The sequence below is a fragment of the Pseudophryne corroboree genome, chromosome 1 (genome assembly GCF_028390025.1).
Source record: "Pseudophryne corroboree isolate aPseCor3 chromosome 1, aPseCor3.hap2, whole genome shotgun sequence".
Lineage (NCBI taxonomy): Eukaryota > Metazoa > Chordata > Amphibia > Anura > Myobatrachidae > Pseudophryne > Pseudophryne corroboree.
The window spans coordinates 614,034,720-614,106,808 of NC_086444.1; the positions used below are offsets into that span (position 1 = coordinate 614,034,720).

Below are 72,089 nucleotides of genomic sequence, written 5' to 3' on the forward strand. Positions count from 1 at the left end.
TGCTGCCCCACAGACTGTGTTTTATATATATATATATATATATATATATATATATAAAAATGAACTAGATCATCCGGCACTAGTATTTAAAAAGCTGTACTTGCTCCGGTGCCATCCATGGGAATTTACTCCCAATACGTATATGGACAGGATGGCGGCACTCAGAGTGCCGCCATCCTGTCCATATATATATATATATATATATATATATAAAAACATACACCTGTGTGGCCAGGAATCCCTTTTTTAAATACTATATCAACATCTATACATAATATATATATATATATATATATATATATATATATATAATACAGGAGCATGCAAGAATACCTAATTTGGAGTTGGGGGTGAGATTTGGATGGGATGAGAGTGGGGGGCCCAAATGCATTTTGTTGCACCTGGCCCACCGTTCGCTAGTTCCACCACTGGATAGGAGAGCAGAGTACCAAAGAGAGATGCATGTTTATGACCTGGGGTAGCGAGTTTAGGTGATATATAAGGAGGGTGGGGGTAGGGAGAGAGTGTGAGTCAAGTGAGTTTGCTAAAATCCAGTGTCTGACACGTAGGTATTTATTAAAATCCTTAGTCGGGATAGAGTATTGTGTTTGTAACTGTTGAAAAGATTTCAGAATCGAATTATCATATAAATCTTTAATCGAGAGAATACCTGAATCGTACCAATTCTGTAGATAGAGATCAGGAATTAATTTTGCTACAACTGGGAGGGAGAGACTGGAGGAGGGGAGGTAAAATTCAACTAAGGAAGAGATCAATTTATCCCAAATTGTTAGTGTGTTTGAAACACTTTTTAAGGAAGTACCAGAGGATGGTCTGTAACTAGGCTTGGTCCAAATCAGGTCATTTAAGGGGAAACCCCAGCACATACTTTTTTCTATGTATACCCAAGGTTTCAAGGTCCCAGGGGACAGCCAGTCCTTCATTTCATCAAGTAAACATGCTTGTTGGTATAACTCAAAATTAGGAAAGGCTTGGCCTCCTCTCTGTTTAGATCTTTGTAAACGAGTTCTAGCTATTCTAGGTTTTTTACCTTTCCAGAGAAATGTGGATATAGCAGAATAAAATTTGTTCAGTAGTTTAATTGGAACTAAATACAGAATAGCTCTAAATAGGTAAAGAATTTTGGGTAATAGCATAATTTTAATAGAGGAAAGATGTCCCATCCAGGAAATATCATCATTTATCCACTGCTTTGTAAGATCAGTAAATTGGGCAAGGAGGGGTAAGTAATTACATGGTATTACTTCTTGTAGTCATAGGGGGATTTTAATTCCTAGGTATTGTAAGGTAGAGGTTTGCCATGAAAAACTGCAGTGGGATTTTAGTTTTTGAGAGAGTGTTGCTCTATACTGAAGGGTAACGCTTCAGTTTTAGATGTGTTTAGGTTATAATACGAGACATTAGCATAATCCTGGAGGATGGTATGAATAGCTGGGAGAGAGATATCTGGTTTTGTTATAAACAAGAGCACATCATCCGCGAATAAGCAGATTTTGTGGTGGAGTGTATCTATGTGAAGCACACTTATCTGTGTAGAAGTTCTAATTTTTTCCGCCAAGGGTTCAATCGCCAAAGCAAAATTAGCGGTGAAACGGGGCACCCTTGGCAAGTTCCATTTGTTATGGCAAAAAATTTTGAGAGAAATCCATTGCTAAAAACACGTTCAGTGGAGTAAGAGTACAGATGCAGAATAGCTTGCAGAAATTGACACAAAAATCCAAACCTGGCAAGAACCTTACTTATATACAGCCAGTGAATCCTATCAAAAGCTTTCTCCACATCAAGCGATAGTAATAATAGGGGGATCTGGTTAGTGGAGTAGAATTCCAACAATGAGAAAACTCTTCTGGTATTACCTGGGGCTTGTCTGTCCATTGTAAAGCCAACTTGATCCTGGGCCACCAAGGAGGGAATTAATGGGTTTAGCCTATTCGCGATTAACTTAGCATAGATCTTTATGGCGGAGTTCAGAAGCGCTATAGGTCTGTAATTCTGACATAGAATTGAGTTCTTGCCAGGCGTAGGTAATGTGACTATCTGAGCCTCCAGCATTTCCACTGGGAAGGGATTTTTAAAGGCATTATTATAAAGATTCAATAGGGTAGTGAAAAGGGAGTCCTGAAAAGTAGAATAAAAGTTATTAATAAATCCATCTGTGCCTAGGGTTTTGTCTTGGTTGAGGGACTTCAAAGCAGAACGTAGTTCTTCAGTAGTCCATGGGGAGCATAATGCCGAGGCATCTACAGGTGAGATCGATGGAAGGTTAACCAAGTCTAGGAAGGATTCTATAGTGGATGTTGAGTGTTGGGGAATGGAATCATTCCTATTTAAGTTATAAAGCTGTTCATAGTAGGAAGTGAATTGATTAGCAATATCTTTCAGATTTGAGGATGAAGAACCATCTGGTTTGGCTAATGCTTTCATTCTATTAACTATATTTTTGCCTCTCAATTTTATTGTTAGCAGTTTGCTACCTCTGTTTCCTGAAGTGTAAAATTTCTGGCTTAATTTAGAGATCGCGCATTGAATATGGGAAAGATGTAGGGCATTAAGTTTCCTCTTAGCTGCATTGAGGGCCGCGAGGAGAATAGGGTCTTTGGGGGATTTTTTATGTTGAGTCTCTAGGCCTATAATTTATTTCTCACAGGACTGTTGCACTTCTTGATTGCGATGTTTTATTCATGCCATTGCATGAATTGAAGCACCTTTCATGACTGCCTTGAGAGAGCACCAATGTTTAGTAATGGAGGTGTCTGTAGGGTCATTAACTTCCAGATATGAAGTTTATAAAGTATTAAGAATGTTAATCCCATCCTCATCTTTTAAAATAGTCCTGAAGTCTTCATGGCCTTAGAGGAGGGTTGGTTAAATTATGGGACAAAGACCAAACCAGAGAGGCATGATCCGACCAAGTTATAGGTGGAAATTTAACATTGGGGATGAGCTATAAGGACCATTTACCAGTGAGGAGCAGGTCTATTCTAGAGTATGATTTGTGTGCTGCAGAATACTGCAGAATAGTAAGTATAGTCCTTTACTCCAGCATTCCGAATCCTCCATGTATCATATACATCAAATTCTGCCATTAAAATTGAAAAAGATAAGGCTAGGGAGCGTGCTGCATTACTAGACGTTACTTATCGAGTGAGGAAGATTTATCCATCTTGGGGTCCGGGGAGAGGTCAAAGTCTCCCATAATAAAGAGTGCTCCTTTTTTTAACTTCATGTACTTTTTGAAGCAAAGTCTTCAGAAAGCGGGGTTGTCTGGTATTGGGGGAATATACAGCTGTAAGAGTAACATATCTAGAGCATATTTTTAATACCAGCATCAGATATCGGCCATTGTAATCCTCCCACTTACTCTCCAATCGAAAAGGGCAGGATTTGTGGAAGAGTATAGCTACTCCATTTCTCTTGAAAGGGTCACAAGAAATATATGATGATGGGTAGTTATTATTAGAGAATTGTGGGGGAGATGCAATGGGAAATGCAATCCTGGACAGCAACAATCTCTGCCTTTTGTTCCACAAAATATTTCAGAGCTAGATGCCTCTTGCGAGGTGAATTAAGACCTTTCACATTAAGACTCAAGAATTTCACCATGGAAGATGAAAAAGATGATGTGGTATGGACAGATCATAAAATACTTCGGTTTGGACATGCGCATACAATATAGATATCAAAACATCAGAATATAAAACATGTAATGGCAAAAACATAGAATAGGAAAAGAAAAAAAAGAAAAAGAGTAAAGAAGTGACAAAAACAGAAATAGTGTCCATAAAGGAGCTAGAGGGTCTGTCACAAGGACTGCGTGGCGGACTAACGACTATGGTGGAAGGTGGGTCAGCCTAAAATACCCACTGTCACCTCCTGTCTTGGTACAGGAGCAACTACTTGTAATCCTACTAATAAACAATTGAAAAACATGAACATAGATATATAACGTAACAAAATATTACCAGAAGCTAGAACCCGATATGTTTTACAGGACTGAGGCCTCATATATAAGAAAACCATAATACGGGCCATATTACATCCCTAATAAAAACAGGTGATAATAAAGAAAAGGAAAAGGTGGGAAAATCCTGAACTAAGATGGTAAGTCAGTGTAGATATTTCCAGTATCTACAGTATCCAAATCTACATTGGCAAGAGAAAGAGCAATAGAGAGATTAAATTAACATATCCCATTATCACCCCAAAAAAGAAAAAAGCAAGGTGAAAGCGAAAGAAAACATTATAACTTAATCACCATACTTTCACATAGTTGTAGATTTTAACTCGGGACACGAGACCACTCATTGAACATTTTCTTAGGCAAGGAAGCGGTTTGGTTATCCATAGTCAAGTACCATTTTTTCGGGAGAATGGATCACCATAGAGATACTATTCTGGAAAACGATGAGTTTAGTTGGAAAACCCCATTTGTATTGTACACTAGCTTTCCGCAGTGCAGACGTGACAGGATAGAATAATCATCTCTTAGCTAACATTGCAGGAGAAACGTCTGGAAATAACTGAAGAGAATCTAAGTATTCCGCAGTAGATAAGGTAGGTAGTGCTGAACGTAGGATCTTCTCCTTTATGTGAAAAAAAAATGAACTTTGAGAAGAGTGTCCCTGGATGCGTGAGCAGGTGCCTGTTTAGATTTTGGGAATCTATGAATTCTGTCAATCAATAGATCTGATTGGGATGATTCTGGTAGTAATCTCTGTAAGAGATCTGTGGCAAAATCATACAGTTCAGCATTTGTCACAGAATCAGGTATGCTCCTTATTTTAATATTATTTAGTCTAGAACGATCCTCTAAATCCGTGGCTTTCTCGCGAATGGAGTTAACTTCCTCCTGGAGGGAGTCATGGGAAGAGATTAAGGGGGTCATTCCGAGTTGATTGCTCGCTGCCAATTTTCGCGGGGCAGCGGTCAGGTAAACAAACTGCGCATGCGTATGCACCGCAATGCGCAGGTGCGTCGTACGGGTACAAAGAGGATCGGTGATGGGTGATGGATTTAATGAAGATTCCATTCGCACAGCCAAACGCAAGGTGATTGACAGAAAGAGGGCGTTTATGGGTGGCAACTGACCGTTTTCTGGGAGTGTTTGGGAAAATGCAGGCGTGTCCAGGCGTTTGCAGGGCGGGTGTCTGACGTCAATTCCGGCACCAAAAAGACTAAAGTGATCGCAAGGGCTGAGTAAGTCAAGAGCTACTCTGAAACTGCACAAAATGTTTTTGCTGCGCACGTCTGCAAAGGCATTCACACACTTGCAAAGCGAAAATACACTCCCCCGTGGGCGGCGACCATGCGTTTGCATGGCTGCTAAAAGAAGCTAGCGAGCGAACTCGGAATGAACCCCTAAGTCGTTGTGTGATGCGACCAATTCAGCCATTTTGTGTTCCATATGATCCGTTCTAGTGCCGATCTCAGATATATCAGAACAAAGTGATTGGATAGTAGGTTTAAACTCCTTTGTAATGTCTGCTTTAAATGTAGAGTGCATGGAATGAATTGAGCGAAGCATAACGGACAATGAGTCCATAGTCTCTTGTGTGTGTAGTACTGGGTTATGAGAAATTGGAGAGGAGGTTTGAGAGGTTGAAGCAGGTTTCGGAAGTAGAAGGAGTTGTACGCAATTTCCCTCCAGAGGCCGAGGAGCCAAAAAAGTGCACTGGCGGGGCGGACTTGGACCATTTAACTTTTTCTGAGGCATTCACATGCAAATTTAGTACAGATTCAGAGTTGTAAAGGCAACTATAGGATAGCTAGAGCAATGGTTCAATAAGACAGGAGGTGACAGATCAACCATGTTTTAATGCTTTCTAACATAAACAATCCAAAGTTACAGGTATCAGGCTTTGATATGACTTATTTTACATAATTCAATAAATAGTTTTTTACTGCTTATTATTCCTATTACATCTGAATATATGTAGATAGACTAAACATTAAACATGCAAAGTACACTAAGAGATATCTCAATAGGATTGAAAGTTTTGATTTGAAATAAATATGAAGTAGTTTAAAGTGGTGTTTCTCTGTGTATTGCCTCTTTAATGTGTTGGAGTTGTTTACCCTTTAAGATTAACAATGTTAGTTGTGGTTTTCTCCTGTTCTATAGGATTGTTATGAGAAGATAATGAGGAGTCTTCGCTGATACTAGGCAGAGTCCACGCTTTCTATTTTTGTTTTGTGTGTGATCAGCTCTCTCAAGTCACGATGCTGCGTCTGTACAGCTGTTTATGAGGTTACAGCATAATTAAATAAAAAAGAGTGTTTAAAAAATATTGGTTTAAACCAAAGTGATTTAAACCAACCAACCTTGGTTTCAATACAATTATTTTTCAGGTGCAAAGGATAGAAAGTGGCGTGTTTTTTTTATTTGAGTGTTTTTTTGTTTTTCAAACTGAGGAATCCATCTGTGAGGATATTTTTTAAAGTGTATTTTCTACTTATTTTAACAAGAAAAATGTTTTTAATGCTGATACCAAAAAATGAGGTAATCAACCATGATGCCACAAATGTAAACATAGATAAAGAAAAATTGCTTATCTGTTATTCAACAGAGAGCATGAAAATAAGATAATAACAAAGTAATATAGTGTAATACATAAAAATAATGTACACTAATAAATAAATTTTTTTTTTAATTTGATTCCTGGAGTGGCTATTGCATTGCTTTACAGGATCCAGGCTGAAATGGCAGTGCTCACAAAGGTGCCTGATGTACCTGAAGGCTAAAGGTTTGTGGGCTCTGACTGCCAGTTACAGTTCCCCAACTTATAATGGAAAGGGCATCATGATATCAGCAAACGGAATAAATTCCACTGGAATTTCGGGTGGCTGATTTAAGGATTGATGTTGTCTCATCCGATCCTGTACTACCTGGGATTGAAAATTATTGCACATGTATGATTACCTGCTTTCACATACTGTGTAATAATTGCTAAGCATGTTGTTCATAAAGGTGAGGAAGTGCCAGTTACCAGGACAAACAAATAAATTCACATCTAAGAGCAAGTAGATAAAAATAGATACCTCTATAAGAAGTGAAAAAGATACAATGAAAGGAAGGAGGCTGGGAGAAGGAAAAAGAGAAGAGTACATTTGAAACCAATCAAGACATTTTTAGTCTTTATAGTTTACAATTAAATCTGACACATTGTACACATCATGAGAAGGCTCTCTCATCTGCCTCTCCACAAAGATTGATAATTTTAATGGGTATTACAAATTTTGATAAATATGTTAATAGTTTCGCCATTAAAAACAATAAATGAGCTATCCCAATGGTGCGCTAATAAGGCTGCCTGGAGAGAAAAAGCCTAGAAGTGTCACCACACTCCAAAAATTAGCTAACATATTAAAAATAAGTAATCAAGCCTGGCACCACAAGTAGTGAATAAACAGAAAAACCCACTGGCATTTGTAGTCAATCATCCATCTTTGTCCCTTCTCACAAGAAATAAACATTAACTACTATCTAAGCAGCATATCATGATTTGTCTTTCTATTTTTCTATATTATAATTAACAGTCCTTTTTTTTTTACTAAGCCAGACATTTAGTCTGTCGTTCCCTGTACTGCGCTGCCATATTCAGGTGAGGTGAGCTATTCTTGGCCTGTCACAGCGTTCCTAATTGTTGCTAAGCTGGCTGCATGGGCACAGACATGTTAGTGGGTCACTACCTATCATGGCATTTGTTGGGAGTGGTTGGAGGCCATTTTCGTGGTGTGTATCTGATGCCAGGTGCAATGGATCGTGACATAAAAAATTGGCACCGGTGTGACTGCGTTCTCATTATTCTGTGTAGCCCTGGGTCAACCGCAATTGCCAATGGTACTATATTTCTGTGTATGCATTACAATTTTGCGATTGCATCGGTAGGCGTCATTTTACCTTGCTGGGTGGCTCTTCACATGCGATTATTGGCAGAAGCAGGATTGAGAAAATTGCAATTTCTGTCTCAATAGCGATCCAACCTGAATGAGGACCTTATGCCCTCATTCAGCATGCAGTGCAAAAGCATATAATGCATATTGCTGTTTTCAGGCCCAGTGCACATGCACAGGTCCCGGTCTGCACATGTGCGGGCCGGCCAATGCGATCACGCGGCATTGCTGGGGTGTAGGGTTGAAAACGGGGACAGGCCCAGGCCGTTATTGGGGTGGCTGTGAGACATCACATGCGGGCGCTGCGATTTAGCAATACAGTATATTTCCTTTGCTACTAGATGTTAACTAAAATTGTTACACTGTTGTGACAAAAATGTGTTCTTTAGAATTATATGAACCTTTATATAAGTGAAGTAAAGAAAACTTACAATTGCCATAAACAACAAGTTTCCACTCGATTTGGTTGTCAATTACTGTGTCTTGGGAAGGTTGTCAATTACTGTGTCTTGGGAAATTATGGGAGTCTTTGCCTCACTGTCCAAGAAAGAAGGGAGAAAGAACCAGCAAATAGTCTGTGACTTCCATAGCTAATCAGGAGTAAAGATCTGAAAGAGATAGACTTATAGGCCCTACACACTGGCTCATTCATATCTTTCAGTGTGGAGGCTCCAGCGATGAACGATGCGCGGCCCCGCGCTCGTTCATCGCTGGTCCCCCGTCGGCTGTGCATGCAGGCCAATATGGACGATCTCGTCCATATTTGCCTGCACTTCAATGGAGCCGCGTGACGGGGGGAGTGAAGAAACTTCACTCCCCCCGTCACTGCCCCCCCGCCGCCGGGTCGCCCGTCGGCGGTATCCGCCGTCGGGCAGCTCGGCGGCGGATCGGCCAGTGTGTAGGGCCCCTTAAAGTTGTGGAGTATTACACAAGTCTGAGGCTGGAGTATGGTTTGGGAGTCTATTCTCTGGCACTGAAAAGTGCTCAGAGATAGCCCTTTATAGGAGGGGAATTCAAACCAGGTGCCAGTATGACATCCCACTTTAGTGCACCTGTCCCTTTAAATGCTGTGCTGAGTGACATGTACATCCCTATGGGAGCTGCATAGCAGAGACTGCAGCCAAAGGAAGCCACATGGGAGAGCTGGAAACTACAGCAGCAGGCGCCAGGGACTCCCTGCCCCGTACGCCCTGCTGCCAACCAGACCAGCGCTTTAAACAAAAAGTGACTGCCAGGTTCTGGAGTGCTGTGTCAGAAGTCAGTCTAATATTTTGTTTGGTGAAGTACTTTACACTAGAAATGTAGTGTATTAATGTAGGGCAGCCCATTAAAAACCAAATTTCTGCTGTGCTTTCCACATCTGCATTCAATCCAAATTAGTGTTTGTTGGGACTTTTTGTTCTAGTTCAATTTCTTATGTGTTTATCTTATAGCGGATTTAGAGAATTGTACTAAGTAAATCTCTAATAAATATATTGTTATAGATTATATTTATCTGTCTCCTGTCTGCATAAACTGACCCAGAAGTCCCAGGGTACACTGTGTGAGTTTAGGCTCTAATACTCCGGGTTTTCACACTCTGGGGGTGATTCCGAGTTGTTCGCTCGCTAGCTGCTTTTAGCAGCGTTGCACATGCTAAGCCGCCGCCTACTGGGAGTGTATCTTAGCATAGCAGAATTGCGAACGAAAGCTTTGTTAATTTTCTCGTAACGATTACCGCGCAGTTTCTGAGTAGCTCCAGACTTGCTTAGCCATTGCGACCAGTTCAGTCCTTTTCGTTCCTGGTTTGACGTCACAAACACACCAAGCGTTTGCCCAGCCACTCCCCCGTTTCTCCAGCCACTCCTGCGTTTTGCAACTCGAATGCCTGCGTTTTTCCGCACACTCCCATAAAACGGCCAGTTTCCGCCCAGAAACACCCACTTCCTGTCAATCACACTACGATCAGCACAGTGATGAAAAAGCTTTGTTATGCCGTGAGTAAAATACCTAACTTTTGTGTAAAATAAATAAGCGCATGCGCTCTGCGAACCTTGCGCATGCGCAGTAAGCGACTAATCGCATTATAGCGAAAATCGGCAATGAGCGAACAACTCGGAATGACCCCCTCTATCCATTATTATGTACATAGTTTGTGTTGCAGTACAGCCCCTTATTTAAATGTTGTACATGTGACTAGTAAAATGTAAATCCAAATTCAGTTTGCCACCGTCATTTGTTTTGCTTACAGTACATACAATTTTGCCACTTTATTGACTCTCTTCAGTTTTGCTAGACAGTTGACCCTGGTCCGGTCGAGTCCCTTTGTCTTCGTCATCCTCTCCTTAAAGTAATCATCTCTGCCCCTTATAATTACCTGCTTCATGCTAAACTCCTATACACCCTGAGGCATGAACTTCAATGAGAACAGGACCTGGGGAGCCCACCAAATAAGGGGGCAGATGTATTAACCTGGAGAAGGCATAAGGAAGTGATAAACCAGTGATATGTGCAAGGTGATAAATGCACCAGCCAATCAGCTCCAATATGTAAATTAACAGTTAGGAGCTGATCTTCACCTCGCACTTATCACTTGTTTATAACTTCCTTATGCCTTTTCCAGGTTAATACATCTGCCCCAAGGAGTGATACAGTATGTGATATGTGATAGAGTCTCTAAAGCCTTTATCTCTTCCTCCATCTAGGAAAATGCATACAAGATCTATTATAGATGGTATGTGGGCCCTGTCTGATTACACAAAATGTACATCTCTGCCTCAGACTGGAACTAGGGGGTTTGTGGTGAGTAGGGCACCTACTAACATGTCTGATGGTCCTGACCTAAGATAGTCCAATTTTGGGACTAGGTTACCCACTTACCCTTCGAAGTTCTCAAATTACCACTAACTAAGTCGCCCTGATCTTTTATTCTTGGCCACCCAATAGATGGCCTTAATAAATATGCTAACACGCTTTCTCTACATATTGTAATTGTGACTCACTGTTTAATTGCTAGGCAGTGGAAGTGCATTGATCCTCTTTCTTGCCAGCAATATATGAATAAAATTTGGCATGTGTCGTCTATGGAGAAAATATCTGCCTACCTCTATACTACCTTTTCATTTAGTATGACTGGTTTAGGTACAATAGTTCCACCCCTCACAGTGTTCTTCCTTCTGGCTTTTCAGACCTCTTGCTGTGATATGTCCATTTCTCCCTTATTATTTTATGTTTTGTGACTTTTTCTCTGCTTTTCTCATACTGTATGGCAAACCTGGATTAGGCCTCTTCCTTTTTACTTCTTTTTTCCTCTCTTTTTTTCTCACCCTCTTGCTCCCCCCTTCTCTTCTTCCTGTCCCCATTATATACTCTCCTGTTCTTCTTCCCCTTTGTACTCTTTCTTGTGTTTTGGTCTTTTTTTTTATAACGCCCTTGATTTCTCTAGATATGTGTAATAGTTTTTGGTGGTATTTCTTTCTATCCTCATTCCCACTTCAGCCTAGCTCTTCATTGCACATGTTTCTTTGTGCTACCATTTAACCTTTTGTATGGAACTCTGTATATTACTACTGAATTGTTTGTTCTTGCACATATCCTAGTATTTTTGTTATAAGCAAAACCGAAAATAAACATGTTAAAAATGTATGTGCATAGGAGGGCGTAACATGAAATCATAATCATTTATAACTTTAACCACTTGCCTGTTATTGTCGCATGTGTGCGACTGGAGCTAGGTGTGCATCACATGCAATGCACTGCCCGCCGTGTGGAAGAGGAGATCTGTTCTGCACAAGGGCAGAATGGATCTCCTCTGGTTACTCGAATCACCAGAGTGATGCTGCAGTCACTGACCACCGACATAATTCTGGATTCACGCCCCAGAATCCCGTGCGGCCGGGATATGCTCCAGGAAGCACAGGGAGGGGAGGGAAACATTGGGGGTCATTACGAGTTGTTCGCTCGTTGCCGATTTTCTCTATACTGCGATTAGTCGCTTACTGCGCATGCGCGGAAACTGGCCGTTTTATGGGAGTGTGCGGAAAAACGCAGGCGTTCTACCTGAAAACGCAGGAGTGGCTGGGCGAACGCTTGGTGTGTTTGTGACGTCAAACCAGGAACAAAAAGGACTGGGCTGGTCGCAATGGCAGAGTAAGTCTGGAGCTACTCAGAAACTGTGGGGTAAGCTTTCGTTCGCAATTCTGCTATGCTAAGATACACTCCCAGTAGGCGGCGGCTTAGCGTGTGCAATGCTGCTAAAAGCAGCTAGCGTGCGAACAACTCGGAATCACCCCCATAGTTCCTCTCCCAGCACATTTGCTGATCACTGCATATGCAGAGTACAGCTGCAGTGAGGAGGACTGATCATCAGTGCTCCCTGACACATGCTCCACAGCGCTCTGCCTTTCGCGGAGGGGGAGTGTGTAAATAAATAAGATAAATGATGATGGAGGGGTAGAAAAGAATAATAATTAAAAAAAAAATATTGGTGGGGGCCTATGGATACGGGGTGGGATGGAAGCATGCAGAACACCCCCTAGATATATATATATTTTTAAATAAAATATTTCATATATTACTAAAAATACTTTGCAAAAATGTTTTGCAAGAAAAAAAATAGGTCAGTGGTTAAAGAATTGTTTCAGTCAGGGCCAGCACTACCCTAGGTGGTGACAGGCTGTAAAGGATGCCTAAAACAATTGAATAGCAACAAAGGGAATTCATTAATGATCACACTTGAACAAACAACTTAATTGCCCCCAGTGTGTTTATTTCCCCAGAGGTAATACAGAGTGTCAGCCCGCTGACTCGGCAAAGCTGCAGCATGCAGATTCTTAACCTGTGAACTTTCTAGCTGCCTCTCCTCCATGTGATAATAGACTGGTAGTGTACTTCTGGGCTATGGTGCCCCCCAAGATAAGATGAGATATGGGATGGGGCAAGATTTAAAGAGGGGCATGGCACTTGTTTTCGGGAGGTGGAGCACCTGGTGGAATCCAATTTTATTAAATATAAGAAAAAAAAATGTAGGTCTATTGGGGATCCTGGAGGATGTGGTGAATAGATTGTGTAAGGGAAATAAATACTCAATTTTTATTTTAGCTCACAGACTACTTAAAACTAAAAATGTATCTTTCTAGTGTATGTGTGCATCGGGTGCGCATTATTATATCTACACTATAAAGGTCTACAGTCTGTAGGTCTACCACTAATGGTAGACATGCATTAGGTCAACAGTGTCAAAAGGTCGACATAGAATAGGTAGACAGTAGGAAAGGTTGACAGAGTCAGAAGGTTGACAGGGTCAAAAGGTCGACATGTAAATGGTCGACACAAAAAAGGTAGGCACTTTTTTGGGGGGGTGTTTTGTCACTTTTCTGACACAAACAAGCCCCATTAGTGTACCACGATTCGCTCGCCATGCTTTGTGCAAGGTTACTATTCCCAATCGTAGTCCACGTGGATGGTAAAGTATGAAAAAGTTGAAAAATATGAAAAGAAAACAACAAAACTTGTGTCTGTCATATGTTTATCGACCAGTGTCATGTTGAACTTTTGACCCTGTCGACCTTTTCAATGGTCTACCTTTTACATGTTGACCTTTTGACTCTGTCGCCCTAATACATGTCTACCATTAGTGCTAGACCTATTGATTGTAGACCTGTTTAGTGTAGCTCTATAGTCCGCATACCGTGTGCATCCAGATGTCTGATATTCATTGTGGGAATGCATGACAAGCAGTATTGTATTAATAATGAGTGCAGGGCTTCGTGCCACCCACCCTGCACCCACCAAAAGTAGAAAAAGTACATTAGAAGTGGAGTCCATCAACGTGGATTTTGGTTCCACTTCCCTTGCAAACAGGCTGACCTACTAGCTTCTTAAAACACACCTCATGACAAGCATATGCAGAATGCGTGTGTATACAAATTAAGGACATAGAAAGTGAATACAAATGAAATATATTGTTTGATAAGTTGCTATTACTTTGCCAACTGTTCAACTGCAAGATCTGCGAACAAACATAGTCTAGACCAAGACTGGTGCTAGGGTGTTCAGCGTCCCCCTGCAAACTATACATTTGCGCCCTTCCTGTAATGTTTAATAAAGGTACAGCGCACGCAAGTAAGGGATGTGGTCTCACAAGGAAGGGGCATGGCCACACAATAGAACCCCCAATTCAATTACACCATACAGTAGCACATTTGTATTCACATTACACTGCACTTAGTGCCCCTGATTCACATTACACCACATAGTAGTGTCCGTTGTACACATTATGTCACACAGCAGTGCCCCTTATTCACATTACAACACACAGTAGTGCCCCTTATTCACATTGCGCTACACAGTAGTACCCCTTATACACATTACACCACACAGTAGTGCCCTTTATATACAAAGCCCAAAGTAGTGCCCCTTATACACAATGCCCACAGTAGTGCCCCTTATACATTTTAATATCCACAGTAGAAGTGCCCTTTACACATAATGCCCACAGTAGTAGTGCTCCTTATGCATACCGCCCACAGTTAGTGCCCCTTATACATAATGCCCACAGTTTAAGTGGCACAGTAATGCCACTTAAACACATAGTGCCCACCGTAGTTTCTCTTATACACATAATGTCCACAGTAGTATTGCCCATACACATAATGCCCACAGAATTCATGTGTGTAACGTGTGTGTAAGGTGTGAAAAGAGCAGACGAGGAATAAGAAAGGGGAGGCAAGAAAAGTGAAATGTAAGAAGAACAGTGAGTTGTGAGGGGCATACTCTGATGAGCAGATTGTGCCAGCCCTGGTTCAGACTTGCTTTTGGTTTTGGGGAGAGTACAGATGTGTCCTCATATATTGTTGCAAACGCATCGCAGGCTAAAAGTTGCAGCATAGTGTTTGCTAGCAGGAGTACAATGGCTGTACAGTACAATAGGTGGGGGCAGCCGGAGGAGGTAGCGGGGAGCGATGCTCCTGCTAGCTGTATGTATGGGTAGCCAGCATAGGTGGTTCAACAGGGGCAGCATTACTTTTTCAGGGAGCAATGTCGGCAGCAGCAAAATCATTTGTAAGCAGACTCCCGCTGTACAAAACACTTCTATGGGGAGCCGGCAACCACGGTATGCAGCGGTAAGGGTATGCTGTTTGCATTGCGGCATCGCTGAGACGCGCTGCTATATGTAGCAATAACAAAAATTATAAATCTGTACTTACATGCAAACTCTTTACAAACCCATTTTCAGGATTCCAGGCCCTAATTTTTAAATTCTCTTCTAAAAGTACTGTTTCATTCATGTCCCAAATAAATCATTACAATCAGATGAAATCAGAACTGTCTTGTGTCAGGTTTTTTTTTTTTTATGTATTTTAGTAGAAATAAGTTTTAAATGTGCCTTTCAGTATAAAGTAAGACAGGTTAGTGTAAAATAATAGTAAAGGCCGAAGCCTGATTATCGGCACCTCTGAGGACATATAAAAACAGGTCCTTTTGTATGGCATCATTGTCTACCTCTCTGCCACACACTACAAAATCTAGTTTTGCGTATGAAATATGGGGCAGGTGTAGTAAGCCTGCAATTAGCAAGGAATCCCATGATTTTCTAAGCAGCAAATATTCACATAAATATACAGTAGTTATGCTATCTTAATGTGTGAGTCTATTGTGCACCTGTATACATGACACACTTTCCCAAAAATAGGTACATACAGTAATACCACAAAATAGAAATTGCATTATGGGTTTGTTTTTACAACTTCATAAATGTGTCTTTAAAGATCAGTAACCAAAGAGGACTTCAATTGATTACCAGTAAAAATTAGAATTGGGAGAGTGATAGAATAGTATGGCGGTAACACAATTCTCACTGGAAGAAAGTTACTTTGGCAGTAATACGAATTGTTAAGAGTCAAAAAGATAAACTATACCACAGACAACAAGTACAAGATAAACTGTCTGACACAAACAGAGGAGCAGGAACTCAAGTGCAGTGTGTTCTTCAGTTATAAACCCCTATTACTTCAAGTGGATTTTACCAAACAAGGGGGTCTATTTACTAAGTATTGGAGAGAGATAAAGTGGAGGAAGATTAAGTACCAACCAATCAGCTCCTAACTGCCATGTTACAGGTTATGTTTGAAACATTTTATAGGTTATGCTTGAAAAATGACAGTTGGGAGCTGTTTGGTTGGTACTATCTCCATTCACTTTATATCTCTCCAAGGCTTAGTACAAAGGCCTAATTCATATATGTACACTAATGCATTAGCAAGTGCGATTGTATAGGCTACGGAATTCAGACGCCCACCGGAGATATCTCAGAATCATTCGCAACAGTGTACACATTCGCAGCCTATATACAAAACTGAGGAACATTGGGGATAACGGGTGTTGTATGGCTACACAGTCTGGACACAGCAGAAGTGACTCAGATGCCATGTTTTTGCACATACGAGCTTGCAGCTGTCACCAGATACATGCCCCGAAACGGATGTCTTCTCAACCACTCCCCATAACCTCCCCGTTAACACCTCCAAACAGTCACTTCCTGTCAATCACTTTTCCGTGAAATCCTCATTGCGAGTTGGATCGCAGCGGCACCTTAACGCATGTGCATTGCTATCGTGGCACATGCGCAGTCTCGGCTGATGCTCGCTCCATTGCGTGCTAATTGGCCATTGCATACAAATATGAATTAGGAGCATAAACCACTAATGTCCCTGGAACTCAACAGGCTGCCAGACAAGAGGTAGGTTCAACAGAAGCGCTGTGATAAACTCACTAGAGCAGCATAACAAAAAAGATAAACTGAAATAAACTACTTAAAGTGATGTAGGTGGGGACAACAGGCTGAAAACACAACAAGTATATACATCAAGAGATATGAATAAAATAGAAGCTGACCTAAACAAAGGGCTGAGCGTAAACAAAGGCAATAAAAACTCAGTGTAGAAAGGAAACAAAACTAAAAATCATGGCTAGACACAATTAGGTGTTGTTATAATTGCAACTTGAAAATAAAAAAATTACCAATTATATATATCCTATAGTCCAGAGGACTTTGAACAATTTATGTAAAACAAGGTGGATGTTTCCTGTTTATGTTCTTTAACTTGGTCAAAACACTGTTAAAAGATTTGTAGAAACAAAATCCTAAACTTTAGAGTCCACACCCTTAGCCAGAACCTCCAGTTGCCAGTGTTACTGTTGGTTCTGAAATACAGAACCAGCAAATCAGTTTAGTTTGCTAACTTAAGATGATGGTGGGGTCAAGTGTGTAAGAGACAACTAATGACATGCTGCAATATCATGATTGCGGCTTGTGATTAATCCTTCAGCTCACTTTCCCTGGCTTTTGGTCCTGGAGAAGTGGCGGATAGGGGGTGGAGAAACTATAAACTTACAGTACATAGACTCAGTAGCAATTTAGAAAAAGCAGCGAACCTTTTCATGATATGCTCCTTTAGTATAGGCTTTGTAATATCTCTTGTGCACTTTGTATGTTTAGCAGGCTCTGTGTCACTGTCGAAGTAATGAATGGATCCCGCTCTCACTGTGAGGATGATCTATATGTAAGAATCTCTGTTAGACTTGTTGCTAGACCAAAAAGTAGTCCCTGTGTTTTCCGGAACACTCTTCAGATCCTTCCCTGGGAAAGCGCTTTGGTCTGGTTTCAACATTAAGTCATTTTTCTCCGATTTTAAGAAGTCTTGGTTAAGTTCAAGTGACGAGTTTTGAATGGCAATCTTGTCTACGGCTTGAGAATCCTAGAGGTACAGTATACCAGTCAGTTTTGCATTTTAATCTCAACAGTTTATTACATAAACATACCCAACGTGTAAACATTTGAAGCTACAATGAAGTCGTACAGTGTATGCTTTTGTAATGCTATTGTGTCTTTTCATCCTTGTCTACCTACCGTACCTTTTATGTCTCTGTTTGCTACCGCTCACAAATTTGCTGCTTGTGAGAGTACTATGAGCAAACCTTTTATGTCTGCTACATGTTTTGTACGCATATTATATGTCCCTGATACAACCAAAAACGTAAATGCCATTATTCTAGTTTAGTTCAGAGACACAACTGCTTTTTTTACTAAAGTTATTATTCCTGTTTTTATTATTCATAACGGACCATAACCTAAAGCTAAATAACAGTATATTGCATCCCGAGGGCAGAGGTAAAGGAAAAGATGGATGATTGGCAGTAAGAGGGAGTGTGTAGGCCTAATTGTTTTTCTTATATATGTTATTTTATTTGTCTGTTCTTGGTATTGGCTGAAAAAATCAGTCCTTAAAAAATATCCTTTTGTTTGTTAAGACAGGATGTATATTGGTTGTTCCAAGTTTAAGCTAGTAACTTTGTCGTGTCCTTGTTTTTCCTAGTGGAAAACCTGCTTCCTTGTTCAGATAAGACCTGTGAGCATCTCAGTACCCAAGGTTAGCTCCAGTAAGAGTAGTCTCAACCCTCAATTGCCTATCTGCTTCAGCTTCTTGGCCTTGGCCTGTTTGAGCATCTTTACCTACCTTAGTCCTCTTCCTTTTGGTAAAATCTGTCCACCTCAGGCCCAGCCTCATATTGTAGATTCTTTCTAGCTGTTATTTATTTTATGCTAGTCCCTGAGTTTTTAACCTACCATTCCAATCTCTAACCAACATACTGTAGCTTAGCAGTATCCTGCTATGAGTGTAACTAGGTAATGGTTATGAGGTCAGTCATGTCTTCCCCACATAGGATCTAGCAATTACCATGTTACTCCTACACTGACTGTAAGAGGAGGCACATGGTTATTGTGCAAAGTGTGATGCAATCAGCGTCTCTTCAATGTGCATTTAATGTGTAAGAGAAGCCTGATGATGTGGGAGGTACTGTAATAATCTCTGAGAGTAGGTATAGTTGGATATGGAACAGAGGTTTGGCATTGGCCTGTCACTTCCTGTATATACACCTCATCTAAAAATATTACCAGTACTAGTGTTAAGCACCCCAAAAATACATATACGCAAGAACGAGGGCTTTATAATCAGCTGTTTTAGGGTAGTTTGGTTATCTACATGTATGGGTGTATGGGCCTGATTTAGAGTTGGACACCAGCAGATGTATTTGAAATGGTATAACTCTGCATTGTACTTGCAGATGCTTGGTTCTGAAGTATTACAGTGCAAAAACCAGCAAGATACAGTACGCTCTGCAAACAGAGCATAAAAGGCCCTATGCAGGGCTGCATTAAGAGCCCCATTGGCCTGGAGCAGAATACTATCAAAGATCTATTGTGCGAAGTGGAGAAGCTGTGCTGTGTGGGAAGGGCCAGTGCCATGTGGACACTATAAGCCCCAATATCTCTATAAATATGTCAAAGTTGAAATTTGCATAATTTTGGGAGGAAAATAGAAATTCAATTTTAATACTTATGATTTATGGGCAACCATGTGGTCAGCTGGGCGGCTGGTCACATTATGCTGTCATGGTGATGGGCCTATTTTTGTGTTGAGTTTTGGGACTATAGTTTCATCCACCCCATTGAAATCTGGCCCTACTGTATGTGAGTGCCGAACTGTCTTCTATTCTCCTGTCAAAAACTGCATTGGAGGGCAAATAGACATTAAACTGGTCTTGTAGACATTGCCTAATCTTTGTAGAACAGTATACAGTAGTCCCAGATTAAATTGCTTATTTATATTTTCTACATTAATATCCATTTATTCCACTGAAACACACACAAAAAATAATAAATATGAACCTGCCTTTCCTCTGTAGTTACCCCCTGCCTACACAGTTATCAGTTTTGTAAGTTGTACATTTATCACAAACACAAACCTTCTCAGTTTCTGGTTTCTCCTCTGATTTTAAACGGGATGCTGTTGTGTTGTCCCACCACACCAAACCTGGAGCTAATGTTTCTCTTTTGGTAGGACCTGCATCACAGGGAGAAAGTTATACTTTTTTTTCTTAAACCTGAGTATAGCGGGTAAATTTACTAAAGGTTAATTTTAATCAATTTAAAATAAATCTAAATCGATGTTGCGTTTCAGGGGCTAAAACGTATATGTTTACTAACAGACATTTTTTTCATATTGGTTTTGAAATGTTAGTAAATGTGCAATTTAGCCCCTAAAACACAACATCGATTTAGATTTTAACATTTCAAATCAATTAAAATCGATCTTTAGTTAATTTACCCATAGGACTACATATATAAAATGCTGTGTTTAATCCATATATTAAATGTCGTGTTACCTGTAAACTGGCTGACGAGAATTCCACATAGAAATGTACTAAAGGTTCCTATTGCACCGTAATACAGGTAGGACAAAGAGTAGAATTCATCAGCAATTTTTGGCCTGTGCAAGATAAAAAAAACATATTTAACCAATATAACCAGCAGTTAATGCCATGTCTAATTTTCATACTGTCTCGTACAGATGTGTCCGCTTACATCTAACCTCCCTGCACGTAAATAGCCCATCTAGCTATGCTGTGGCGTGGCTCGGTAGTGCCGAGCGTTTTTAAGTGTGACGTCTTCCATTGAAATGTGTCTTATTCACAAAATAATGCAAACAGGATGCACAAGCAGCTTATGCAGATTCAAATGATATGTGGCATGCCTACATTCTGTGCGCGACTGCAGCTGTATCTGCATATTAAATGCTACACTACAGTGCTAACCTAGAAAACACTGTAATGTACCATTTAATAAGCAGGTACAGTCACAGACGCACACAGAATATAGGCATGGCGCATATCATCCGGCTATATGGTGTATTGAGGCAAGATGCATGAGGACACATCTGTATGCACAAAATTGTTATTTGGGATAATAGTGCAGCTCCAGCAAGATTAGTGTATTTACTACATCTGACTTATTTTATTTGTTTTGTTGTTAAAAAAAGCTTGTATATCTCAAACAATCTCTAGATATTTCTTTCAGAGATCACATCAGAAATGTATTATGGACCTGATGGTTTACATAAATCTCCTATGTTTGTGGGACTGTGCATGTGCATAATGAGTCCTGCGAGATTGCAAGCAGTGCCCCACATGCTGCGGGTGTTTTGGGAAGGGAACAAGGTGGCGCTGCCTGTGTTTCAATAAATAGGGGTGAACCTGATGTTCGCAATGTAGATCCAATCCTTCAGGAATAGGAATTAAGATGCCGGCAGGCGTTATCTTTATCTTTCAGACGCCTTCTGCAGGCATTAGCATATTTTTGCACAGCAGCTGCATTTTTGGAAAACAGCATTTTCAATGGTTTTTGACCAGCAAAATATGATTTGCTGCATCCCAGCCTTTTTGTGTTTCTTTGGTTTTTAGTAACTAACATTTTTTTTCCATTTAAATATGATCATAATCCTTCAGAATGTCAGCTCTCACGGGCAGCGTCCTCGTCCCTCATGTGCTTTTACGTCTCTTACTTAACTTACCTTCTTTTCAATACTCCCTTTGATGGCACCAAATCCTTCGGTTTTCTGCCACCCTGATTCTTATGTCAGTGCTGTTTGGTGATGCAGCTATGTTTATATACCCTGTACTTGCCCTATATTGTATTGTACTGTAAGCCACTGTCTTCATGTCTTGCTTATTTGTTTACTCTGTAATGGAGCGCTGCGGATCCCATATGGCGCCATATAAATAAAGGATAATAATAATAATGTGCATACTTTGATTGTATAGTTATATAAAACTGTTGCAAAATTAAAAATGTAAAACAATATATAAATATATTGTGAGTGGCCAGGATTGGTTTTATAGGATTTGCTTACCGATATTAGATCCAAAGACACTGGTTTATCTATGAAATGCAGGAACGTTTTTTTACTCTCTTAATAATTTGCATCTATCATTACAGATATAGGGGTATATGTAATAGGGTCAGAGTTTGCAGGAGATGCAGGATGGCAGACTGAGAATGGCCATATTATTAAACCAGCAATCATTTACAAGTCAAAAATAAACTCAGAACCTACAGTACTACATATACCTCCTAGTATGGGATTTAAAACCAGATTTTCAAGCGGTTTGATTGAGATTTATAATAATAAAAAAGAAAATTCTGTCTAATTTACATGAATTTTTAGGTGCTTGGCTTATCTTCTAAGTATATGACTTCATGCACTCTTAGTTATCTGTAATATAGACCAATCAAGGTCTGAATGCTTTGAACTGTACATAATGGCTCATATAGACTTCTCTTGCCCACTTTTGCCTTCTATGCATTGTCAATATTTACAGTGCTTCCTTTACATTGCATTTATTGAAGGTGTTGACGCTGTTAATGCATCTCTTACCTGTCTAGAGGAACAGTAATGTTTAGTGGAGGAGGTGGGCCATAGATGATCCCTTGGCTAGAGTTATAAAGAGGACAGTGTTCTGCATAGATGGGCAGCATTCCCATTATTTCTGGGGTTGGGGGATAAATGGTACCTCCAACAGCTATCCAAAGAGACAGGCAAAAGCCGACAGCCAGACCTGAAAACACACCCTGAGGATAGGAAATAGGCAATGAGAGCATTCAGAGAACATTTATGTATAGCATGGTTCCAAAATAATATGTAAAGCTACACATACTGTATTGATTAAACTCACTGTATTATAAATTATTTTTGTCTAGTTACATTTTTAAAACACTCTTTGCGTTGATATTTTCACTGATCTCAGAATCATCAATATGACAGACACCTTAAAAGAAATACTCTAGTACTGATAGAACATCAGTTATCAGTGCAATTTATTAAGAAACAATAACCGGGGCAGGGATTACAGCAGTAACACTGAACTTAACAGTCTGGACCATTGTACGCATGAGTGAACCATCTTTGTCGGTTCCAATGTGTACACTGCACTGGAAGCATGGACTTCCAGTTGCATATTCATTAAAAAAAATAGATATATAAATAAATAAAAAAATTAAAAAACTTAGTAAAAAGTTTAAAAACAAGACAGAAAAAAAGATTCTAGACCTTGTGGCGCCCAGGGCGAAAGTTTCCTTTGGTGCCCCCCCTTCGAGACTGCGAGATAGAGTTACTGCTTGCCCGTGGCAAGAGCCGCTACTGCATATACAGTAAAATGGTTTTCTTTATTTACCAATTATTTTTAAGACTCAAACCTATCATGTCAAATCTTATGCAATTCGTCAAAGTAATAGGCTAATTTTATGGGTTGCAGTTATGTGACCGGCGGTCAGGAGACCGCTCGGTCACAATACCGGCCCCTAAATCCCACCTGCTCACAATCTTGATGGTCGGCATGCCTACCAACAGGGACTATTCCCACTCGTGGCTGTCCACGACACACATAGAGTGGGAATAGAACCTGTGGCGTGCACAGAAAGCCACCAAGCCTGCTGCGTGGAGAGCGCAGCAAGCCCGCAAGGGGATTGTTGCGCTCACCACCCCCACCGGCATTCCGCTGCCGGGATACTAGGGTTGGTATCCTGACCGCCGGTCACACAAACCCAACCCATATTTATTCTATACCCCTATTATTTACATCAGTCTAGAGCAGTGGTTCTCAAACTTGGTCCTCAGGACCCCACACGGTTCACGTTTTCCATGTAACCCAGCAGCTGCACTGTGTATCACCAACTGTCATTATACATTGTTGTCATTTATCCAATTATGTTATTTTAATGAAAAAAATTACTAATTTTATAGTTGTAACGCATTTCACAGACAGGTTTAGCTAAAGAAGCTGACTTATATGCGAAACACATTGCAACTACAAATTTAGTACTGTAAGCCTTTTTAATTTTATTTTATGCTTTATCTTTAATGCCTGTTCCTGATGCTTTCTTATATACATCTTATTTTTTTAAGATTGAATATTATGCCATTATATTTGTTTTGTCTTTAAATTGTGAAGCAAATTGATTTTTTTTGGTGTATCCATCATAGGAGTTAATATATCTCCAGGATACTATGATATTATATGCATTTTTAATAAAACCACTTGGTATTTTATGCTTACCATATGGAATTCTGGACATGCTTTTTTTCATAAATGGCTCATTACTGAGTTAGGAGGATTATCCAAAAATATTATAGTACTGTAGGGTTAGGATTGAGTGACCAGCAGTCGGGATCCTGGTAGCCAGCATTCCAATGCCGGGATCCCAGCTTCTAGAATGCTGACAGGGAGGTGAGCATAACGAAGCCCCTTGCGGGCTCGCTGCGGGCTCGGTGGCTCGCTGCGCTCACCACAGGGTCTATTCCCACTCTATGGGTGTCGAGGACACCCACGAGTTCGAATAGTCCTACGCCCCATGCCGGCATTCTGGTGGCTGGCATTCTGTCGTCGGTATGCTGACTGCCGGGATCCTATCCGCCGGGATCATAACTACATCCCGTACTGTATTGTGGTTTCAAAATACCTTAGCACTGTAGAAATAACCCATTATTATAGAAAATTGAAAGATGAACAAAAAGCTTTGCAAACTGCAAATTTTCAAATCTTACACAGTGGGGGAGATTCAAATGTTTGAAAAGTCAGTTGGGAGTCTGTTTTTTCCTATCTAATAGACAGGGAAAAAACAGACACCCAACCGACTTTTCAAACATTTGAATTCCACCCAGTATGTAGAGAACAGTTTATTGACCACCAACGTATTTGTGCCCATCAAACTGGATAATTTCAACTGATTGTAGAACCTGTTGAGAAGCTTTGAGCAACTCTACACATGGCAACAATAAACAGATATATTATACAATAGTAACATGTCAATGGTGTATATAGTCTAATTAGTTAAACTCTTTAGATATCTCTATAACGTTAGCCATCTTCTGGCAGCTATAAATATTAATCACTTGCACATGATATTTCTGTGAAATGTCGTATGATATAATCAGATTGTCTTGGAGTGATAATATAACAGTGGTTCTCAAACTTGGTACTCAGGGCCTCAAACAGTTCACGTTTTCCAGATCACCAAGCAGGTGCACATGTGTATGCATTACTTACTGACCCATTTTAAAAGATCCACAGGTGGAGCTAATTATTTCACTAGTAATTCTGTGAAGAGAACTGGAAAACATGTGCTGTGTGGGGTCCTGAGGACCGAGTTTGAGAACATGTGTCATGTAATTAAAATGATTATTACAGATGAAGTTTAGATAATAACTATGACATTTTGGCATGACCTACTAGACTGAGAAAGGGGGCACAGATTTATAAGTGTATCAATGGCAGCTTTATAAATATTACTTGTGACAGATGCTTAATACTTATGTATTTATTATACAGACAGAGCAACATGTACATCAAAAAAAAGTTTTTTATGCCACATTAAACTGAGGGGGAGATGTACTAAGCAGTGAAAACAGTGGAGAAGTGAGCCAGTGGAGAAGTTGCCCATGACAACCAATCAGCATTGACGTAACATTTATAATTTGCATACTATAAAAGTGTACAGAGCAGCTGATTGGTTGCCATGGGCAAATTCTCCACTGACTCACTTCTCCACTCTTATCACTGCTTAGTACATCTCCCCATAAGTACAGTATAGGACAAATAGACCTACAGTAGTGTTGCAAGAAGTGGAAAGCATTCCCAGCATAAATGCCCCAAGCAGTGGGCCGCTGAGCACTCCCATTATCGTAAAGGAGCCCTGTGCAAGAGAGAAACAATTGGTTAGAAGATGACTAGTTATAGATATGCACAATATTTTCCCGCAGTGCATTGCAAGTACCTGAAGCACGCCACCACCGAGAAATGATGATAAGGCAGCTACTATAATACACGCGCACCCATAAGCCAGAGCTGAGGAAGAGAAAAGGGAATCTGTCACCCATATAAACCTATATAACAAGCATGTATATTTAGATTAATAGCTTCTTGTAAACTTTCTGTGCATTAGCTGTGCTCAGTGATGTCATTTTTTCTGTATTCCAAAGCAGAACTTATATATTATTAATACAAGACAAATATAAATGAAATATTGTCCTTTTCTCTGATCATTTGATACTAGCAATACTGCTGCAAAATATTCAGTGACACATTAACCAGCGCCTGACCATAAGGGGGGAGGGGGTATTACATGTTTGCTCATTCCAGATGTACTTCATGGAGGTGCGCATGAGATATGCTTACATACAGTATAGAACAATTTAAGTCATCAAAATAAATAAATGAGGCTTTATTAGAAGAATTTGAGAAGAAGAGTGAAAAAGATCTATATGTCAGCACCCATTTTCTCTTATGTACAATCTATTACGCTGCATGCCCAAATTCCCGCTGTTATTACATGACTGTATAGATGATTGTAGGAGTTGAAGTTCACTATTTAATTTGCTGCATTATTTCCCTTATGCCCTCTACCAGAAGCTACATAATTTGTTTCCTACAATGGCATTAATCTAAACACCTTACTGACGAACCAGGCTTCATGTTACTTACTTCTGCTAGTAACACATTTAGGGAAAGACTACCTTTTTATTTTACGTTTATTTAGTAAGATAGTGTGTCCATACAGTGGGAGAGATAAATTAACGACCCCCTTTAAACTTAGGCATACATACTGTACACGATTGTAATGTAAATAAATTACTTTTTTTAGTACTGAACGTGTAGATTTGTGCGTATTTATATTTGCAACCCATTATGCGTGGAGAGACAGAAAGGGGACGGGCAAGTAGAAGTTAGAGTGTTGCTGTATGTGTAGCATGCCCCATGGCAATGCAATCTAATGAGACTTGGATGCATCCCCAAATATGCTTTTTAGGATTTTTTTTGGAAGCCTGGTGTAATAGTGTGTGATCGGGAGAATGACGCCTTAAGTCCTGAAAGAGCGCTATATAAATTAAATTATTATTATTATTACTACTATTTAGCTGATTCTGGGTGGCTGTTTGCATATTGACTTCTCTGGCTCGTATTCCAAATTCCAAGAATCCCTTATATCCCTTTCACACATACATGTAAATCCTGTTTTTTTGCACATGAAGCGCATAAACCTGGAATTTTTGTGTGTCTGAAAGCAAACTACCCGGGCCCAAGTCCTGTGTTCATCGTCCTACACCTTACCAGTGTCAGGCTGAGACCCGGGAATTTGCTGGCTTGCTACAGTCAGCAATTTCCCAGGTTGTAAGTCTGAAGGCGTATGATTTGTCATTTTCATTTTTAATACTGTGGGAAAGAAAACGCCAATTGAAATTTTAACAGTGTAAAGAGTGGACTGTTTGGAAAATGTGATTTTTTTAAATGTTTTAATAACACTATCATAACACTATTCTCTTGTGTATATGATACGTATTTACATTATACTGTGTCCTATAAATAGGGTAGCGTGACTTGCATTTGCTACTAACATTGTCAAGCCAAATCTCTAACAAAAATATTTGTTTGCTTTTCAGTTGGAAACAATAACACTTTCTTTTTTGCAAAAAAATCTGTATGTGCTTGTTGAGGGTGCAAAATGCATTATAATCTAAATGAAGCCCACAACTACCATACATCAGACAGTGATCTATCACATAAATCACTTTTTAAAAGGGAATCATCTTATAAAATGACATTTTAGTGACATATTTTATTGGATATCTGAGCTGTCTTGCATTTAGTTTCCTTCAAAATTGTATATTTTAATTAAGAATCGGAAAAAGTAAAAAATATCTATACAGAGGAGCCCTGAACTACATGTGTGCTCTATACAGATAATCATGAATAGTTGGCACACGTGTACGTTTTAGTAGGCGATACACAGTGCTACATGAGATTCGTCACATCAGAGCGTTGCACCATTTTCCAATAAACACTTGTTCCTTCATGTGCACATTTCAACACTGGGTGCGGCGCTGCCTGTTATTTAAATGAAAGTACTTCACTTAAACAATTTTGAGAAATTCTAAGAACATAATTAAAACAAGTTTTACATAAATTGTTTATTATGTGTTGATAATTGAGTGGAACACATAAATGCACTAGTTGGAAAAATGTAATCCACTTAACTGACAATTTTTCCCCCCATAAACCGGTCAGAAATTGTAATTTTTTTTCTATTTAATAAAGTTGAAAAAATATTTAAATATCTTCTTAAAGATATATACTCAGGGGGTGTATCCTGTGTGTTCGTAGACACCCTATTGTAAAATACTTCCAACCCTGAGCAGAAATAACCCCTTCAGTGCCAAAAGAATCCCCAGCATATATCTATCTATCTATCTATCTATCTATCTATCTATCTATCTATCTATCTATCTATCTATCTATCTATCTATCTATCTATCTATACACATGCATATACAAAACTATGTCTGTCTATCTATCTATCTATCTATCTATCTATCTATCTATCTATCTATCTATCTATCTATCTATCTATCTATCTATCTATCTGTGACATGCAGTGAGGTGATGCGGAGCCTTTCCTGTCATATTTCAGCATAAACCAGAGTTTTCACTATATAAAAGATATTAAAAATACAAAAAATATATTATAAATATATAATTTGTATTATTCCAATCATTTTTATAGTCAAAACTCTGGAGTAAAAAGTCTATGATGGGTGAGGCCCCCAAAAAACCTGTGGGGCAGCATACACCCTCAACCCACCCCTAGAGTCAAAAGATGTCCTCCCATTACTGCCACCTCTGTCATAGCCCCTCCTCCTCACCTTATTGCAGAGCGCGCAGAGCAGTCCCTCCTGCTGCAGTTGATCTCTGTACATGCAGAGATCAGCATAGTTGTACAGGAGGTATTTTTAGTTCCTAGCACATTAAGTTTCGGTACGTGCGCCTGAGAGGGCTGCTCATGCAGCATTCAGGGGAATGATTTTGATAGTAATGTCAGCAGTCACAGACTACAACATCACTCCCAGGGGTCTGCAGGAGCAGGAAGAACAGAACAGATTTCCTCCATACAGATGACATAGCGGTACTGACATATGGGATAAGACCTGATTAAATGAATAAGCTTTCAAATGGGGCAGTTGGGAGCTACTGTATACCCTTGGGCAGCTTGGTGCTTAGCATGGGTTGGGTATATATGTCGACACGCAGAATGTCAACATTTATGTTGATACCATAATGTTCAGAATGTTGCTATTGAGCTTGTGTACGTGTTTGAAATGTTGACAGATGACATGTTGATGCCAACAATGTAGACACTGATGTTGACACTGACATAACGTTGACATTGTGAATGTTGACAGTCAGAATGTCGACAGAACTATTTTAGATTAAATTTAATATTAAACCTAATTGCAGCCTAATTCTAACCCTAATTTCAGCATACCTTAACCCTAATTGTTGCCTAATCTTAATTGCATGTGTCGACTATGTTACATATTCACAAAGACAATATTCTGTACATGTCAACCTTATGTCGAAATCAATATTGTAGGTACCGACATGTTATATGTTGACATTATAAACATAGATATAACATACTGTATACATTGGCACAAAAGTAAAATAATCATCTTATATATTGTCAGATAAGTATTTAGTTTAGATTTATGTTCCCTAGCGTTAAGTGAAAATATACTGTAATAGGGACTTTCAATTGCCCTTCTTTTTGGAAAAATTAGAACTTCACAGGTTGTAAAACTATCATGTTCAGTTTCACATCATCATATTTGCAGTGAGTCACATTAATGTGCTGAAAGAGTCCCTAAATCATTTTTTTAATATAAGATGATTAAAGCAGCAACATTGTATTAGTTCTGTCACAGTTGATATAATCTGTAGCATCCAGTATACAATATTTACCAGATGCAGAATAGCTTGCTGGTTCTTTTAAAACCATGATACACAAAGTGACAAATTATCTATTGCAATTATTATTGAAAGGCCCCCATACCTCAGTAATCAGTTGGGGTAATTTGCCTTTTACAGATGATTGTGCAAATAAAAAAATAGGTCTAGACTACGGGTGGGCAACGTGCGGCCCGTGGGCCGGATGCAGCACGCGAACCGATCCTGCCCGGCCCCGCTGTCCCACACCAGTGTGCAATGACAAGCGGCCCGACTGGCTGAGCCGCTTGTCATTGCGCTACCTAGCTCCCAGAAGCGGCGCCGCAGAGGAAATCCCGGTCACGTCACTGGGTCTGCTGACCGGGATTTCCACTGTGACGTCAGGCGCTGGGCGGCACGGGGGGGCGGGGCCACGGCAGGAGCGGGCAGCAGCAGCGACTCCATGCGGCACAGCAGACAGCGGGGATCAGGCAGCGGGCAGCGGATCTGCCACTGTTAAAAAAGGTAAAGGGATCATCATCTATGCTTAACTTTAAAAGCTGCTATATAGGTTCAGGGGAGGGGAGGGACTGCTATATGGGTTTAGGGGAGGATAGAGACTGCTATATGGGTCCAGCGGGGAGGGGGGTAGAGACTGCTATATGGGTCCAGGGGAGGATGGGGGGGGGGGGGGGGGCAGTGGCAAACGCAGGAGTTCTAGAGGTGGGTTTCCAAATGCAATCAATAATCTCCCACTCTGCGGAGCAAGTGCAGGAGCCTGGGGGATAGGTAGAAGAACCTAGTAATGACCCTGAGCATTGGTACTTTTTATACATTGGTTACTGTATGGAATACAGTATTAATATTTAACACTGTAGATTGTCTATTGTATAGGCAGTATTAAACATATTTAAACAATATAAATAAGATAAGTGGTCAGGGAAAGGCTAAACATACCATAATAAATAAATACACAAACACAACAGAACCAGTAGTAGACAGAAGTGCACATTCTTCGCACACATTCTCCCACCTCATGGAAAGGCTTCTGTTTTTTCTTCTTGGCAGCTACCTTCATATTATATACAATTGCTATTGTTATAATTTGAGCCATTTGCCAAGAGGAGGGGGGTTTCCAGGCAACCAGAAACCCCCCCTGCGTTTGCCTATGGGGGGGGGGGGGAGCTAGTAACTGTGCCCAGGGACAGACAGGAGCTGTGAATACCAGCATTACATAGGATGCTGTTTGTTTTCAGCACTGTTTTTTTTTATTACTGGATTACTTTTTTTAGACATTTTGTATTTTGCCCGTAAAAAACTACGTATTTAATGTATATTGTGGTGTATGTTTTTATAGTGTTATATATATATATATATATATATATATATATATATACATATACACACACACTATGTTTTTATTGTTATATACATAACTATGGGCCTAATTCAGACCTGATCGCTAGCAGGCGATTTTTGCACTGCTGCGATCAGGTAGACGCCACCTACAGTGGGAGGGGTTATTCACTGTGCAGGGGTGTGATCGCATATGCAGAGAGCTGCACAAACAAAAGTTTGTGCAGTCTCTGCACAGCCCAGGACTTACTCTTCCAGTGCAATGCTCGAGACCGGAGCGGACGTCAGAAACCCTCCCTCCAAACGCCAGGTCCCTCCTGCGTTTTTCCGGACACTCCTCTAAAACGGTCAATTGCCACCCACAAACGTCCTCTTCCTCTCAATCACCTTGCGATCGCCCGTGCGATCGCTTTGTTCGTACCATCCCGTCGCTGCGGACCGACGCGCCTACACATTGCGGTGCATGTGCAGTTCAGACCCGATTTACAAGATATTTTGTGTGTGGCCCTCGACTATTCACTGGAAGTGTTAAGCGCCCCCCCAGCTGAAATAATTGCCCACCCCTGGTCTAGACTGTACACCCTAGTGGTTGTAATGAGACGTGCTATCTGCTGAGATTTTATGGTAATACAGGGGAAGAAATGGGTGCAGATGCACTATACAATCATTACTGTAAATTACAATATATAATACATAATACAAGGTTGTTAGCATATAAATGGCCAATGATATGGGCTTGCTCACCGCGTCAAGGTCACCTCTATCAAGCAAGCCCTAACACTTTGGGGTTCACATTGGGATGCAGGGCACCCCCAAATCAGCCCAGCCACGAACCCCCCCAAGGCATCACACTAGTAGAAAATTGTGAGGTGTAATAAAGTATAGTAGAAGCATAGTAGTTACTGAGTGTAGAAAGTGTTTTAAAATGAGATATAAAGTGGGTGAAAAAAATATACATGGATACGCACATAGGAGGTAGTGAAAAAACAGTGACTGTAAGTGTTAGGGTGTGATGCCCCGGAGTGGCCCAGACAGAACAGTTCAGGGGACCCCACGTCCCAATGCTTACCCCCAAATAGACTGACACTATATGAAATAAATCTGCAATGTATGGGCTTCACATATTGTGAATTCAGACCAAAAATCTATTGGGATTGTTAAATCAGGTTGTCCAACATGTTGGATTTCACAGATCAATTGGGACTGTAGATTGCCAGTGTATGGTAACTATCATCATATTGGCAGCCCATTTCTAGTAAACTGATTGGCCTTTCAAGATTGGCAGATCTGTATTTGCTGAAAATGATCTGCAAATTATTGAAAAATATCTGTAATCTATGGGCGCAGATTGGATTGGGGTGTCTTTGAATCTGATAAAAATGTTTGTGATTGCTGATGTATGGGGGCCTTTTGATGGCAGATTAAAGTTAAATCAATAAAGGATCCTCAGATTCAAATCAGTTAAATGTATCTGTATGGCAAACAGATGTATTTTAACATAAGGTCCTTCCAAAACAAAGACTATCTAGTGCAGAATCATGTTGTTTTGTATGGACCAGACAGTGGAGCTGTTGCATATTGGTACCGTAACAATTGTAATTAGAGCACTTCACCCATAAGCAAGATTAACACATTCTCAGAGGTGTATAACTTGAGTTGTTTAAAACATCTGACCTACAGACACACAAACTCACTACTATATATTAAATCACGGCATAAACGTTTATTTTGCAAGACACTGCCTTATTGTTGGCTACTTTGATGATTAACAGATTAACAGATTATTAACATGATTAGCAGAGACTGAGACCTCTGAGAATGTGTTAATCTTGCTAGCACGACATTTTGATTGTCGACATTCTGAATTCTACATGTTGACTGGAACCTGTTAGCACTGCTATAGCACAGCATTGGGCCATGGATCTAATTCCAACCACAGCACTATGCGTGTGGAGGCTATATGCTTCCCCTGTGCTCATGTGCGCTCATGTGCGTTTGCTCCCCCACAGTTTGACAAAATACTCTGGTAGGTTATTTTGAGATACTCACAAAGACCCTTTGAAATTAATATCAACTTCTTCACAGCAATATGTGGATACTTTGGCTTAATAAGGTCCTCAACCGTCACAGCAGCCATGGCATTGATACTTGTAGATGCTGTGCTGAAGGGACAAAACAACAGCAAATGATGTAGGAAACATACAGACCAGCATTTAAATGTGTTTGAATATTGATAAAGCACCTTACCTGAGGGTCCCACTGTATGCACAGGCAAGGAAGAGCCCAGGGACACCTGGATAATGTTCAAATATCTCCAACACCAGATATGGAATGTACTATAACAGAACATGGCATAGTGGATCATAAATAACATTTCCATATTGCCAGGTTTTTCCAGTTTCTAACACTGGGAATCATTAAAAGAAATATTTATGTGATCCCTGTCTTTACTATCATGCTGACTCTAGAGTGTTGTGCTTGGACCCTCTTGTAACGAAGCAGGGCAGTGTGTTACCACAACACCTGAACATGCAATTGAGACAATTAAGCTTTGAGAGTGACATAGGCAGTGAGCTCTATGAATATATTCCAGACTAATTCCTGGAGGACATACGATAGGTCGTGATGTTATTCATTTAGAGGAAGGTGTATTAAACCTTGGAGAGAGAGAGAAAAGTGGACAGAGATAAAAGTACCAACTAATCCACTCCTGTCATTTTATAGGCTGTGTTTGAAAAAAGTGAGAGTTAGGAGCTGATTGGTTGGTACTTAAGGGTCTATTTACTATGCCTTGGAGAGAGTTAAAGTGGACAGAGATAAAGTACCAGCCAATCAGCTCCTAACTGCCATGTCACAGGCTGGGTTTGAATAATGACAGTTAGGGGCTGGTTGACTGGTACTTTATCTCCATCCACTTTATCGCCATCCCAGGCTTAGTAAATAGACCCCTTAATCTCTTTCCACTTTTATCTATCTCCAAGGTTTGATAAATCTCCCCTCTAGTCTTTTGTAGAGAACATAGTGGTAGAGGAAAAAAAGGGGCACAGGATATTATATTAAGGAAACCGCCATCCATCAAGGGCGGAGAAACGCGTCAGGTGATCGTGATATGTCAGATGGAACACAGGTGGAATGCACCGGAAGCCGGAAGCTCCGTCAAACCCGGAAGTCGCGGCCCGCGACCAAGCGCTCCCTGCCACACCACATGCTTCCAGCGTCTCACGTCTAGTTGGAGACGGCTGTACCAGCCAGGCAACGGACACTCTGAACCGCCGCAGAGTGGGGGGGTGAGCATCGCCAACGGGAGTATCGTGCCGCGGAAACATCAATTACCAGCACTGCATCACGTAACTATCAACTGCTGTTCAGTGTACTGTTTGAACAAAATTATCTAAAGCCAAACAAACATTTCTAATATATAACCAATGTGGGACTGTGCAGTTTCTATTATGGCTTCAGTTATACTCATTTAACAACTTCAATACAGTTACTAACAAATCTCCCGGAGAGAGATAACAGCTCTACTAACCAGCAGGACTGTATAAAAAGACTGTACTAATATATTAATATACCGGCATACATGCTATATATTGTCATCAAAGCCCAATTGGCGAGAGCTCTTATTAATATCTACCAATTGCCTCTCAGTTTTGATTGTCTTGGTACCATGATGGTTTTATGGGTTATTCTTGTGCTTGTTTTTTAACAGTTAAATAAAGGTGTATATATTTTTTATCAAATCAGCAGCCTTGATTAAATTATATATGATTGCATCTATCAGTGCGCTCACATTTTATATTTAACTCTTTGGACTCTGTGTCCTGTATTTGAGGGTATCCAGATCCTCTTTGTGTGAGCTGCCGCTCAATATTATATACTCTCAGTTGATATATTTAAATTTTAGCGCCCACTTTTTAATTTTTGTTTTGACAGAGATAAAAGTACCAACTAATCCACTCCTGTCATTTTATAGGCTGTGTTTGAAAAAAGTGAGAGTTAGGAGCTGATTGGTTGGTACTTAAGGGTCTATTTACTATGCCTTGGAGAGAGTTAAAGTGGACAGAGATAAAGTACCAGCCAATCAGCTCCTAACTGCCATGTCACAGGCTGGGTTTGAATAATGACAGTTAGGGGCTGGTTGACTGGTACTTTATCTCCATCCACTTTATCTCCATCCCAGGCTTAGTAAATAGACCCCTTAATCTCTTTCCACTGTTATCTATCTCCAAGGTTTGATAAATCTCCCCTCTAGTCTTTTGTAGAGAACATAGTGGTAGAGGAAAAAAAGGGGCACAGGATATTATATTAAGGCAAATCTAAGGTCCCAAGTAAAACAGTGATACAGAAAAATGGCAAGCGGCTCAAATCAAGTTAATAGTCCCTTAGAGGTGCTTGCAAGGGAGAGGCTGCTCTAGACGATCAATGGTCTCCCATGTCATAGTTGGTCACCATTGATGGCCACTCACCACTTGATGGCAACCATCAATGACAGGCACACTGATGGCCATCCCTAGTGTGGCACCCAAGACTCAGCATTAGGCTTCACTCTCCTTCTAAGCCACCCCCGACTCATGTGAAACTAGCTAATGGGAGTCTGGGGGTGGGCTTAGAAGGAGAGTGACGCTTAATGCTGCTGAGTCCCAGATAACGCATGGTGGCTGTGATGCACACAGTGCTGCTGATTCCCAGCATAACCAGCAAGCACATATATTATATACAGCATAACGTGTATGTTTATATGACCTAGGCGCCCACACCCTGCACTGTGTGGACAGCACTGGCTGCAGCGGCTGCTGTTTACATCCTATATAATAGTAGAAATGCAGACATCTTAAGGGGCCTACACACGGTGCGTTATGCACCCACAATTTAAACCAAATGGTTTAAATATTGCATAGAATATGGTGTATATCGCACCATGTGTAGAGTGCTTGCGATGCCGATGCGCGGTCCCGCCGCATCGGTATCGCAAGCCCACATCTCATGTGCATGCATGCCAGATGTGATCAGATCTCAAGCAAACACAGTGCATATTGCACCGAGTGTACAGAAAAGCCTTGCGATCCCGATTTACGTCACCCAAGCCACTGCCCAGTCACACCCTGAGCCCTCCTTCTCTTTTCACACTGCACAGAGGAAGTTTTGGTAAGTATTAGAAACCACTGACCACCAATGTTTTCATTTGTGGGGTACTATGGGGGCAGCATGGCTATCTGGGCACTATGGGGGGCACCACGGCCACCTGGACACTATGGGGGCACTGTGGGGGGCAGCAATGGGTATAATGGTACTGTACACAGTACAATACATGCTCTATTGACAATGCTATTTATCCCCTGTTAAAAGGTGCCACCAAAACCCCTGTAATACCAGTGCAGAATTTTGCTGACCACCAGTATATAATATATAGCGGTACGGTACAGTAGGCCACTGCTCTACCTACCTCTGTGTCGTCAAGAATACTATCCATCCATACCTGTGGTACATTTTAGTTGTGCACAGTATATGTAGTAGGAGGACAGTGCAGAATTTTGCTGACCACCAGTATATAATATATAGCAGTACGGTACAGTAGTCCACTGCTCTACCTACCTCTGTGTTGTCAAGTATACTATCCATCCATACCTGTGGTGCATTTTAGTTGTGCACAGTATATATAGTAGGAGGACAGTGCAGAATTTTGCTGACCACCAGTATATAATATATAGCAGTACGGTACAGTAGTCCACTGCTCTACCTACCTCTGTGTCGTCAAGTATACTATCCATCCATACCTGTGGTGCATTTTAGTTGTGCTCAGTATTATATAGTAGGAGGACAGTGCAGAAATTTGCTGACCACCAGTATATAATATATAGCAGTACGGTACAGTAGGCCACTGCTCTACCTACCTCTGTGTCATCAAGTATACTATCCATCCATACCTGTGCTGCATTTTAGTTGTGCGCAGTATTATATAGTAGGAGGACAGTGCAGAATTTTGCCGACCACCAGTATATATATAGCAGTACGGTACAGTAGTCCACTGCTCTACCTACCTCTGTGTCGTCAAGTATACTATCCATCCATACCTGTGGTGCATTTTAGTTGTGCACAGTATATATAGTAGGAGGACAGTGCAGAATTTTGCTGACCACCAGTATATAATATATAGCAGTACGGTACAGTAGTCCACTGCTCTACCTACCTCTGTGTCGTCAAGTATACTATCCATCCATACCTGTGGTGCATTTTAGTTGTGCGCAGTATTATATAGTAGGAGGACAGTGCAGAAATTTGCTGACCACCAGTATATAATATATAGCAGTACGGTACAGTAGGCCACTGCTCTACCTACCTCTGTGTCGTCAAGTATACTATCCATCCATACCTGTGCTGCATTTTAGTTGTGCGCAGTATTATATAGTAGGAGGACAGTGCAGAATTTTGCTGACCACCAGTATATATATAGCAGTACGGTACAGTAGTCCATTGCTCTACCTCTGTGTCGTCAAGTATACTACAAAAGTTCAGTAAAATGACCCAAAAATCAAAATTAAAAGCATCTGATGAGAAGCGTAAACTTGCCAATATGCCATTTACGACAAGGAGTGGTAAGGAACGGCTGAGGCCCTGGCCTATGTTCATGGCTAGTGGTTCAGATTCACATGAGGATGGAAGCACTCATCCTCTCGCTAGAAAAGTGCAGTGCCACTCCTAGGTGGGCCAGGTGCTTGTGTCGGCCACTTGGGTCGCTTAGCTTAGCCATCCAGCGACCTTGGTGCACCTCTTTTTTTCTTTGCATCATGTGCTGTTTGGGGACTATTTTTTAAATCTGCCATCCTGTCTGACACTGCAGTACCACTCCTAGATGGGCCAGGTGTTTGTGTCGGCCACTTGGGTCGCTTAGCTTAGCCACACAGCTACCTCATTGCACCTCTTTTTTTCTTTGCATCACGTGCTGTTTGGGGACTATTTTTTAAATCGGCCATCCTGTCTGACACTGCAGTGCCACTCCTAGATGGGCCAGGTGTTTGTGTCGGCCACTTGGGTCACTTAGCTTAGCCACACAGCTACCTCATTGCACCTCTTTTTTTCTTTGCATCATGTGCTGTTTGGGGACTATTTTTTAAATCGGCCATCCTGTTTGACACTGCAGTGCCACTCCTAGATGGGCCAGGTGTTTGTGTCGGCCACTTGGGTCGCTTAGCTTAGCCATCCAGCAACCTTGGTGCACCTCTTTTTTTCTTTGCATCATGTGCTGTTTGGGGACTATTTTTTAAATCTGCCAGCCTGTCTGACACTGCAGTGCCACTCCTAGATGGGCCAGGTGTTTGTGTCGGCCACTTGGGTTGCTTAGCTTAGGCACACAGCTACCTCATTGCACCTCTTTTTTTCTTTGCATCATGTGCTGTTTGGGGACTATTTTTTAAATCTGCCATCCTGTCTGACACTGCAGTGCCACTAATAGATGGGCCAGGTGTTTGTGTCGGCCACTTGGGTCGCTTAGCTTAGCTTAGCCATCCAGCGACCTTGGTGCACCTCTTTTTTTCTTTGCATCATGTGCTGTTTGGGGACAATTTTTTAAATCGGCTATCCTGTCTGACACTGCAGTGCCACTCCTAGATGGGCCAGGTGTTTGTGTCGGCCACTTGGGTCGCTTAGCTTAGCCATCCAGCGACCTCGGTGCAAATTTTAGGACTAAAAATAATATTGTGAGGTGTGAGGTGTTCAGAATAGACTGGAAATTAGTGGAAATTATGGTTATTGAGGTTACTAATACTATGGGATCAAAATGACCCCCAAATTCTATGATTTAAGCTGTTTTTGAGGGGTTTTTGTAAAAAAACACCTGAATCCAAAACACACCCGAATCCGACAAAAAATTTTCAGGGAGGTTTTGCCAAAACGCGTCCGAATCCAAAACACGGCCGCGGAACCAAATCCAAAACCAAAACACAAAACCCGAAAAATTTCCGGTGCACATCACTACTTAAAAGTCACATATATTTGCAAAGATATGTTTAAGCCACCACAGCCACTTCAGGCTGTCTCTGATCTAACACTACATGATACCCACTTTGGGTCATACCTTTGTGTATTGCTACATCATAATAGCACATAAATTTATATATTTCTAAATTGAGAACTAACTCACCTAAAGGCACCCGAAGATCCTTCAAATAGTACTAAAAGATCCAGCATTCCCTCTACCTGCTGATCCCATACATGCCTCTCAAAAATGGGGTGTTGTTCAAATCAGTTTACTAGTCTAGAGCAGAGGTTCTCAAACTCGGTCCTCAGGACCCCACACAGTGCATGTTTTGCAGGGGTGTGGTATTGAAAGTCGACAGTAACTAGGTCGACAATGTCTAGGTCGACCACTATTGGTCGACAGTAACTAGGTCGACAGGGTGTCTAGGTCGACAGGGTCTTTAGGTCGACATGTTCTAGGTCGACAGGTCAAAAGGTCGACATGAGTTTTTAATGTTATTTTGGTGTCGTTTTCTTCGTAGAGTGATCGGGAACCCCAATTAGTGCACCGCGTCCCCTCGCATGGCTCGCTTTGCTCGCCATGCTTCGGGCATGGTGCCTTCGCTCCGCTACCGCTTCGCTCGGCACAGATTACCGTTCCAATCGTAGTCCACGTGGATCGTTAAGTATGAAAGGTTTTTGAAAAACTCATGTCGACCTTTTGACCTGTCGACCTAGAACATGTCGACCTAAAGACCCTGTCGACCTAGACACCCTGTCGACCTAGTTACTGTCGACCAATAGTGGTCGACCTAGACATTGTCGACCTAGTTACTGTCGACTTTCAGTCCGGATCCCGTTTTGCAGGTAACCCAGCAGGTGCACAGGTGTATTAATTACTCACTGACACATTGTAAAAGGTCTACAGGTGGAGCTAATTATTTCACTTGTGATTCTGTGAGGAGACCTGCAAAACATGCACTGTGTGGGGTCCTGAGGACCGAGTTTGAGAACCTATGGTCTAGAGCAGGCATTCCCAACCACAGTCCTCAGGGCACACTAACAGTGCAGGCTGGAGCACAGATGGTTAAATCAAAATAACTTAACTACTAATTAAGTCACCTGTGCTGAAGCCTGGATATTACTAAAACCTGCACTGTTAGTGTGCCTTGAGGACTGTGGTTGGGAATGCCTGGTCTAGAGAAACAAACATCACAGAATTCCTCCTGCATTTCTACTATATAGGATGTACATATTATCAACTGGTCCATTATAGGGTGCTGAGGGAATTCTGTATTTTTTCCCAAGTGAAGTACAGTAGCCCCTGTCATTCTGTTAGTTAAAGGAAAATGTATAGTTAAGGGAAAGAAGTGAAAACTCCTCCAAATTTTTATATATCCTTTGAGCCGCAACTCTTATTTACCTAGTGCTGCATGACAATATCTAATCACGTAAATCCCAGTTTGATTTTTTTAATTTGATTTTGCTACCTAAAACTGCAAAGCAATGGTAGCAGCCTTGAGCTGCTTTCCCAAACTCATAGACTCACATTGGGACTTATACTAATCATTAGCTTCACAGCACTCAGCATAAAATTATCTCTGCCAATCTCTCTCCTACTTAATTATTATTTTCCTATTTTACTTATAAGAATATTATGAACAGACTGTGTTAGTTAGTTTCACGTGCAGATAAAGTTATTTGGCATGTTTGTACAGATATCTACAATAAGCGAGTAGCTACAGAGACATTTAAGAATGTTTTACGAGATTCTGTTAACTCACTGAACTAACTCACTTTATAACATAGATACAAGTATGGGCCTAACCTGTTAAATTAATTATTACTTTATTTCTGAGAATGCCTCATACAATAAAGTCACTATGGAAGAAAATATTTTTCAAAACAAGTCACAATATTCCCAACAAATGGATAACAAGATAACTACCTGGTCAGGAGCTGAGACATATCCAGCCAGATAAGGGTCACATTTTATGTAGAATGTAAACATTACAATGCCACAGGTGACTGCAATTGACACTATGACGCATAGGGACACTTGATTCACCAGGATTGACCTGTAAGGAGAGAAACTCTCAGGCTCCAATCAACCAAGACGAGTAGCAACAGAAGAGGAAGTGGAAGTTAGGTTCACACTTGACAGATTATACAGTAGGCTAACAGGATTTTAACATTTTAAGTGATTGACTGCTATATGTATTGGATATAGTTCTGCTGCTTTCAGGGGCGGATTGGGAACAAAAAGTGGCCCTGGAAAAATTTGTACTAGTGGCCCCACATGGGCAGCACCAGAGGTGTAAGGTCTAGCCATGGGCCATGGCAGCAGCACCCTCCCCCCAAGACTTTCCAGATAGTGGGGATGTCCAGCATCAAGGGGGAAGTTAAAAAGAAATACAATTAAATATTATGAGCACATTATATGATACGCTTTCAGAATTTAGGAAACTATATCATTCTTTAGAAATATATATTTTCTTGCTTATTACACCAACCGTATCCCAATCACTATTCACTCAATCTTATATGTCAGCCAAGCAGGCAGACAGAGCATACACTAGATCATCTGCAATCACAGGCTAAGTGGCAAAGTAATTATCATATATGCAAATCATTTTGCATCTTATTCATTATGTCTATAAAAAGGACCACATGTCCTCAAACAAAACAGGCCCCATGGGTGCGTCGGCCCAGCGGGAAACTTCCCTGTAGACCCTATGGCCAATCCGCCTCTGGCTGCTATTATCACCTGAATTTCACTTACTTTTAAGGTGAGAATGTAATACTTGCATTTTAATATTTGTGAAGAGACAGTTCTTTAAACCAACACATAATATTGCACTGTTCTTTGAGACAAGCATGGAGTAATAAGCAATCTATGCTCAAGGCAGAGATGCTCATCCATGCTACCAATCCATCTGCATGGATAGTTGTGGCTGTCCCTCCAAGATACATAAATCTAGCAATACAATCTTCGAGTTCTGTTTTTGCATCACTATTTCATGAAATACTATCCACACTGTATTTGTAAGTTCACATTTCAGAGAACTTATAGTTTTGGAATATAGTTGGGACAGTGACATTTAATATATTATAATGTGTGGTTAGGCTCAGTCAAAATCTACTGGTGAAACATATCAAATTTTGCATGTAAAACCAGGTGAATATTTAACAAAACAAATTGAAATTTCCATCATCTCTTTTTTTTTTATTTAATTTTTTTTAAAGCTAGGGCCTGATTTTTAATTGCATGTAATAATGTGGTACAAAGACATATGCAAATATGTGTGTAAACGGATACTTTTTCAAATTGATAATGATGTCATATCTGTACATTAAAACAATAAATAAATATTAGAAAAGATACATAGAGGTTGAGTGTCCCATATCTGAAAAATTTCGATATCCAAAATATTCCGAAATCCGAAACTTTTTTTGAGTGTGACTGAGATAATGACACCTGTGCTTTCTGATGGTCACGTTTACACAACCATTCATACACAAAATTATTATTCATGCTATATTTACAAGGTGCATATGAAACATAATGCATTCTGTGCTTAGACTTGGATCCCATCACCACCATACTGGATCTCAATATCCTGCAAATATTCCAAATAATGAAAAAATCAAAATCCAGAATGCTTCTGGTCCTAGGTATTTTGGCTATGGGAGACTCAACCTGTAATAAAGTACTGATGGGAAAGGTTTTTAGGAACTGAGGTACATGTACTTACATAACACTGGCAGTAATTTAGTAGACTAGGCAGGACAACTTATCTCCATTGACAAACATTTCTTATGTTCTTCTGTACCCTTACAAATATGCTTTATTGTCTCTTTAGTGAAAGAACTAGGTTTAAGGTACAAACCCAGTCAGTTTAAGATTTACCACATCCTTACAGTATCTTACATAATTTCTCTCTTTTGTCCTATATCTTTCTTGATAATGTAAGAGAACCTAGCTGAACGCAAACAGAGATAAAATAGTTCCCTATCCTAGAGCATGATTTTATTGAAAAGATCATGTGTAGGGGGCAGAGTATAAATGATATCATTACCCTTATATTATCAGAAAGAAAAAGAAAGTAGATACGGTAACATGAATCAAAACAGGATTATGCACTTTCAAATAACAGAAAACTCACAGCTTGGCTTCAGTCTCAGTCTTACAGGCTATGTAGCGCTGGACCTGCGCCTGATGGACGCCATACATGGATAGCCATAAGAACGTGCTACCAAAGAGAAAGGTCCAAAAAGTGTAACGTCTGCGGGGGTCTGGGTCGAAGCTGGGATGAAAAGAGAGGGTCATTGCACTGCATATATCTTTGTGAAGTCAAGTTCTAGTCATCATTGTTTATTGAAATATGGTGCCTGAGTCTTTTTTCCCTGTTTTGCGTCAGAATCACACGGTGTGCATTTATTTCTGCAATACTGTTGATTCATGTACAGTATTTTTGTGTTCTGTGTAAAGACAATTCAATGGATCAGCACTTATATTACAGTCATTGTGCTGTCATATGTATGTGTACCTTTTATACCTGTTTTATGCACACTAGTACCTATGGATATTCTATATCAGATATTTTTCAGAGGCCTCACACATGACTTATAGCCCCAGAAATGGACATGGAAAACAACAGCTACTGCTATGTAGATTATTATATGAATGCACAGCACCAACAGAATTAGCAGGTGCCAGCCTGAAAATATTGGATGTTATCTGACTCTCACCATCTCTAAGGCTGGGTACATACCATGACAATTTGATGGTGGACCGACAGGTAAGTATATACACTTAACAATCAGCCGTCTGATGTGTCGGTCAGGACAGCCAGCTGGACGGGCATTTACACACCCTCTGATGGGCTCGTGAGCAGCAAATATATCACCTATTGTGTACCCAGTTTTAGGCTAGATCCGGTGATGAGTGCAGCGAGCCCGCAAGGGGACTCCTAGCACTCACCCCGCTGCCGGCACTCCGGGGACCAGGATGCCGCTGTTGGGATCTTGACAGCTGGCATCCCATCCGCCGGTAAACAGTATGTATTCCGGAATCACCACCTTAAATGTGCTTTCACAACCACATCATGGGAGTTAACACAGCATTTAGCTCACACCACCAGAGAAGGTTAAAAGTAGGCCAAATACTTCTTTTAATGTAAACATTACAGCTCATAGTGCAGTACCCCTGGAACACCCCTTGCAATAAATAATATTGTATTTAGTTTTTAGACAGGAAAATATGGCCAATAAAGACATAACATGAGTAGAGAAATGGGTTAAATGATGTGGGGCGTGTATATTGAGGTGATGTATTGATATTGTTGTCTTCCAGTTTTTTTACAAATTTGTACAGTATATACACAATCGCCATAGAGACATTTTATTGTACCCAAAATACTTTAGACACTTTTGTTTGCTGAAATAAACTTGCTGGCTGTAATTTTGTCATTGTTTATGAAAGCTGGAAAACTCAACCATTTGATGGAGCATTCAGCTGCCTCCAATACTTTGCTATTAACGACTAACACCTATTGCCCTGATATATTATTTGCCACTTGTGGGGTTCAGGATGATTTCCTTACTCTTTCATGCATTTCACATAGGTTGCACACTGCAGAGTTAATGCATTGGTATCGAGAACATGCGTGAAGAAAATGTGCCGCAAAGTGCGTGTTAAAATAACACGTGACTAAACACTACAGGACTAGCGGGTAATTGAAAAGGGACTGCAAATCCCTTTATTAAAAAAAAAAGCACAAATATAGTCACACATTGCATATACAGTACACTGCGGGGGGCACAAATTTTTTTTTTTTAAAAACAAAAAACAGAACCTTTCATGGTTATAACAAATACTTACTCTCCAAAATTAATCCTGGAGTAGTTTCTTGCAATATCCAGGGCTTCAGAGCCTTCGCCAACAAGCAAGATTGCACGAATAGCGATTGCAAAGAACCCAGTGATCATTACCACCACCTGGAAGACGTCTGTCCAGATCACAGCTTTCATACCACCCTATGGCAGACAAGAACAAGACAATAAACCGAAAACAGAATAAACTCTAATGGATGCAGTTAATCCAATCAGGGGAAATTGCTTATCCAGGTAAGATAAGTAATTGAATGACTGGATCACAATTACCCAACCGTGTGACACACATTCTACATGAAACACTGCTTTAAGGATACTATTTTAAAATATTATTAGACAAAACTGCAAATATGAATATAGTATGACTTCAACATTTACATGATCTTATTAAACATTTTCTAATTAATTTGAGTTCATTACAAATGTAAGTTATGGGCATGAAGTATTGTTAGTTAAACCCATGACATTTAGTAACTCTACATTCAGATTTGCACTCCATAGTTGCACCATAGTTGCCAACATTCTGGCTGCCCATTCCGGGAGAGTGCAGACAGTTCAGCATAGTATTGAGCAGTGAGGGGGAGCATGCGAGTCATAGTTGAACGGGGCATGGCAAGACAAATGAGGGTGGTCCATGGGAGTAGTTTCTGAGATTGCATCATCGTGACCATGCCACCCACCATACAATGCAGAGATTACCGGCATTGCACTGCAGGTTGCGTGGCTATGATGATAAGATTCAGCATGAATTGCGGGGTAACTGGTGGGGGCCGCCAGATTCTGGGATACTTGTCCACCTTTCTGGGGGACCAGGAGCGCCACACAATTTTCGGGAGCGTACCGGCTATTCCAGGAGAGTAGGCAAGTATGAGTTGCACATTGATGTATACTGTATATGATTAGGGAATTGTAAAATGATTATCAGATTATATCCAGGCACTTTACCACTTAATTGCACTTCACACTTAGGGTTTGATTCAGAGACGAATGCTGCTGCGCCCCACTAGCTCCTGTTGCTAGATAATATGCAAATGCTAGTTTCAGCCTCTCCCCTGTGCACTAGTATGCATCAAAATGTGCAGGCCCTGAGATGCCCAATTTCTGTGTACCTGCACACATTAGCATCATCTGTGGTTCTAGACAGTCCACCACTGGCGTGCTATCGCATCCACCACTGACAATTGCACCATCCCTATGGCAGGTGCATTGTCTTTGTCTGAACTTATCCTGTGCGGCAGCGGCTCCATGTCTGAGAACGCAGGATGTTTGCAGTGACACCCCTGCAACACTACCTTGGACATCCACCACTTTGCCTCTCCACTTCTGATACTAGCTCTCACATATGCAATAGCGCATTTGTGTGTGCACTCAGGGTAATACAAGCACCAAATGATTTCCGGGATATTTTGTGCATGCACAGTATCAAATTATCACTTGATTGTGGAAACTTTTTCATTGTGCATGGTTTGCGTGTACCTTTAAATTGTCCTCAGTCCAATTTTTCATGTATTGCACATGAGGACCCGATTCTGATCTCTATAAAGTATAAAATAAAGTCCTTAGTAGGCATCTGTCTGTTTGTTCGAGCTAACCTCGAGAGCCACTGGATATATTTTGATACTTTTTCACAATCCTATAGAGCATTTGTTGAGAAAGGTTTAAGTGTATGAAACATTAATCTATGACAAAAGGGAGCCGAGCAGGGACGATTTTAGTGAAGCAAGTAAAAGAAAAATGGCCGTCCCAGTGCTTGCTAGGTTTAAGATGCCTGAACTGTTAAATGATGGACTTTATTTCATTCTATTTAGAGATTCATATCATTCCATTTTTCTAGAATAAGCATCGGTTACTGACACAAAATTAAATTTTCTCCCTTTTTTTTTTCTGTTCCTATTTTAGCCGTTAGTATTTACCCTGCATGTAAAAAAAAAATGTAAGTATTTACCCCCCTTGCATTGCAACATGGTTTGTCCAGGTAAACAGTCACTTGCTCTTTCTTACTACTGTATATTCCAAAATCAGAATCAGCCCCTTAGTCCTGTGTTTAATGTATTGCACATAGGGCCTTATTCAGGTTTGTTAGCAAACCAAAAAAACAAACTAATGGGCAAAACCATGTTGCACTACAGGTGGGGCAGATGTAACATGTGCAGAGAGAGTTAGATTTGGGTGGGGTGTGTTCAAACTGAAATCTAAATTATACCTTAAAAATAAAGCAGACAGTATTTACTATGCACAGAAACAATATAACCCACCCAAATCTAAATCTCTCTGCACATGTTACATCTGCCCCACCTACAGGGCAACATTGTTTTCCATTAGTGTGTATTTTCAGTTTGCTAACAAACCTAAATAACCCCCTTAGTCCCATGTTCTTTTTGACTGGAAAAAAAGTTGCTTTAAGTAGAAAGAAGTATTATTATTCACTCACCTGTTATCAATGTGCAGCTATAGCAATGATTTTCTAACCCCACTTATTGCAGCAGCAGAAAATCAGTTGTTAGTGCAATTTATCACTAGAGCAGTGGAGTGAAACTTTCCGGTGATACTGAGTGGCAATTTTAAGAGAAGCCTTATTGCTTCACTGACCAGCGTTGATGGAATTGCACGTGTGTTCTTGAACAGTTTGCACTGACTTGGCATAAAGGAATCATTTCCTAAAAATATATACTGTATAGACACAATTCACTTGGTGTTCATCTGAATCATTTAATTAAATTATGCATTTTTTTCTATTAACATCATGTGCTATTACAATCCTGATTCAACTATAGAAAAAGGAGTACTCAGGCATATCCAATGGAATGCAAGGTTTTTGACACTCATTTTAAAATTACTGTGGTATGTGCCAGTGCCGTAACTAGACATTTTAGCGCTGTGTGCAAAAAACGGCATCAGCCCCCCCCCCCCCCTTATGTAATGTAAGGGCCGTGCGCGCTGCAGCTGCACAAAAAATATATGGGGCATGGCTTCATGGGGAAGGGGTGTGGCCACAAAAAAATACCAATTCATATTACGGTGCACAGAAGTCTCCATTATTCAAATTATGCCACACAGTAGCGCCACTACACCACCTAGAGCCCCTTTTTACACATTACAGCAGTCGGCAGACAGAGCCCCCCTTTTACACATTATGGCAGACAGAGTCCCCCTTTTTACACATTGCGGCAGACAGTCCCCCTTTTTACACATTACGGCAGACAGAGTCCCCCTTTTTACACATTACGGCAGACAGTCCCCCTTTTTACACATTACGGCAGACAGTCCCCCTTTTTACACATTACGGCAGACAGTGTCCCGTTATTACACATCACGGCAGACAGCGTAGCGGATACTTAACATCTCTCCGCTGGCTCAGGCAGTCAGGCTCCTTGGTGCTGGCAGCTCCGGAGGTAGGGGAGAAGGAGGAGGAGGAAGGGGGACTCGGGAGCCGCAGCAGCGCACTGTAATTGGTAGTGGCGCCGCTGCAGCTGACCCTCTCCTTCCGCATCCCAGCATTCACAGCAGTGACGGCTAGCCTATGTGGAAGGAGAGGCACAGCTGTAGCGGCGCTGCTGCGGCTCCCAAGTTCCCCTCCCTCCTCCTCCTTCCCTGCCCCCGGAGCTGCTTCTCTCCGGCGGCAGCACACGCACACAGGCGGCTTGTAATGAGTCAGTTTGACTCATTACAATGCCGCTGACGACTTTAAGGAATGAGGGCAGTTTACGCCCTCAGGGCGACAGTGCTGTGTGCCAGGCACACCTGGCACACACATAGTTACGGCTCTGGCATGTGCCCTCCCGATTCTCACAATATCCACATGGAAAAAAATGGGCGCAATAATTTTTTCGGCATAAACCTGCAGGAATTTTTTACAAATATTTCTTCTTACATTTGGAGTGCAAAAAAAAGAAAAGGTTGATTTTACAGTAATTTGGGGCTACTTCACATTTTTATTTAAAAAAAATAATACTCCCATCTTCAAAGTTTAAAACACCTCTCCTCTCTATACACCCCCCATAAACCTGTCCCACATCATTTAACCCATTTTCCCCCCTAATTATAACATGTAATTATTGGCCTAAGTAAGCTAATTAAAAACTTTCATGTCCTAGGAATTCTGAACCAAGTCCTGGCATTTTATCTTAAAATAAAGATTTTTCCTAAAGGTGCACCTGTTTCACATTAGTTTCTATAGAAATTACCATGGCTAAAATTCTTCTGTTTAATTGAATACCAAAAAAGCCCTCAGCTGCCCGTAATGTTGCCTGCTGCAGGAACAAAATGACAGTGCTGAATTGGCTATGCCCCTATCTGTATACTAAGGGGGAGATTCAAATATTTGAAAAGTCAGTTGGGAGTCTGTTTTTTTCTATCTAATAGACAGGCAAAAACAGACACCCAACCGACTTTTCAAACGTTTGAATTCCACCCTGTATGTGAAAATAGCAGCTACTGTAGAGGGACTAAAGGGGGGTATACACGGAGCGATGTTCAGCTAATTTCTAAGCAGTCTGACTAGATTGCTTAGAAATTAGCTGAACATCGCTCCGTGTGTAGCGGTGCCAGCGACAGCGATGCGCGGCCCCGTGCCTCACTTTCGACGGTGCTAGATTGGGTGAATTGAGTGGCCCCCCGTGTTCCACCCCCCCCCTCCCTCGCTCAGCACATTGCGTTGTGCTGAGCGGGGGGAGAGATGTGTGCTAAGCGGTCTGTGCTAGACCACTCAGCACACATCTCTGGGGAAATCTCCCCGTCAGTACGGCCCTTAACATTTTGTCTCTTTGTATTTACAGAGTGGGGCTGTCTGTGCTGTCTTAAGGGCTAGGTGCCATAGATATATACTCACATGCAAAAACATTTTCGCTGGATATTGTTTTCTATTTAACTGATATTCAAGAGCTGGAGAAGGCACATTTGGAGGGCTGTTCCCAATATAGCAGGAGTGCTTTTCCCCAGTAAAGTGCTGCATCAATAAATCAATGAAGAGTTAAGCCTAAAATGGTAAGACTAGACTTTAAAATAACACTTTTATTGTTTCTATCATGTACTGAAGATTTTAATTTTACAATATTCAACCCAATCCCGGGTATCCCGGGAATCCCGGGATTGATATTTTTTCAGTCCCAATACCTGGGATCGAAAAAAAGGCCCAGGATTGGCCTTCCTAACTGTAACCTCGAGGCAGGCAGATAAACATATTTGTGAAATAGAATTAGAGATGTGCGACTGGCACATTTTGTGTATTGTGTTTTGGTTTTGGTTCTGGTTCCATGATCGTGTTTTGGATCTGGATTGTTTTTTGCCAAAAACATAAAAACAGCTAAAATCACAGAATTTGGGGGTAATTTTGATCCTACGGTATTACTAACCTCAATAACATTAATTTCCACTAATTTCCAGTCTATTCTGAACACCCCACACCACACAATATTGTTTTTAGGCCAAAAAGTTGCACCGAGGTGACTGTATTACTAAGCTAAGTGACACAAGTGTGTGGCACAAACACCTGGCCCATCTAGGAGTGGCACTGCAGTGTCAGACAGGATGGCACTTTTAAAAAATAGGCCCCAAACAGCACATCATGCAAAGAAGAAAAAGAGGTGCAATGAGGTAGCTGTATGACTAAGCTAAGTGACACAAGTGTGCGGCACAAACACCTGGCCCATCTAGGAGCGGCACTGCAGTGGCAGACAGAATGGCACTTTTAAAAAATAGGCCCCAAACAGCACATCATGCAAAAAAGAAAAAGAGGTGCAATGAGGTAGCTGTATGACTAAGCTAAGTGACACAAGTGTGCGGCACAAACAACATGGGATGTGCTGGAATTTGCCCAGATGTAATACAGGCACAATATTGGTGGCACAGGAGAGCGTACCCCTAAACTACACACACACACACGGCAAAGCCTGTAAAATTAATTTGGATAATAATAACCCTTTTATTTGGAGCTATTATATTAATATGCAGAGCGTACCCCTACACCACACAGGGCAAACCCTGTAAAAATGATTTGGGTAATAGTATAATTAATGTATATAACCCTTTTATTTGGAGTAAATAATATACAGCAGAGGACACCACCCCTGGACTTATGGTAGCACAAGACACCACCACTGGACTGATGCAGCACAAGACAGCACCACTGGACTGATGCAGCACAAGACAGCACCACTGGACTGGACTTATACGGCAGTACCCCTGGACTTATACGGCAGTAGCCCTGGACTTGTACGGCAGTGTCAGACAGGATGGCCCTAGTCCATAAACAGCACATCATAATACAACGAAGTAAAAGAGGTGCAATGAGGAAGCTGTATGACTAAGTTAAGTGACACAAGTGTGCGGGACAAACACATGGCCCATCTAGGGTTGGCACTGCAGATACCGGATGCACATCTAACACCAGCATAGTTGTTATGGCCTCAGTAATCCACTTTGCAACAGGGTGACTGCTGTCATATTTCATCTTCCTCGCAAAGGACTGTTGGACAGTCAATTGCTTAGTTGAAGCAGTACAAGTGGTCTTCTGACTTCCCCTCTGGGATGACGATCGACTCCCAGCAGCAACAACAGCAGTGGCAGCAGCAGCAGTAGGAAGAAGTGGTTCTTGATCTTTCCCTATTTTATCCTCCAAATTTTTTTGTTCTCCATTATTTTTCTGGAGTTATATAACAAAATGCAGCACAGGAGAGCGTACCTCTACACCACACAGGGCAAACCCTGTAAAATGATTTGGATTAAATATTAATAACCCCTTTATTTGGAGTAAATAATATACAGCACAGGACAGCACCATTAAACTTATATGGTAGCACCACTGGACTGGACTTATACGGCAGTACCACTGGACTGGATTTATATGACAGTACCACTGGACATATATGGCAGTATCACTGGATTTATACGGCAGTACCACTGGACTGAATTTATACTGCAGTATCACTGGACTGGATTTATACGGCAGTATCACTGGACTTATACGCCAGTACCACTGGACTTATACGGCAGTATCACTGGACATATACGGCAGTATCACTGGACTGGATTTATACGCCAGTACCACTGAATTTATACAGCAGTACCACTGGACATATACGGCAGTATGACTGGAATTATATGGCAGTACCACTGGACATATACGGCAGTATCACTGGAATGGATTTATACGCCAGTACCACTGGATTTATATGCCAGTACCACTGGATCTATACGGCAGTATCACTGGACATATACAGCAGTACCACTGGACTTTTACCGCAGTACCACTGGACTTATACGGCAGTACCACTGGACTTATATGGCAGTACCACTGGACTTATACGGCAGTACCACTGGAATTGTACACAACGGCAGTACCACTGGACTGGATTTATACGGCAGTATCACTGGACTTATATGCCAGTATCACTGGACATATACGGCAGTATCACTGGACTTATACAGCAGTATCACTGGACATATACGGCAGTATCACTAGATATATATGGCAGTACCACTAGACTTATACAGCAGCACAGGGACACCACCACTGGATTGATGCAGGACAACACAGCAGCACTGCAATGGACTGGACTTATACAGCAGCACTGGACATATGGCAGCAGAGGACACCACCACTGTGACTGGACTAATGCAGCATAAGACACTACACAGGATTGAGCAGCACAAGACAGCATTGGAATCGCCACCCCACTTTCCCTCCCGCACAGACACTGAGGACGGAGACACGTCCTCTCGTTACACTTTCCGGGACTAGAGGGAAAATGGCGGCAACGTGCGGCTCCTTATATGGAATCCAAACCCTGCGAGAATCCGACAGCGGGATGATGACGTTTTGCCTCATTCTGGTTTCTGAGTCAGGCAGAAAAACCCGAGCCGGGCTCGGATCCGGGCTCGGGTAGTGAAGTCCGGTAGGGTTCGGTTCTCAGGGAACCGAACCCGGTCATCTCTAAATAGAATTAATTGAACTGATATACATGACCTTCCGTTTCAATGTCTTGCTCAATTTATCCAAGTATATTACAGTATGTACTATTTACAGGCTACTTACATGAATAATTCAGTTATTAGAATAATATGAAAATGAAGTCCATCTGAACAAAATTAGGCAAAAATTATGTCAAAATTTTATTCCCTAGTATATATTTTCTTAAAACACACCTTCCATATCCCGATACCACACCACAAATACCATCCATTTGTGCTACGCATGCTGTATCAAAATACAAAAGAACAAAAAGCTCATCTGGAAATAAAGGTTTTCTTACTGCATCTGTTTCATTTTTTAAATAGAAATAGGTTTAAATATTAGTGACTTGGTTCACTTCTGCACTATTCGCCAAATTATCACAAGTTCCAATCAGTTTTACTGGCTATACAAAACATGTCACATTTAGATAACAATTTACAGATCCATGTAAAAACCAATCTGAACCAATCCAAACCTAACAGCTTATCTGTGTTAAATATATCTCTTCTATTGATATTGCTGTGTGTTGTAGCACAAATATGTTTTTAAATAGACAGCCATGAACAAACACTAATTTATAGTATTATAAGTATGCAAATTATAAAAAAAAATTAGGTTTAGAAGGAACATTATTAGGAAACTACTTTAAAGATGTATAAATACTGTATGAACCAGATTGCTTCAAGAAATACAGACAAATTCATTGATAAAATTCTTATTCTTATTGTTTCAAATATTAAAATAAAATGTATGGTTTGTGGCTATGTACTAATAGCATAATGCAGGAGATTTCACAGAAATCTCCGGCGGAATGCTAATTAGCACTACAGATCGCAGTTATTGTCAGTGGGATTACGATTTGACTTCTACTGTATGTACTAAACCCTGAAGAGTGAAGCTTTTCAGAGTTTGGCCACGTTAGTTTTCACCATCTTCAGATGATGTAAACTGCTTTAAACCTACTTTAATGGAGGCATAGTAGCAGGAGAGAGAGATTTTGGTCCCCTTCCCACAGCCTTGGCTCCAGCCCTGATTCTGGAAGTGGACGATGTAGGCATGGGCAGTATCAGATTTACACCCTCTTCAGATACTGTAACCTGCTTAGTCTATGGAGGCATAGTAGCAGGAGAGGGAGCTTTTGATCCCCTTCCCACAGCCTTGGCACCAGCCCTGATTCTGGAAGCGGATGCTGCAGGCATGCTCATTGTCAGATTCCCCCAGAGGACTTTTTCACAAATATGAAAAACGCCTCCAAAATGCTAGGGAAGAGACTCGCAGGGACAGCGGAAGCTGCTTCCGATGTCCCTGCGAGTCTCCCTACGTACATAAACATGAAAAATGCCCCAAGGTATCATTTACTAACACTGTATATAGGGGCAATATTTGTACTAATCCATAGCAAGTAAAGGGGGGTACACACGGAGAGATCCATGCTTAATTTCTAAGCAACCTGACTAGATCGCTTTGAAGTTAAGCACAGATCTCTCCGTGTGTATGCCCCACAGCGATAGCGATGCGCAGCTCTGCACGTCGCTATCGCCGGTGCTATATTGGCCAGCATGCAGGCACAATCTAGCAGGTCGCTCATTTCACCGCTGGGTGAAATGAGCGTCCCCCCCTTCTCCGCTCAGCACACATCGTGCTGTGTGCTGAGCGGGGGAGAGACGTGTAATGAGCGGTCTGTGCTAGATCGCTCCGCACACATGGGCCTAATTGGCAGTAGGGGCAAACATTGCTGATGGGTTGCTGTAGTTCAGAACACAGTTTTATTTTTTTAGATATGTTTTTGTTTATTGATTCTGAAGCACATCAATTAGTACATCTATCAATGTGATGGCACACTTTGAACCTTAATGCAATGATTTATACTGTAGATGAGTAGACCTGGCAACAATAAGGAGCTTGTTTTACTCACCACTGATGTGTAAAATGTGCAGATTGCTCCAGTAGAAAACAGGGAGGCCCAAATATCCAGCCCCGTTACTAGAAGGAAAAACAGTAAGTAAAAGGAGGCACAGAGGATTTCCAATGCTGCATGTACATAATTAAAGTAGTAATATTATAACAACCTTGGTTGAGAATTAGTGCAGGAGCGTAGATAACAATACCAGTGTATAAGATCTGTGGATGGAAGACAACATTTTAGTAACAGTATCAGGTCTATACGGCCAATGCATTACATGTTATAAATGGTGTATACTTACAGTCCCAATAAGGAACTGGATAGTGCCAACGAGTCGCACACTTCTGCTGAATCTCATTTCCAAATACTGTGTAGGAGAAGAAAGTTGTTATGCAAAATTGTTCTGTTGCGAGAGACACAAGGGGGTCAGTAAACGGAGATCTTGTAAGGTGTAAATTCACATAAGCCAATACATTCTAATAGAAATGACAGAAAGGGACAAAAGCAATATATAAATCTAAATACATATATTTATAGCTGTAATTGCTATGGATACTGCAGGTCCCTTACATGGTAGGTGCTTGTGATCCCCAGCCTATAGAAGATTGGCATAAAGATGTAGGCAGTTAGGAGACTGTTTAAAATCTGCCCCATAATCATCCACAGGAACTTGGCACCGTATAGATACGATTCAGCTGGCACTCCAAGCACTTGCACAGCAGACATGAAGCTAGCAGATAGAGACAATCCTACAGGCACAGCTGACATACTCCTGCCCCCTGTGAAGAAATCATCAGATGTCTGCCCTCCACGTGCATAGAACAATCCAATTCCTGTGGATCCAAACAGCATAGCAGAAAATACTCCATAATCCCATAGAGAGAAGGTCAATTGGTCCTTTATATAAGGAGTAAACTCATCCATTGGACCTGAAAATGAAAAGTAAAAACTTTGTTTGAAATAAGAACATCTACATTTTTTTTCAACATCAGTATGGTCCATGAAAATATACTTGAAATGAAGCCTGTTTTTATGAACTCCATTCAGAGGTGGCAAAGTCTAATAACAAAATAACTACTAATTGCCATTATTAGCAGATTACATGTGTGGTTCAGCATTGTGCAAAATAAGTTATTGAACATTGTAAAAAAAAAAAAAAGCACTGGGATTAAAACAAAGTATCACATTTGAAAGGCTGAAGGATTTGAGACTCACTTTGTAGCAGACTTCAAAATTGTCCAGGAGAGATTCTGGTGCCAGAAAGTTAACTGGAGACGAGGGAGGGAGAACAAGGTGCTTTAAAGAATGACGATGAGGAGAGGAGGAGTCCTGAATCTTGCAGCAGCACTCTACTACACAGCTATTTGTGCAATCTTAGGTAACATTCTCTTCTGAAAGTCTATTTGATATAATTATTTTCCTACAGACCTGTGTTGTGTAACAGGTGTAATATTGTACACCTCATTAAAGCGTGTGTCTCTTACTGTATTCCAATATACTGTAACATAGTAACATATCTTTTTCTGTATAGTTCTTTTTTTTTTTTTTTTTTTACTGTAGCCTGAATAGCACACCTTTTAATTGTGATAAACAGGAGCTGCACAGTTGTGCGCCTGAATAATACAACAACTTTTTCTGTTCATCTTGTGTCCAACTACAATAATTGTAATCACGGGGTGATGTGTGTACATCTATCTATCTATCTATCTATCTATCTATCTATCTATCTATCTATCTATCTATCTATCTATCTATCTTACAAGCATAGACTGTGTTGTGCTTCTATATTTCTATATACAAATATATAGACAGAATAAAATGCAGCTGCTTCCCTCGGATGATCTAAGCCTGAAAAGGATCTAAATGAAAATACAAAGGAACAAACCCAGGAAACCACTCATGGTGTAATTTTTGTTTACTCCTCATTGATGCTTCTCATAGTTATATATTTGTGTACCAGACCCAAATTTTCTTGGAAGCCTATTATGCAGAGGTGTAAATGTGGAAGGCAATGGAGTCAGCTGCCACTGGGATCCTGCTCTGAAGGTGGGCACCTCTCCTCCTGTTCCGCTATCTCTTCCGTAGCCGACTCCCCCACTAGTTGCTGCACCTTACAAATCACATCCTCTTTATTATAGATACACATTTTACAAGTGTCATAGCCAGGATTGGAACCCACAACCTATTATACTGGTAGCATACAGAATTTTCATACTTCCTATGCAAGAGCAAATAGCTCCATCAGTAAGGTTCATGATTCCAGTGTAATAGGTTGTGGGTTCTAATCCTGGATATGACACTTGCAAATTATTTGTTAGAGAAATTATCAGCATTGTGAGTGACTGGGCAAATCTATGTAGTGTGTGGCAGAACACTACATAGATCTGCCTAGTTGCAGTGGTTTTAACCTGACAATTCTAAGTAGTAGCTACTTATAGTTAAAATCTATAAGTTTGCTATACAGGAGCAAATAGCTCTATCAGTAAGGTGTCTGCCTTCAGTGTAACAGGGCATGGGTTCTAATCCTGGGTATTACTGCTAAGAAATGTGTTATTTAAACTAAATTACAATGAAATATATCTATATAATTTTTTTTCATAACACTCCATACGCTGGGACAGGGAGACACAGCGTGTCAGCACTGAGCTGAAGCCCTGTGTGCTCGTGGGACATCGCCGGAGGGTGGAGCTTTCACTCCCCCTCTTTTACAGACAAGATGTTAAAAGCTCTCGTCGAAGTCCCTTCCTGCTTCGCCTCGGTAATGAGGCGAAGCAGGTAGTGTTATAGCGGCACGATGCATGCTGCTATAATACATTTACCTACCAGATAGATGGATTTTTTACAGCTTCTTTTTTATCCAAATGGACCAAAGAAATGGCATGATGGGATCCTGCAGACACACTGGGAGTTATTTAGATATGGAAGCAAACCAAAAAAGCAAGCAACTGGGCAATACCATGTTGCACTGCAGGTGGGGCAGATGTAAAATGTACAGAGATAGATTTGGGTGGGGTGTGTCCAAAGTGAAATCTAAATTGGAGCGTATAATTAAAGCTGTCTAACATTTGATGGCTACATGCAAAAGCAGCCAGTATTTACCCTGTACAGAAAAAAATCTAAATGTATTTCCTCCTCTTGCATTGCAAAATGGTTTGTTCCAGATACAAACTTACGTGCTTTTTCTGCCTTGCTTCTAAATCAAAATCAGGTCCCCTGAGCGATATGTAGTCCAATCTGGGATATTGCTTACAATGGCGCATATTGGGCAGTGTGTACGACCGATATGCGGGTGCCCATGGTCGCTAGATATAAAAGGGTCTATTTACTAAGCCTTGGATGGTGAGAAAGTGGACGGAGAAAAAGTACCAGCCAACCAGCTCCTGTCATTTTTCAAACCCAGTCTGTGACATTGCAGTTAGGAGCTGATTGGCTGGGACTTTATCTCCGCCCACTTTCTCTTATCCAAGGCTTAGTAAATAGACCACATAGTCAGGTTTGATGTGCTGCACATCAAACCTGACAAAAATCCTGTAGTATGCTAACGAAGGATGGAACATGATCGTTCTGTCCTTCATTAATATCGCTCGAGTGTGTACCCAGCTTAAGATAGTTCTACAATGACCTAGAACTTTCATCATTTAGTGTAGGTTACCGGGTACTCCCCTACCTGACAGCCAGTGTGGAATGTGACAACAGAGTGTGGAATGTGACAACAGAGGTTTCCATCATTTACATCCAGCAGTTCTACTGTCAGATAATTGTAGTACCCTCAAAAAATAATGGAGTGCAATGAAATGGAATGTAACACAAAAGGTTCTGGGAAATATTAAAGAAATTTGTGTAACATTCTGTAAAACTGCGCTTGGTACCTAGGAGAGATTGTTGAATGACGATACATGATAGGAGACAGATCACTATCACACAGAGAAAAGGGGTGAAGTTATTTTCATCAATTAAAAATGTCTCTTCAATTTTTTACTTTACACTAATGTTATATCGAAAATAAATCTACATTTATTTATATTATTCTATAATTTAAGGAAAGAACTGAATGTTTCAGTGTGTTATATTTACGACAATCTATATAATATCATTGTATAACATGTATTTGTGAGGACTGTGAACTGAATGGCAAGACTGAGATTTATACAATGCCACATAACTGTCAGTCCATCATGAGGCTAATTTAAGCATTCAACTAGGATGCCAGGCATTAAGGGGCACCTCATATACAGAATGAGTGGCAAAAGTCACAGATTCAGCGCTCTCTGTTTACTCACACAAATGGGGAGATTTATCAAAGTATGGAGAGAGATAAAGTACCAACCAATCAGCTCCTGTCATTTTTCAAACGCAGCTTGTAATCTGACAGAACCTGATTGCTTTTTTAACTTTATCTCTCTCCGGTCTTTGATAAATCTCCCCCACAGCCTGTAAATTGACAGTTAGGAGCTGATTGGCTGGTACTTTATCTCCATCCACTTTATCTCTCTCCAAGGTTCAATAAATCTCCCTCTTAGTGCTGGCTGCTGAAACAAAGGTGAAACAGCCACCAGTTAATTACCTGTGAAGATACTGTACTTACTGCTTCTCCTCCATGAGTGTGAAGCAGAGCTGCAGTATAATGTCACAGGCCAGCACTTCACTCCTGAGAAGAGACAATAAAAATAGTGGATAGTGCAGCACAAGGCTCGGAAGAGAAACATATACAGTAAGTACTGTAGTTCATATTGTTCCATTTCTTAAGGGGCTGATCTTCTAGAAGCACTGTTACGATAAGAAGCAACTATGGGGGTAGTTCAGATCTGATCATAGCTGTGCTAAATTTAGACCATCTACAATCATTTACTCTGACATGCGGGGGGACGCCCAGCACAGGGCTAGTCCGCCCTGCATGTCAGTCCCTAACCCCCCCACGGCGGCTATGCTTTTGCACCTGGCAAGTAGCTCCCTACCAATACAGCATGTCTTTGGTCACAGCGGCTGCGTGTGGTGTCACGCAGCCGCCGTGGCCTGCCCCCCCCCAACGGTCCAGACACACCTTTGTTTGTTGTCCGGACCGTGCCCTGCCAATGCCGTTGGCACGCCCCCTCCTGCCCAGCGACCGCCTCTGCCTGACAATCAGGCAGAGGCGATCGCAGCCCAGAGATGTTGTTAGCATCTCACTGGGCTCCCGGGGTGCGCACGTGCTGTGCGCCCTCCACATAGGGATTCAGACTGCGATCACTGCCGCTGCAGCAATCCAGTCTGACTTAGGCCCTATGCCACACCAGTATGTCTTACAGTGACCTCCTTTTCTTGAGTGAGACATAAGAAGTACCTCTTTGTGATCTTGCACTCATCTCCAAATAGGGAAAAAAATTAAATAATCACTTAAAAGAGTATGTCAAATGTACACTAACCCACATATAAACTGTATTTTAAGTAGACCTGTCCAGGTACAGTAAGTGTATTTTGACTTGTTTAAATAATAATAATAATGCATAGCTATGTAAATATTGTAAAACGTTTCAATCATCACTGGGGCAGATGTACTAAAACTTGCAGAGTGATAAAGTGGAGAGAGATACATTTTCAACCAATTAGTTCCTAAATGCCATTTTTCCAACACAACCTGCAACATTACAGTTAGGAGCTGATTGGCTGGTACTTTATCTCTCTACACTTTTTCACTCAGCAAGGCTTAGTACATTTCCCTGTGTGTGACGTTTGAAGGTGCTGCCTGTCACAGGAGATTCAAATCAAGTTTGTTAATCATAAAACATTAGATAAATAAATAAGCAAAATCTGCAGCATGCCGTCTAGGTTGCCATTGTCGGCATCAGAAAGTAGCTGGGGCATAGGTTGCTAAATGTGTTTATAGACACATTAGTTGCCTACCTCCCAGTGGCTGGTCTCTGGGTGTTATTTGGGTATTAGTATTAAAGCTGTGTGGGCAGGTAAAACAGTGGGGCAGATGTATTAACCTGGAGAAGGGATAAAGAAGTGATAAGTGCAAGGTGATAACGCACCAGCCAATCATTGCAGATTTGAAAAATGACAGGAGCTGACTGGCTGGTGCGTTATCACCTTGAACTTATCACTGCTTTATCCCTTCTTTATCTCTTCTCCAGGTTTAATACATCTGCCCCAATGTTCTGTAAGGGATGGTATTCGGTAATAATAATGCTACATAGGGAGTGTGACTTTAGAACACCCTCATTTTCCATCTTTTATTGAAATTTACACAGTTTAATGTCTCAATGTCATCTGAAATTAAATTAAAGCAAATAACAAATAAACAATTGTAGATTAATAAGAAATCATAGACTCATTTGGTTTTAACAAAATTCAATCTAAATGTTGACTCATCAAAGTAGCCAGATATAAAAGCAGAATACACTTGTGGCATTCCTTCTACAATGGAAAAATACTATTGTTTGGGAAGGTCCCAAAACTTGTAGGTTTTTTTACATTCACTCTTCTGTCCCATCCATCCCAAACAGCTGGATGGGGTTTAAGTCTAGAGACTGTGATGCCATTCCACAATTTGAAGCCTACAATAGGATTTGTTCCTCAAATGTAGTTTTAACGTAACGGGGAGGTATGTTTTGGGTCTTGCTGTAGGATGAACCAAGGTGCTAGAACATGTTGTAGTAATCTTTTGGTTTAAATCTGCAACTTGAAGACTTCTTCACAGTTGAAACTGAGACTTGATTACTTTGACTATTCTTGAAGCTCTTGTCCTGTGATCCGCCTATCACAGCTGTTAACTCTTAAGTTAGGTACACACTTTAAGAACACTATAAGGATGGACCTCAGAGGTGGATTTAGGCCACATGAGGACCTATGCCCCTAGGCAAAAGACTGAGTTGGGGTCCCCTCCAAAAATTAATCAATCAAGAAGAGGCATTCGCATAAGTGAGATACAATCGCATCTCACTGTAGAGATGCAATTGTATCTCACTTACAGTATGCAAACACCTCTTCCTGATTGACATATATATATATATATATATAATTCCCAAGTGCGCTATATTCATTAAGTATTCATTCTTCGAATCTTCCTAAATGGACCCAATGTGTGTGTGTATATATATATATAAAAAGGACTTCGAGTCACTCAAACCGGGTACAAAAACGAATTTATCTAACTTTGAGAAAAAAGCATTGAAAGATCTGAAAAACAACAAACAGATCGTGATACGTCAAGCAGACAAAGGAGGAGGCCTGGTAGTCATGAACCGTATTCAATATGAGAAGGAAACGTACCGTCTATTAGGAGACACAGATTCATACAGAGAGTTATCTGCAGACCCCACGGAGATCTATGTGGAAGAACTTAGATCAATATTGATTACAGCTTTACATCAAGAAATCATAACAAAAGATGAATATCAATTTTTAATAACAAACCATCCCACTTTATCAATTTTTTATTACCTGCCCAATATACATAAACGACTGATTGATCCTCCAGGTAGGCCAATTGTGGCAGGCATAGGTTCATTAACCGCAAATTTATCAGAATATGTGGAGATCTTTTTAAAAAAGTATGTTCCAAAGTTGGAATCGTATGTCAAAGACACAACATCACTGTTACAATTTTTGGAAACTTTCCAATGGAAACAGGAATATTTATGGATAACAATTGATGTCCAATCCCTGTATACCTCCATATCACATGAAAAAGGGATAGAATCTTGCAAAGAATTTTTGGACAAGGATGACACTTTGGATAGCTCACACAAAGAACTTATATGCAACTTCATTGATTTTATACTCAAACATAATTATTTTAAATTTTTAGAGAAATTTTATTTACAAATTTGCGGAACAGCAATGGGCACTGTTTTCGCACCCAGCTTCGCCAACCTGCACATGGGGAGCTGGGAACAGAAGTATGTATATAATAATAATCCTTACTTTAAGCATATTGTTGTGTATAAACGCTACATAGACAACATACTTTTAATTTGGGACGGTACTAGGGAATGTTTAATGGATTTTTGGAAACTTTCCAATGGAAACAGGAATATTTATGGATAACAATTGATGTCCAATCCCTGTATACCTCCATATCACATGAAAAAGGGATAGAATCTTGCAAAGAATTTTTGGACAAGGATGACACTTTGGATAGCTCACACAAAGAACTTATATGCAACTTCATTGATTTTATACTCAAACATAATTATTTTAAATTTTTAGAGAAATTTTATTTACAAATTTGCGGAACAGCAATGGGCACTGTTTTCGCACCCAGCTTCGCCAACCTGCACATGGGGAGCTGGGAACAGAAGTATGTATATAATAATAATCCTTACTTTAAGCATATTGTTGTGTATAAACGCAACATAGACAACATACTTTTAATTTGGGACGGTACTAGGGAATGTTTTATGGATTTTATGACACATTTGGAAAAAAATGATTACAATTTATCCTTTACTTATAAAGTGGGTGCAACAGAAATTGAATATTTGGACTTGATTTTAAGTAACAAAGACACTGAAGTAATAACAAAGAATTTCATCAAAAAGGTAGACACCAATTCATACATACACTATAAGAGTGGACATGCAACTAAATGGAAGACAAATATTCCCTACTCACAATTTTGTAGAATAAAAAGAAACTGTACAAAATCAGAGGATACGGAAGAACAACTAACTCTATATGGAGAACGTTTTTTAGAGAGGGGTTATCCCAAGATTCTAGTGGAGGAAGCACAAACCAGGACTCTCGCCACAAACCAACAGGATCTTTTGAAGTATAGGGTCAAAGATAAACAAAACCAAGGGCTAAATTTCATCACATCTTTTAACTGTCAGGACAAGAAAATTCGGAGCATTTTAAACAAACATTGGGGGATTCTACACACTGACACCATTCTAAGCTCGATTTTACCAGACAGACCACAGGTGGTTATTAGAAAAGCAAAGAATTTAAAAGACCATCTTGCACTGAGCATGTTGCTTCCCATTCAACATGAAAAGAATAACTTTTTGGATAGGAAAGGACTTGTCAAATGTCAGCACTGCAATATCTGTCAATTTGTGAACCCTCACACAAAATCCTTTACCAACACAGATGGTTCCAAAACATACCTCTCAAAAGATCGAGCAACGTGTAACACCTCTTGGGTAATATATATGCTTGAATGCCCTTGTAAACTCAGATACATAGGGAAAACAAAGCGACAATTGAAATTACGCATTCAAGAGCATATCAGAAGTATTAGAAATAAACAGGAACAACATTCGGTACCCAAGCACTTTAAACTTTTTCATGGATCTGACCCAAAGGGTCTTACAATTAGAACACTTGAAATAGTCCATATGGGATGAAGAGGAGGCGATCGAGAGAAGAAACTTTCACAGCGGGAGATGTACTGGATTTATGAATTAAAAACTCTGGCCCCTAGAGGTCTTAATGACAATTACGAAGTAGCACCATTCCTTTAAACTGTCCTTTTTTGAACCTATGATATATATCTATTTATTTATCTTATATTCTAGCACTTATATATATTTTTTGTAGATAGTTTTATAATTATTTTAATTTGCACTGTCACTTTAAATTTACAAACAATATGTTCACTATGTGTTTAAGTATACGTATAATTGTACACTGGATAATCAGTATATCGAATTTATTTATGCACACGTTTATGCACAAGCACTTTAAATATTATAAACTAGTGCACTTTATAACCTCTATTCACGGAATCCCGTTCACAGAGGAGAAGGGAAAGAAATTCCGTTTAAAATATTTTTTTAAACTTATCCCCTTATATGATCTTTTGAATTAGAAGCTCGGGACACATATTAATAACCCTCTTTTTCATTATTATTATTCTTTACTCGTATTTACATTAGAATATTATATATAATCAGTATATAGTCCTCGGCAAGATGGCGCCGTATAACAGACATATCTCACTGACGGAGGGAGCCAGAGCGCGGCGGCGATGGGCGGCACTGTGACTGGCCTGGCAGGCGCATGCGCACTAAGCTCCATGAAGTCAGTTAGAGAGAGGACGGCTGTGAAACTCCGATCTGTCCGTGACTTCCAGCGGTCACGGCAGACGGGGATATAATAACCGCTTGAAACATATAGCACATATCAAGCCAAACACACTGACTTGAGATTCATGTGTTTGGTGCAACATGTATATTGAAAAAATGTAAATAAACAAGCTTTATCCCGGGCGGAAATGACGTCATTTCCGGAAAACCGGGAAGATTGTCAATTTCATGTGCAATTTAATTAATTGAGAGGGGTTTAAATATGTGTCCATACAATCACCACCATCACACTCCTGAGGAAGTCCAGGCTGTATGCATAGGACGAAACGCATTGAGTGTTTATACGTATGGACGACTAAACTTACAGATAAGCTGTTTTTAATTTTCTATATGGTACGGGCAATGTTTTTACTGTTGGACTAGTTCCAAATAAATGTGTGTTTTGTATAAAACGTATTGCACTATCGGTCCTTTTTCTGCTCTTATCTTTACTATGTGAGTAACAAGAGGGAGGAATATTACCAGGACACTACTGATGACGTCGCTCAGATTGTGACTTTATGCTATTTAGAAAGGTGGTTGGAATTCCACCATACACGGTACACTTCTATTTTACAGGGTGACGTTAAGGGTGACGGTTACATCCTATTTACAATACTACACTAGGAGGCGCCTATTCTCACTTTTTGTTTTCCATATATATATATATATATATATATAGATAGATAGATAGATAGATAGAAATATATATATATATATATATATATAGATATAGATAGATATATAATAAAAACAATACGATTATCTTGCGCACAAACAAGAGCAGCACTTCAGGAGAGATCTCTGTTGTAAGATCTCGAAAATACATAGAGGAAGAACACAATTCAAAGTGCGCTATATACATTAAGTATTTATTCTTCGAATCTTCCTAAATGGACCCAATGTGTATGGACTGTAAATTGGAGAGTTCTTTAAAAAATGTTTTCCCAGGATCCTGAAACAAAAAAACTTCACCAGAAAAACACTCAAAACAAAAGGGCCAAAGGCCAATTAGTACCTATTATTGGTTTATTAACACAATTTTTGATATACACATTAAAAATGTTGTACAGAAATATAATTTGTGCATCAATGAGAAATGTCCAAGATGTGTTGACGGCAAGTTAGATCCTCCCTCACCTTAGCATGGTGTGAGCTCAAAAGGGAGAATCTGCACAATCTGGATTTCTAACTCATGGCTGACAATCCCTACGCATTTCATCTTAACGACTTCATCAGGGTAAATTCTACCAACAAAAGGCAGGACCAAGAGGTGGAGTTAAAGTTGTGTAGACCAAAGGTCATACCTTAGTATGTCTTTAATTCTTTCCTTGAACACCAATAGGGATTTTTAATCACAAAAACTTTTGGTGAGGCTCATCAGAAATGGCCATATACATGTCCGTGAAATTACCTGCATATGCTAGAGGATTTTATATCCAACTCATTTTGCTGCACATTCAGTTCTGATTCATTTGTGAGTCCCAATGTGGAGATTTTCATTGTCAATTGATTTTTTTATCTACTGTTGTACTTTTATGATAAAACTTTGTGTATGAGTTTTTTTCCATTCAAATGAGTTGGATTTAAGATGAAACACATAGGGTCTGTCAGCCATGAGTTATAAATCCAGATTGTGAAGATTCTCCCTATTGAGCTCACATCTTGCTAAGGTGAGGGAGGATCTAACTTGCCATCAACACATCTTGGACATTTCTCATTGATGCACAAATTCTATTTCTGTACAACATTTTAATGTGTATATCAAAAACTGTGTTAATAAACCAATAATTGGTACTAAATGGCCTTTGGGCCTTCTATTTTGGTTTTTTTTCTGGTGAGGGTTTTTTTATTTCAGGGTCCCGGGAAAACATTTTTTAAAGAACTCTCCAATTTACAGTCCATACACATTGGGTCCATTGAGGAAGATTCGAAGAAAAAATACTTAATGTATATAGCGCACTTGGGAATTGTGTTCTTCCTCTATGTATTTTTTAGATGTTACAACAGAGATCCCTCCTGAAGTGTTGCTCTTGTTTGTGCGCAAGATAATGGTATTGTTTTTATTTTATATATATATATATATATATATAAAAGGCTGAGATTAAATAGTAAACTAGTGAAGTAGACTCCCTCCCCACCAGATCCAACTATCTTGGTCCCTGTCACTGAAGCAGCTTGGGAATCCCGCCCTCCCTCCCCCTCCCCCCCATGCAGTGCTAGATCCAGGGGGTCGACTCATGAACATGGGTGCTTGGTTTGTTTCTATATAAACTACACTAAGATTCGCCCTCTTGCCAGTGGCGTAAGTTTATCCCAGACGCCCGGAGGCAAGAGATATGTTGGTGCCCCTTCCAGATAGATAGATAGATAGATAGATAGATAGATAGATAGATAGATAGATAGATAGATAGATAGATAGATAGATACTAAATATAGATAGAAATCATTCCCTGATCAAAATCAAGTTATCAAGCAAACATTACCTAATTTTGATCATGCTCTGGGTCGCATGGCAAACCCAATGTTCGTGCCATGGCTATTACTGCGTGTGCTGTGTGTGTGTATTAATATATATATATATATATATATATATACATTACATATACATGCACACACAAAATGGCCATTTATTTATTTATATAAATTGTAATATTGAAACCCAGCCATTCCGTATATATATATATATATATATATATATACACATATATATACACACACATATATATACACACACATATGTATTACCCTGCATTATGGTTTACCATGGGGAGGGCACCGAGGCATCTATATTATTCCAGTTTGCAAAAGTGCTGGACTTCCCTATTAGAGATATAGGGGGTAATTCCAAGTTGATCGCAGCAGGAAATTTTTTTAGCAGTTGGGCAAAACCATGTGCACTGCAGGTGGGGCAGATATAACATGTGCAGAGAGAGTTAGATTTGGGTGGGGTATATTGTTTCTGTGCAGGGTAAATACTGGCTGCTTTATTTTTACACTGCAATTTAGATTGCAGATTGAACACACCACACCCAAATCTAACTCTCTCTGCACATGTTATATCTGCCGACCCTGCAGTGCACATGGTTTTGCCCAACTGCTAACAAAGTTCCTGCTGCGATCAACTCAGAATTACCCCCATAGATATATATATATATATATATATATATATACATATACAATAACTCCAAGTGCGGCACTCGCAAGCTTACAAACTCAGGCTGTAGTCAGCATATACAGTAACGTTTCAGTGCCTCTTTATTAACAACATGGCACTTTCCTCAGACAATACAACACACTACAAAACACTCACTTATATAAAAGATTTATCCCCATATAAGCCGGTAAACGGGACCTCCCACCCGCCCGGCGCCACACCGCTGATGACGCAAACAGGCCACGTACCGCATAACCATAGTAACCGTGACGCATAGCTGGCAACAAAAGCATAGTACGGTTATTAAGTGCTAATTCTAAAGAATACATTTCATATGTCACCATCATTACTTCTTATAAGGCACATACTACTACAAGAAGAAATACATAGAGAAATACGTAACGAAACATGAGTAAATTATTGGTGATAGTATACAACATGTATCTGTGCTATATTGCAATAGTATACAACATGTATTTTCAATTGGGATCTATTATTAGTAGAAAAAAGGGGTATCAATACTCATACCCACTATCTAATACCTATAATCTACTGCCAATAATAGTTCACAGAAACCAATTAAGACCCCCTCCCCACCAACTGAGCCCCGCAGCTGCAGATTTCTTCCCTCCCCCTCCCCATCAACTGAGCCCCGCAGCTGCAGATTTCTCCCCCCCCCTCCCCACCAACTGAGCACCGCAGCTGCAGATTTCTCCCCCCCACCAACTGAGCCCCGCAGCTGCAGATTTCTTCCCCCCTTCCCCACCGAGTCCCACAGCTGCAGACTTCTCTCCCCCCCCCTCTCCCCACCAACGGAGTCCCACAGAGCAGTGTACATACTCTGAAGACACCACTCGCCCGCATTGCGTCCTGGCCGGCTGCTCACTCAGGCTCTGAGGCGCGGACGGATGTCACGCGACCAGAGCAATCAGCAGAGCCAGAGAGATACAGTAGCTCCTAAACACGTCAGGGGAGGAGCGAGCGAGCGCCGCTGAGTTTGATAGGCGATGCGCTTGGCGGGTCCTCCAGCAGCTGCAGGACAGGTGTAAAATGGGTACTCTGGACGGAACGGGGGACAACGGAGCAGGTGCCCTCTCCAAGGCAGGAGCCCGGCGGCATCCGACTCGGTTGTCTACGGCAGTTCCGCCCCTGCCTCTTGCCAATTAAAATTAGCATTTGGGTTAAAAATATTTAATGTTTTCTTGTGTGAACATTAAAAATGCATCATATTGCAAACTAAGAATATAGTTGTAAAAAATAAAAATGACGCCGACACTTAAATAATCTCAACTGTTAATAACTTAGAAAATTGAACTTTTGCTTACAATGGCATGTATGGGGGTGTCTGTCTATCTATGTATCTATCTTATCTATTAAGGGGCCGAGACCATGCACTGTAGTATCCATTTGTCTGCAGGCTATGTCCTCCCTAAAGGGAGGTACTCACGGAGAGATCCATGCTTAAAATCTAAGCAATCTGACTAGATTGCTTAGATTTTAAGCACAGATCACTCGTGTGTACCTCCCACAGCGATAGCGATGCGCAGCCGCGCGCATCACTATTGCCCGGTGCTAGGTTGGCCTGCATGCAGGACAATCTAGCACGTCACTCACTTCACCTGCTGGGTGAAATGAGCGGCCCCCCTGTCCTCTCCCGCATCGCTCAGCACACATCGCGCTGTTCTGAGGGGTGGGAGAGATGTGTGCTGAGCGGTTCGCTCAGCACACATCTCTTCCCTGTATATGGCCCTTTAAGCTGGGCACACACTTGTCCAATCCTCTGGAGATCTGACCCTCTGCCAACCTATTCGTTTAAGCTTAATGCAAGGCCTCTTATCTCCAAGGAGGAGAGATAACTATCAATAAAACATATAAGAACTTAGGAAGAGCGACATCTTAATCAACTGACCCTACTAGTAACAGCTAGGGAATGTTTATTCCAGACATGAAATTTTAGTTAGTCAATTTGAGACTGTACATTAACATTAACTGTACAAAATCAGACATAGAAGTTGTAATCCAAAAGCTCATGTATTTAAATTTGATAGTTCAAGTCAAAGGAGTCATGACAATCTCAACAGAAGGGCAGGGGCCGCATACAGAAAGAATGTTAAATTTGCTCCAATTAATATGCAGTCCAGAAAAAACACCAAAATAATCCACTACAGACACAACAGTGGCAAGTGACTCTGATGAGTCTGACAAGAATTAAAGCATATAATCAGCGTACAAAGTAAATTTTTCAACCTGCCACTGAATCTGCACATCCCAGATACCTAGGTAGTTCTAAATAACACAAGCAACAGGATCAGTGGCAAGCGTAAATAAACTTGTGAAGATACTGTAGAGCAGTCCTCCCTCTTCTCTCGGGAGAGTCAAAAAGGATTAGAAACATACATATTAACCACTTTTTCCCTTCAAAAGCGTTAAAAACATTGTTTTTTAAAATATATTTTATTTAATAAAGTTGAAAAAGTATTTTTTACAATATTTAAACATTATATTATGTACATCTGCAGAACGGATCTCCTCGTCAAAAACGGGGGGACAGGTTGGGACGACGCAGTTGCATGAAATCTGACCATGCCAGTTAAGTGGTTAATACTGACAGAACCCAGAGTACTAGAATAGAGCAACTTGACTCAGGAGATAAACTTGGGGAACATTCCAAATCTAAAGAGGACTTCCCAAAGATACAAGGTGTGGCTATTAAATAACGAGGCTGATGCTATAATTTATGGTTAATTATTTTAAGTACTTTTTAACTCTGTTCCCCTTCAATGTACTCCCCTTCTGCCTCTAGCGGTGATGTAGCTCATTATTTGTTGGGTATCACAACAGCTCCATCAATTTCTTCTTTATCTCAGTACCAAAACAGGTTCCCTTGAGTACAGATTTTACTTTAGAGAAGAGAAAGAAGTCACAATGCTAGGTCAGCCGAGTATTGAGGGAGTTCTAGCACTCTGTTTCTAAACTTAAAACTGCTTCACATAGAGAGCTGAGTGGGCTGGTGTGTTGTCCTGATGGAGGATGAAACCATTTTCCTACACTCTGGCATCTTTATTCTGATTCTTTCCCGTAAAGTTGCTAGAAAAATTTTGTAATAATGTTGATTCACTGTTGCGCCTTCTGATACCCAGTCTGCCAAAATTATAAACTTGATATCAAAGAAAACAATTAGCATCTCAACCTCTCTACAAAACTTCAAACGGTCTATCAAGACAGGTTATAACTTTATCTAAAAAATGTGAATCTGCTTGAATTTGTGTCAAACTGTCTGTACAATTTGGCTTTTGATTTTCTTTCTGCTCAGCAATAAGAAGCCTTGGAGCCATCTTAGCACAAACTTTTGTCATTTTAAGATCTTGATGTAAAACTTTGCTAATAGTGTCTTTGTCAATGTTTACCATTTCTGCTATCATTCAGATGCTGAGCTGAAAATCAGTTTGTACAAAACTCTAATTTTTTTACATTTTCATTTGTTTTTGATGTGCAGGGCCTTTTGGGATGTTCATCATCTTTGACATCCTCATGACCGTCACTAAGGGGTATATTCAATTAGCAGCGATAACGGACTTTTCGCGCGAAAAACCGGACTTTTCCCACGAAACGCAATTACAGCCTATTCAATTTTCCTGGAAAATGTATCAGTGATCATTTTTTCACTAATTTCACTTCACCTACTCTGAAGCAGGTAAAAAGTTGGGAAAAGTCACTATTTTAAGGTAAAAATGTTTGGATATGGTACAGAACTCCTGGGACACCCCCCTTAATGACTAATTAGGCACGTTGAGGTTTTTAATTATTTTTAATTGGCCAATAATGACATGTCATTTTTGGGGTGAAAAAGTACAAAGTGATGGAAATTGGGGTTCAAGGTATGGGACAGGTATATTGGGGTGCTTTATGAGTGGGACAGGTGTTTTTAGGCTTGCAGATGGGAGTAATCAGTCTGTTTACACTTTTTTTTTTAAAGTACCCTAAAATGACCCAAATATATACTTATACCCATTTTCATGTACCCCAAATTTAATGAGAGCATTTATTTTGCTCAAAAAAATGTGCTTTCTATCATTTTTTTGCATTTTTTAAAAATGCATATAGCAGCCATTTCACACAATTTAAGTCCCCAAAAAACGCTCTAATGTGATCTCTAACACACTTCTCTTCTGTTTTCCTATGTTAGTTTAGCATTTTTTGGGGTACAGGCTGATTTCCCCATTTTCACCTGCACTTTTCACTGCAAGAATTTTCACGTGAAACCCGTTTGGAATTAAA

At 40.5% G+C, this 72,089-nt stretch overlaps 1 protein-coding gene across 1 annotated transcript; it reads right to left on the minus strand.

Annotated features, from left to right (window-relative positions):
• Positions 1-17,363: 17,363 nt before the first annotated feature.
• SLC5A5 (solute carrier family 5 member 5) lies at positions 17,364-55,529 on the minus strand. Its single transcript, XM_063922916.1, has 15 exons — positions 55,176-55,529; positions 54,907-54,972; positions 54,772-54,823; positions 54,618-54,685; positions 44,741-44,895; positions 43,023-43,163; positions 40,805-40,934; positions 33,151-33,239; positions 32,953-33,065; positions 25,565-25,635; positions 25,397-25,483; positions 22,170-22,363; positions 20,122-20,225; positions 19,702-19,799; positions 17,364-17,651 (listed from the first exon to the last, which is right to left on the minus strand). Exons 1-15 carry the CDS (start codon positions 55,527-55,529, stop codon positions 17,451-17,453), a joined length of 1,923 nt encoding a protein of 640 aa, XP_063778986.1. The 3' UTR covers positions 17,364-17,450.
• Positions 55,530-72,089: the final 16,560 nt, after the last annotated feature.

Excerpts from the sequence above, each read along its gene's own strand:
- SLC5A5 (XM_063922916.1), bottom strand. The coding sequence starts at position 55,529 with ATGGATGAGTTTACTCCTTATATAAAGGACCAATTGACCTTCTCTCTA. Across the intron at positions 54,973-55,175 it reads GGATCACAAGCACCTACCAT|TATTTGGAAATGAGATTCAG; the intron begins GTAAGGGACCTG and ends TCTCCTACACAG. Across the intron at positions 43,164-44,740 it reads TCCAGGATTAATTTTGGAGA|CTTCGACCCAGACCCCCGCA; the intron begins GTAAGTATTTGT and ends TTTTCATCCCAG.